This window comes from Sphaerodactylus townsendi, linkage group LG01 (assembly GCF_021028975.2).
Source record: "Sphaerodactylus townsendi isolate TG3544 linkage group LG01, MPM_Stown_v2.3, whole genome shotgun sequence".
Lineage (NCBI taxonomy): Eukaryota > Metazoa > Chordata > Lepidosauria > Squamata > Sphaerodactylidae > Sphaerodactylus > Sphaerodactylus townsendi.
In genome coordinates, this window is record NC_059425.1 from 125,837,900 (window position 1) to 125,909,988 (window position 72,089).

The window sequence follows — 72,089 nt, forward strand, 5'->3', positions numbered from 1 at the left end:
ACTTTGATAAATTGTTTTCTTTCTCTTGCCCAGCAGAGGCATTCCCCTCATTGGGTAAAGTGAGCAGTTGCCCAGGGCGCCACCTTGTGGGTGGTGTGTGTGCAAAAACTGCAGGTTCGTTTGTGGGATTTTTTGTATTTTCAGTGTTTTTATGTTTTTGGCCTGCAGAGGGTGCAGTTTTTAGGCTAGCAACACCAACATTTCAGGGCTTCTTCATGAGACTATCCTGATGCTACCACCCAGGTTTGGTAAGGTTTGGTTTGGGGAGTCCAAAGTTATGCACTCCCAAAGGGAGTGCCTGCATCCCCCATTGTTTCCAATGGGAGCTAATAGGAGATTACACATTTGAGAGTCCATAACTTTGGACCCCCTGAACCAAACTTCACCAAACCTGGGTGGTATCATCAGTATGGTCTCATGAAGATACTCTGAAATTTTGGTGCTGCTATATTAATAATTGCACCCCTGACAGCAGGCACCCCCGAAATTTCCCCAGATTTTCCTTTTAAATCCACCCCCTTCTATCCAATGCTTGTTTTCTTTCTTTCTTTTATTCTCTCAATGCCTAATAAAGGTTTTATTGTTATTGTTATTATTGTCATTGTCATCGTCATCATCATCATTATCATTATCATTATATTGTTATTATTATTGTTAAATCCACCCCCTTCGGCATGGATTTAAAGGGAGAATCTGAGGTGACCAGTTTAAACATTGAAAGTGATGCTGTTCCAGGGTGGGGGATAATCCACCCCAAAACAGCATCACTTTCAATGTTGTTTAAACTGGTCACCCCAAATTTTCCCTTTAAGGTGGATTTAAAAGGAGAATCTGGGCTCCCTAGTTTAAACACCATTGAAAACAATGCTGTTTGGGGGTGGATTCCAGCATAAATCCACCTTAAAGGGAGAATCTGGGGTCCCCAGTTTAAACAACATTGAAAGTGATGCTGTTTCCCCCAATTGGGGGGACTGGATACAACACCATAAAATGTTTTCATAGCAGTAATAAAACATTTTGAAAGCATTTTGAAAATGTTTTCAAAAATATTTTCTGCTGTGTGGCATGGCCCATTGCTGTGTTCAGATTTGTGAGTTGGGGAATGTTCATAATATGATGGTGACTTTGAAACAACCTGGTCGAAAAAATCATTGTTTGGTCACAGTGGGAGAGGGTGGCTGCCCATGGGGGGGCATCAAACTCAGGTTTTGCCCAGGGCTCCAGTTTGCCTAGGTACGCCACACCCAGAGTTAAATATCCTGGATGACCACAAAAAGTATCCTGGAGCCATTCTGTTTTGTCTGTGTCCTCCCCCCAAGATCAGTAAAGCAGTTGTAGACTGTGAACAGATGTAAAGCACAGCTACATGTTCCAAGTTGGGGCTTGAAGCCCTTAATAGAAAGGCTAAAATAGCCCCCCTTGACAGATCTTCTTTAGCTTCATTCTATGCTTTAACATAATTATTTTGAAATAACATACAATCCATATTTGTCAACCTAATACCCAGATATTCGGTAAAACCTGTTTTACTCATTAACTCCATTGTAATTATTTATCATTATCATTATCATATTATTTGTTAAAACCTCTTTTTCTGTTTATTAATCTTAAATCTTGCAAATGTACCAAATTCTTTCCATTTCAACATTAAAAATTCAGCTCCTTTTAAAGGATTTTCTAAAATCACCACCAGGAAATGCTCTTAATTTGTAGAACTCTTTCTTAATTTCTATACCCCCAATTGTCTCATCAAGTCTTAGTTTCTATTCAATACTTGAAGAACTAAGATAAACAGAAGAGGAAATAATAGGCAATGTTGTCTTGTTCCATTCTGTATCTCAAATGAGTTCACTAAATCTCCATTAGCAATTATTTGTTCTGATTGTGATGTTTGAATCCATTCACCCACTGTATAATTTTATAATTATTCTCAGAAGAAAATGGCTAAAATATAATCCTGAGTCTCTGTTTCCTTTAACTTACTGGCTTCACCTATCTTCTCAGAGGCTCCCATCACTTGGCTTTTAATGTACAGTGAATGATTTCAATATATCCCAATAACACAGCACTCACTGATTGATAGAGATGGCACAATAATCAGTACCACAGGCATCTATGCAATACCAAGGAACACAGTGAACAAATAAAAAAATAATCATATATAAAAAGCGAGCAAACGTTGCAAATTCTTAGAGGAATGCCAGTGCATGTACAAAAATATGTAACCACATTGCTTGATGAGAAAAAAAAGTTCTTGAATTGTGTTCGAAGGAGTAGTGAATAGCAAAAGCAAATTTCTTTTCAGCTTTGTAGATGAAAATCTATGTAGACTATCATGATAGCTTGCCCAGCTACAATGAAAGGACCCTAATTTACTGTCAGCAGCAATACATTCTTTCATTATTTAGATAAATGCACTTCTGTGCTGTATGTCTAACTCAATAATGTCATGAACCTAAAAAAGATGAAAAACTGGAACCTCTTCAAAACATAAAAGTAATAAGATACAGCAGACACTCAGTTCTTGTGACTGAAAGGCTTTGAGATGACTCCAAGCTGAAATGTGAGCAAATAGGCTGTGCAAAATCTGGGTTAAAAGTCTAAAAATTCATAAACTTGCAAATGAGAATAGCACTGGTATGTGAATTAATAAGGGAAAATGAAAAGCCTATTCTAATTATCACCTTGCTATTTTAATAGTCTCTGGCTGTCTCATTTTAATCACTCCCTACTTTTAAAATCTATCTTTTGATCATCTGAGCAATATTTTTTGCCCTCTCATAACTTTCTCTTTCTCCTTCCTCTGCAGGCATTCTAGCAATCTCACCAACTAATAATGTTTTTTTATTCAGATAATATATATTGTATTTCCCCTCCTCTTTCATCTTTGTGCATGGTTTTTCTGTTGCTTTTGTTCCATCTAACACTTAAGTTCTCTAGCCCAAGGCAAACCTCATAGTCAAAAATGTCACCTCTAATCTGCTTTTATTTTTATCTCTTACTTGCTTAGTCACCTTGTGTTTTTATTACTATTGTTTGTATTTTGTAGTCCTTATATTGACACAGGACAACTGTTTTTGTTGGAGTTGCAGCAACTTCCGCTCTGAGTTTCCAACAAAAAGTGTTTGCAAGACTGTGAAAATAATTAGGCCTAAGCAGAAACAGAGTGCATGGTGTTTCACAAACATTTTCAGCAGTCCTAAATAGGGTTGAGCAATATCGAAAATATTCAGTAAAATTCGGATTCGGGCTTATAAAAGTATCTGTATGCCTGAATAAGCCTGAATACCATATTCGGTATACCCAAATATATTCAGCTATCCGAATTTATTCGGGTCTGTCTGAATGTTTTTGTATTTTTGGTGGTTTTTTGTGTTTTGGCCTGCAGGGGGCACCTGCTAGAGGCACCAAAATTTCAGGGTATCATCTGTGAACTCTACTGATGACACCAACCAAGATTGGTGAAGTTTGGTTCAGGGGGTCCAATGTTATGGATCCCCAAAAGGCATCCCCCATTGTTTCCAATGGGAACTAACAGGAGATGGGGTCTATACCCTGAAAGCTTTGTGTCTCTACCTTGAAAAATGTGCACCCCACAGACACATGATTATTATTGATTATTATTATTATTATTATTATTTGTAGAAAATCCATATGGCAATTAAGAAATGTGAAAAAGAGAATTTATGAATTTCTTCTCCTGAGGAAGACATCCACGAAAACGCTTTTTGAAACGCGTGAGGCGTTTGAGAGAGAGACTTTAAAGGATTTATAAGACTGGAGATATTTATTTTGACATTCTTTGAGCCATTATTTTGGCCTTTTGCATATAATGTCACACTGTTTGAATGAGAGACTCTAGATATTTACAGAGACTGAAGACAATTATCTTGATGAATTTGAATCATGATTGTGGTCTGTTTGTATGTTATACAACACTTTATGAATTATAGTAGTAACTTCAGAGAATTATTGGTTTTGTGTTAATTTAGTTTCCGCCTTAGTGTGTGATGCGAACCTTGGTTTTCACATATCTATACGTTACACACATTTTTGGACTGTTCTTTGTACTCCCCAGAAATTCCCCATTTGCTGCAATGAAGCCACTTCAGAGCATAGAATCTGTCAGGCTCTTCAGCAAATTCTATGGTGGGAAAATCCTTCACTGGTTTGTGTATGAGAGATCAGTTGCCATATAAATAAATATATCATGTAAAGGTATTGCATCTCAGTTGGTATATCCAAATGTAAAGAGAGATGGGCCAGAAGAGATGTGATGCTGGTGCTGGTGAACTGCCTCCATTCCTCCTCCCTAAGAGTTAAAGAGGGCAGAAAAGACAGAGGAAAGACTCACTGTGGTTGGAGTGAGATCTGACTGAGGGCAAGGCAGCTGTGATGTGGGAAGGAGCTTCTAGAAGAATTCATGAACACTGTACCATTTTGTTATTTCCCTCCCCCCACCCCCATTCCCCCACCTACCCCCCGGTCTGTGCTAGCTCTCTGTCTAGGTGACTGATATATATTGATGGAAATGAACTTACTTGGCAAAAGATAATACTCCTGTCCAAATGACAAGCTCTGTACAGAGAAAACAAGGAAATTACAAAACACAATTTCATATCCTGTCTGATGCCAAAATATAAGGACATCACCTACTATGTGACAGTTTGGTTTGGAAACATTTCTGCCACATGCAAAGCATCAAAGATAGTGACGGGGGGGATTGCTCTTCCTGTTTGCTGGTACTTAAAGCCTGTGCATATTCAGAGATGCAAGCTTTTTTTGATGAACCAAGAGCTTCTATGGTGGCCTGCTGCATGTGGCCCTGATTCAGGTGGTCCAGTAATCCAGGGACTACTTGGAGTTTGTGTTGCATATTTTTGTTTTGTTTTTCCTTAAATCATCGCCTCATTTTTGTTTAAAAAAAACATTTTCCCCTGTCTCTTTAAGCTAATTTTAGTCCCCAGTGGAAGAAAGTGGCATATAAATGTTGGCATGAATAAATATGGCAAAGTAGAAAAAGGAATGTGAACCTATCCTACATAAATCAAAGGAGATTAAAATGATACTATTTTTAATCTAGTTTAGCTGTCAGTGAATATTATTGTAAACTGCGTCTCCCTTTCCCAAAATAGAATGTATGCTTGGAGGCCATTTTTTTCTTTCTAAAATAAATTAACTCATTCAGAAATAAACTCATTTCAATCCAACATGCTTTTATTCTGGGATGACCATTATTCCCATGGATGCATCAAAGGTTTTTAATTAGTTGATATGACCTGATTAACTATTTTAATCAGCCAGTGCAGCTTGTGGATTAACAGGCCTGCTGGGATATTTCTCTTCAATAAGAAGAAAAAGAGAAAAGAATCTCAAAACAGGTTACAATTGCCTTCCCTTCCCCCATTGTGAGGCAGGTGGGACTGAGGCCATTTCCGCACGGCCACGGAAACTACTGGGATGACGGCGCTGCGCCGCACCATTGCCCGATCCACTTACCTTCCCTGCGACCGTCCGGCGCATCACCAAGGCCAGGGGAAATGCCCCCCTGCCCCGCGCAACCGCTCCGGAGTCGCAGGGCAGCGGGCCGTGTCCCCAGGCCTCGGCGACGCACTGGAAGGTCGCAGGGAAGGTAAGTTGATTGGGAAAGAGGGTAGGGATGGCGCCTTCCAGCCGCTGCCATTTGCACGGCAGTAGTTGAAAGCCGCTGTTTCCCAAACAGTGGGAAACAGTGGGAAACAGTGGTTTCGAGCCACGGCTGTGAAGCAGCTGTGCCCTCCATGCGAACAGCTCCCTGGGGACGGCGTTTTTGCCATCCCCAGGGCGCTGTATTTGGCCTGTGTGGAAAGGGCCTGAGAGTGCTCTGAAAGAAATGACTAGCCCAATAGGCTTCATGTGAAGGAGGAGATTCACTCCTGATTCTCCAGGTTAGAGTTTGCCATTCTTAAACACTACACCCATCTGACTCCATATTTGCAATTCTCATTAAAGGACACCAAATATATAGCAATTTAGAGGTAGCACAAATAAATGTTTCACTGTTCATTGCACTTATTTAACCATATCGAAAAAAGATTATCAGGGCATTCCTAAACATCCTTCTCTGTCCACTTATGGCAATGGACGTTTCAAAAATTATGTGCCTTCCTATTTTAATTTCTTTATTTCCCTGTGGCAATGGGGGGATAGGATGAGAAACCTACTTTTAAAAGTAACGGTTTGACAGCCCAATCCAAAGTGGGCTGGTGGGCAGGTATAGTGCTGCTCTGGTGCTGTTCTGCCCTTTCCAAAGAACTTCCCCACAGTGTGGGAAGCCCAAAAAGCAAAAAGGGAGGAAAAGCCTTCAAGATTCCCATATAGGGGAAAGAGGAGATTCATCATGGAAAAGGTGGCTGCAATGAGCATTCCCTTCACTTTCTATATTTCTTCAGGCAGGGAATCCACTCACAGACCTGGATTGTCAGATTTTCCCACCTTTTTCTCTTCAGGGACTGAAGTGCCTCTAATAATGATACTGTAAGGTAGAAAGCACTTTCCCTCAGTCCTGTTCACACCCAGAAGGCAGAGGATGCTTGCTGACTGTTAAAAAGGTGAGAAAAAGAAAACAAGAAGAGAAAAAAAGAAGAAATTGAATGAGCACATACATTTCTGCAAATTTAGCAGCTTGACTGTTATTTCTCTTTTGCACAGGCACTCCCCCCACAAAGGCACAATTACTTGAGGTAGATTTAAATAGAAATAGAATAATATATTTATTAAACAGACAGGAGATGATAAAGGAAGAATAACAACTTGGAGATGAATGAGTTAAACTAGGCAGGATAAATATATATTCACAAGACTATTCACACATATAGATTTTGGTTTCTTCAGCATAGTCCATAAGATTACTTAGTTCAGTTTTGCTTATATGTTAGTTTCATAGATGGTTCACAGTTTGTACAGTTCCTTTGCTTAGATGTTCCAGCTTATGGCTATTCACATGCAAGGTCCTAACACTGGCTTGGTAATTTTTCACTATACCCTCACACAACCCTCACATTTAGGTAAGACCCTCAAAAACAAAACAAAAACTCTCTACTGAGATAAATTTAAAGCAGATCCCTATACCCCAGACTCACTGGTACACTAGAACTCTCCTATGTTCAGAAGCAGTTCTTATCTTGGTTTATAGGGCCTTCAACTTGGCTCTCCAATAAACCTAGCCCCACAAGCATATGGTGTCTGTGTATGACTGTTTTCTCACAGCACTCAGGTTGATAACCAGTAGAATCAGTGATTTTCTTTGGCTGATCTACTTCCCTCAGAGCTTAGTTTATCACACAGTTAAGGCAGACAGCAGTTATCATCAGCAATGTTTCAGACCAAAAGCTTCACAGAATCTACTGATAAGAAGTTTAACCTCCTCCCTCTCTGTATCATGCAGTTACTTGCCCGATCAGAGTGCAGGAGGCCAAAGCCAATCAGGTGGCTGTCCTGTTCCTAGTCCTTTCTGCAGTTATTAGTGCCATTGAATTCTTCCTTTTTTAAATAAATAAAGAATATTCTTTATTCCTTTGGGTGCGAAGCATTTGATTCAGAACTACAGCCCTCACACTATTTAGTCCCTAGTGAGCACTCAAAGCACTGTGCTGGCAAGCACCCAAGGTTTGGCTGAGGTGGTAGAGGTGCTGTCTTTTATTAAAAACAGGGCTCCTTGGTCCACCATAGGTCAGTCTGGCAACATATCTAAGCATAGAACACAGTACATTTTTCTAAGTAGATATGTTAAAGGAAATTACCATTGGGCCTTGTCAGTCTTATTGTTCCTATTGTTTAAAAACAGCAACTGGACTCCATGACACATCTTAAAGAGCAGGCAATGCAGAGTTGTGCCACTGATCTTACAACACTTAGTGCCAAGGAAACAATGCTTGCATATGGTAGGTAGCAGGGAATGATATCTGTAAAAACTAACTATGGTTTGCTACATTTGGTAGACTACAAGGCATGGAGGACTTGTTTGCGAGGCAAGAGGCATTCGTAGCTGCCTTGCCTCATATAGTGGCTGCTGTCTTCGTGGGTAAGGGCATTGGCAGCCTAATAACATCTTTCGAGAAATAAGCTGCAACCGAATAACCGGGGGCAGCCATTGCTGCCGGGGTGAGCCAAGGAGCAAGAATAAGTTGCAAGCATGGCTTGGCGGCATGCTGCAGAAGCGGGGTGCATTGATTGGCTCCCAGCCGGTAAAGGCGGGAGGAGCCAAGGGTATATAAGAACGCCTCACCCAGATCTTGCCCTTCCCGGCGGCGAGACTCAGAAAGGCGTGGTGTGCAAGATCTGAGTCGGTATGTAAGGCCTGGAAGGCGAGCCTGGTTCTGCGGCCATTCTCCCCTCTTTGGCTTAGTCTACTCCTTACCTCTCCTCAGCTTCTCCTTCTTAGTCTGACTTCACCTGTGCTTACTTTCTCTTCGTTCTTTTCCTCCCCTTCACTTCTCCTTCATTTTCTCCCTTGGCCGCCGGCTGGGTCTCAGCTTCGCTCCCATGGGTCCAAAGCGGGCGAAGGGCAAGGAGCCCTCCCAGGAGGTCCCACCTTCAGGCAGGGCCCAGGCACTCTTTAACAGGGTGCGTGCCCAAATGGGGCCCGGGGCAGTGGGGGAAAGCCCCGTGGACGGGCGGATCGGCGCGGCCGCGCGGGCGGCAGCCGCGGCGGCTTTGGGCCTATCCACCACAGGCAGGGGCAGGTTGGCGGGCTTGGCGGTGCAGCCTCCTTCATCTGCCGAAGCGATTACCGGGGCACACCAGGGCCCTGGCATGGCTTCCGCCTCCTCCGTGCCTACAGGCGGCACAACTCCCGATCCCGCCCTGGTCCGGAATTTAGCAGACACGCTGCTTCACCTCTCCCAAGCCCTCGAGGGACCGTCTGGGATTCCTGGGACCCCCGGCGGATCGGGGGACCCGGAGCCGTCCGCGCCGGCAGCCGCTGGCGCGGTGGGAGCGGGCCCGGCGGGCGGGCCGGCAGAAGAACTCCAGCTGTCTCCTCCTGTGAGTACATCCACATCGGTGGATGCGTCCGTGGGCCCCTCCGAGCGGGAGGGCCGGAGGAAGAAGCAGTCGTCGTGACACTCCCGGTCCTCCAGGCGGTTGCCCAGCTCCTCCTCATCGGGTGAGTCAACCTTGGATGACAAAATGCAGGCTAGCGGGGAGTTTTGGTTTCAGGGGGAGAAGGTGCCCGCTCTCCCTCCTTGGCTAGCTGCGTAAGCGCTTCTTGAAGCGAGGGGTTGGAGAAACCCATCTGCGGGCGCAAAGAGCTCCCCGACGACAGCGGGAACCCTCCCGGGTCCCACCTCCCCCGGAAGCTCCGGGAGCGGGCTCTCGATGGGTATTACGTGGATATATTCAGATGCCTGCGGCGGGAGGGGGAGCAGGGCTTGTCTGGGGGCAAGGCCGATAAGAAAAGGAAGGATCCCGCCGACCTGCTGGAGCCGGTGCGGATTTTCAACAACTGGTTGCAGGGCTTTACCGAATACTTGGCCCTGATAAGCGGCTGCCACTACCCCCTGCGTGCCTGGCACCTGCTGACGGCCCATATAGGCGCACATGCTACGGGCCGGTCCTTAGGTCGGCGAACCAGCGGCCATAGCCTACTTAATGGCTGAGGCTATCACGCCAAGAACAGCTGTCCACGGGAGCCGCTTCGCTGGGACCTCATCCCATGACCAAACATGGATTGGTGCGTGGTTCAGCCTGCCATGAAAGGGAGCAACAGAGCCCCGGCCACCCGTGACACAGGCCCCTAGAGGCTACTCTGGGGCGGGGGGGGTGGCGTAAAGGGACTTGCTGGGATTACAACAGAGGCGCTTGCCAGCGTCCTAAAAAATGCAAGTATGATCATGTTTGCTCCAACTGTTCCTGGAAAACCACAGCAGGGTGGGCTGCACAAAGCCAGTCGTGCCGTCCCTTCTAGGCTGTTACCCCTGGCCGGGCCCGCCTCCCTCAAGGACGCCCGGGCCGGACCAGGGCGGCGCTGCCACCTCCCAGAAGCACTGAAACTCCAGCCTCGCTGCAGACCTTGGCCCCCACACCCATCCGGCTGGGGGTGCTGTTAGATTGGCTGCAGCATTACCCTGACAAAAGTGCAGCATGCCTTTTGGGAGATGGCTTCACAGCGGGGTTCAGAATCCCTTACCAGGGGTGCAGGAAAGCCAACCAGGCGACCAACCTAAAATCGGTCCTGGATCGCCCCGACATGGCGGCAGACAAGCTGCATAAGGAAGTAAGGGATTGCCGGTCCCTACAGCCAGCCTCTGCTACCCAACCTCAGGGTCTCCTCCATAGGCGTGGTGCCCAAGAAGGCCCACAAGGGGAGCTCTTCTGCACCTGATACTACAACACCTCTCTCCCATCCCCGGGGCAACTCAGTGAAGCGATCCACATAGACCCCGAGGTACATGCACGCACAGTCGCGGTATGCCACTCCTAGGCGAGGCCATCAGCCTTTATCAGGCAAGCTGGCCCGGGGGCACTGCTGGCAAAATGCTGACATCCAGTCTGCCTTTTTGGCTCCTGCCCATTTATCCCCTCGATTTCGAGCTTCTGGGCATCCCACTTTCAATAGCGGCGGACTGGAAGTACGTGGACAAGGCAATGCCCATAGGGAATGCCTCTATAGCTTGTGCCGCCAGACCGAGGAGCCTTCCAGTACCTTTCTCTCGAATGGGCCTTCAGGCAGAGGGTGCCCTCCGGGTTAGTGATTCAGCACTCACTTTCGGGACGTATTTCTTGTTCATCGGCAGGCAGGGCACCCGGGAGTGCCAAGGTCGCACTGGGGGGCCTTCCGGAAATGCTGGCAGCCGAGATTAGGGGTCCCCCTGGCTCTCTAACAAGGCCATGGAGGGCCCTCCTGCCCCTGCCCTCAGCTGCTTGGGTATTCCAGCTGGACCCTGCGGTCCAAGAGGCACGTCCTCACTCCCCTAGAGAGCCAAGCTGATTGCTCTGGCCAGCTCTAATCCAGTCCATCTTCCCCCTGCAAAAAAATGCAGGGAATTAGCCCCATGGTCCAGTCCTTACTGGAGTCATCTCAATTTTGCCTGCAGGGTGGTGGCACCAGGCAGGGCATTCTGCTTCCCGGTTGGCGAGGTGCTTTGTCCGGCTACAGGTCCCCCCGACCATCACGTTAGGGTTACAAAGGGACTCAAAGAGGACCTCAAGGTTTGGCAATCCTTTCTCCAGGGCTTTAATGGCATTTCCTTGTGGCAGACGTCTCTTGAACCTGGCCTGGAACTACAGGTGCATTCTGATGCATCTGGGGCCTTTGGTTTCGGTGTTTACTTCCAGGGTCACTGGGCACAGGGCCTCTGGCCCGCATCCTAGCACGCGCTGGGAATCACCAGGGACCTCACCTTTCTTGAACTGTTTCCCATCCTGGTGGCGGTGCACATCTGGCACGACTGTTGGCATAATAAGAGGGTGCTTCTTCTGGATGCGACAACCAGGCTGTTGTCTTACAGCGCGAGGTGAACAGGCAATCCAGCAAATCTGCCACGGGTTATCGCGGGCTGGTCTTGCGCCGATCTTGTTCTTACCTGCTTGAAATACCATAACATTTCCTTTGAAAGCTGCTTTCGTTCCAGGTTTGCAGAATGAGATCGCTGACGGCTTTCAACTCTGCGCCAGCAGGTGGATCGCTTCAGGCGCCTGGCCCCCAGGGCAAGAGCTGTTCCCGGCGACAGTGCCCGGGCGTCCCTGTGGAACCTTGTGCAGGCGTGAACCGTCATCACAGGTGTTTTGAGACTTCGTTGGCTGTACTGTGGGCCACGTGTAGGCAGTACGACAGAGCCGTGTGCGACTTCCAGAGCTACGCCGTGACGACAGGGTGTTCGGTTCGCAGTGGGGTGGACACGGGCCTCCTACTCGAGTACTTAGTCCACCTCCATGGGCGGGGAATGCATCCACGATCCATGGGGGTGCAGCTGGCTGGGATTGCATTTTACTGCAGGATCTCCGGTTTCCCGGATGTAACAAAAGCATTTGTAGTCCGCCGGCTGGTGGCTGGCTGGCGGCGTGCAGGCCCCAGCCACGGGGATCTAAGGCGCCCCATCACCAGGGAGGTGCTCCGGGCCGTCACGGGGGAGTTGCGGCAGGTGTGCGCCTCACGCTACGAGCGCCTGCTCTTTGCAGCTGCTTTCCACCTGGCGCATCACGGGGCTTTCAGGCCGGGGGAGCTGGTGGCCCCCACCAGGGACCGGCTTCCAGGCACAGTGCTGCAGCGGCAGCATCTGGTCTCTGTCCGGAGACATGGTCTATGCTTCTGGACTTGCTCATTCCAAAACCTGACCAGGAGGGCCACGGATGCCTGGAGTCCCGCGATGCCGGTCTTGCCGGGTGATGTGATCTCGCCCCCTTGCGCTCTCTAACCACACCTGGCTCCGCCCACGAGGCCACGGCAAGGCGGGATGCTCCTGGTGCCACGCAGGGATGGGTCCCCCCCTCACCAGGTTCCAGATGCTGGTGGTGCTGAGAGCCTGCCTGGCTCCAGAGCTGGGTTGCCAGCAGCTGAATTCGGTCTGCACTCCTTCAGGATAGGGGGCCACCACAACTTCGCGGCACAGGAGGACGCAGGGCCCACGATGAAATCCGCACCTTGGGCAGGTGCAGGTGGCGCTCAGACGCATTCGGGCCTAACATCCGCCCCACTTATCCTGTTGTTGAAATTTTCTTCCTGACAGTGCCTCCAAGGACCTTGCATGAACTGTTTTTCCGACAGATGTAGGGTCGTGGGGCACAGCATCATCGATCAAGCCGGGGACTAAGCCTGCTCATCCTGGACATTGGGGCGGCATCTTGGACTCGCGGCTCCACGTGAGAATCACCTGGTTGGGGCAAGAGGCACATGTTATGGAGACCCCGAGCTTGAATGCAAGCTGATCGAATACATCTTCCAATTGGCCACACCGGACATTCTAGTCGTCCACCTGGGGGAGGAGGACCTCCCTGCCAGGTCGGGCCTCGAACTGAGATGGGCGGTGGCCACCATGCTAAGGAGCTTAGCAAAGCACCGGCCGGGCATGACTTTAGTGTGGTCCGATCTCCTCCAACGGGCGCACTGGAAGGGTGCGATGGACCCCGCGGCTGTGGACAGGGCCCGCCGGAAGGTCAACAAGGCGGCCGCCAAAGTGGTGCTCTCCCTTGGGGGGGGCGGTGGTGGACCATGTGGAGATCTTGCAGGACATTAAAGAACTCTTCCAGCCAGATGGTGTCCACCTGTCCCGGTGGGGCCTGGACCTTTGGCTGCAATCGGTGCACTACACCCTCCTCCGATTGGTGAGGACCGGACAGGCTCAGGCTTGAGAAGCTTGGGCGGGGAGCTGCAGAGGGGCAGCTCGTGGCAGGTTTGCAACGGGAGTTGCACATCTGGGGAGAAAACGAGGCTTCCGGCAGGTTCTCCCAGGCTTGTGCCCTGTGGAAGGGCTGGGGGTGGGGCGGGTAGGCTGGCAGGCCAGCAGGCCGGGCCGCTGCCCGACACCCCAGAAGGAGGTGCGGGGTTGGGCTCGGGCCGATGAAGTGGCCGCTGAGGCTTAGCCGGATTGGCTTCGACACGCAACAAGCAAGCAAGGAGGGAAGGAGGCGGGCCGATGGGCGGCCATGGGCGGCTTAGCCGGTGCCCGTCCTCCTCAGCAAAGGCGAGGAAGAGGTGGAAGCCGGAGTGATATCTCTGGGGCTTCCCTTCCCGGCATTTCCCAATGGAGATTGGGATGTTGATGTGCGACCCGTTTGCCGCCCAGCTTCATTTGTATATAGTTGAAGTTTTGATTATGTTATTGATTATTATATATTAATAAACTGGGCTGCGGCCCATTCCTTTTCCAGCCTGTTGTTGTTGTGTCTTTATTTGAGCGAAGAAGGGTCTCACCATCTGCAGCAACAGACTTCTGTCACATCTGCTATGGCCTCAAAAAAAAGGTTCCTACTTTGAATCTCTGCCTGTTTTCTATGGTTAGCTCAGCCTGATACCCTCTCTAGCTGACTTTCAATGTTTTCCAAGACAATCTGCAAAATCCTTACATTTCCCTTGATACATTTACTTTTCCATCTAACAATGGGGCAATATTATTCGCAGAAAAACATTAGAGAATATTTCTTACTTGCTTTAAAATATTGTATCCATGTAAAACTGGGAAGATGGTATAAAGCACAAATCCTCTTTATTTTTTGCAAGAAATGTAATAGCCTATTACATGAGATTTATGAAATTATAATCACTCAAAAGAAACTGTTCATCATGATACATTGATGCTTTTATTGCTGCTGAATAAAGACAAATGTTTTAATGCCAATGAAATAATCCATCTATAATTCATTCTTGCACCAGATATCTGCGAGTTTTGTCACTGGTCTTATTCAAGCATGGAGATAATTAAAGATGGGCCAAATTGTTCAAAAATCATTTGAATGCAGATTAACAAGGGTGACACTGACTAGTTTTTGAGCCTTTATATTTTTAATGTGACACATTAGGATGTGACACTTCAATGCATTTTTTTCCTTTTTTTGTTTTGGTTCTTCTTGGATTGGATGATAACAGTTATTTGGAAAGAGGGCAGAGTGACCGGATGCTTTTTGAAAAGGATCTTGAAGCCAGCACGCTTCTTCCTTCTGGACTCCTTGGCAAGTTGAAGGAAAGTGGGAGAAAACTACACATAGCAACCTCTTCATGGGTTATGCTTAACCTTTTTCAAGGAAGAGCTTGTAATGAAGCCTCCAGTGCTTAATTCTAAAATGTTGCCTTCTTCCCATGTTGGATTAAACAATACCACAATCTTTTTCATTTCATATTTATCTTGTACAGTTCATATATTCACATATATTATTTCATTACTATTTATAACTATTTTGTTGGGAACACCAGCATGATTCCATAATGCTATGAAGGTGGGCTTGGCTAAAGCAGGGAGAATAGCAGTTTATCTAAGGCAGGGGTTGGGAACCTGCGGCTCGTGAGCCGCATGCGGCTCTTCCGCCGCTGTTCTGTGGCTCCATGAGCGGAGCCACCAGCCCCATCTTCGCCTGCCCTGCAGGCAGCAGGGCGGGCGCATCCCTCGCCCGCAGCCGGCCAGGCCGCGCCACGGGATTTGCCTCCTGCCCGCCCCGCTGCTTGTGGGGCGGGCGCTCTCCCGGCGGCTGGCCAGGCTGAGCCGCTGGACCCATCTTCGCCCACCCTGCAGGAAGCAGGGCAGGCACATCTCTCGCCCGTGGCCGGCCAGGCCGTGCCACGGGATTTGCCTCCTGCCCTCCCACTGACGACCAGATGACGGCCGAACCCATCTTCGCCCGCCCTACAGGAAGCAGGGCGGGCGCATCTCTCGCCTGCGGCCGGCCAGGCCGTGCCGTGGGCTTTACCTCCTGCCTGCCCCGCTGGTTGCGGGGTGGGCGCTCTCCCGGCGGCCGGCAAGGCTGAGCCGCTGGGCCCATCTTCGCCCGCCCTGCAGGAAGCAGGGTGGGCGCATCTCTTGCCCGCGGCCGGCCAGGCCGTGCCGTGGGCTTTACCTCCTGCCCGCCCCGCTGGTTGCAGGGCAGGCGCTCTCCCGGCGGCCGGCAAGGCTGAGCCACCGGGCCCATCTTCGCCCGCCCTGCAGGAAGCAGGGCGGGCGCATCTCTTGCCCGCGGCCGGCCAGGCCGTGCCGTGGGCTTTACCTCCTGCCCGCCCCGCTGGTTGTGGGGCGGGCACTCTCCCGGCGGCCGGCAAGGCCGAGCCGCAGGGCCCATCTTTGCCCGCCCTGCAGGCAGCAGGGCGGGCACATCTCTCGCCCGCGGCCGGCCAGGCCGCGCCGCGGGCTTTACCTCCCGCCGACTTTGCTGGTTGCGGGGCCGCCGGCCCCATCCTCACCTGCCCTGCAGGCGCGGGGGGGAGAAGGTGAGTGGGCGGGGGGGAGGGCGAGCGAGCGAGCAAGTCGGCGGGGGAGTGGACGGGGAGCGAGCGAGTGGGTGGGGGGGTGAGGGGCGGGTGAGCCAAATGGCTCTTTGAGGGGAAAAGGTTCCCGACCCCTGATCTAAGGTAATCTGAGGAGGTTATGACTGAAGAGTGATTCTCATGCTCTTTGCTCAGTTTTACTATAGAACCATCTGTGCCCTAAAAGACTGCTTCTTAATGTTACATCTGAGGAAACAAAACTTTGGTAGCAATGTGAAAGAATTTGTCACATTTGCTGATTAATTTTGAACTGTGTAATTCTAGTAGGTTGCTATAAACTGAAGGATAAAGTTTTGGATGCTGAACATGTTAAATTTACAGATGAACTTCAGTAGGAAAAAAAATAAGACATCGGTTCCAATATCTGTTTTTCAAGTTTTGGGAATTTAAGTAGCTTTCTCTTTTCTTCGCCTCCTAACCTGCAACCATGCTAGCTGATGATCATTCTTTTGTAGATGATTCAGAATGGATGACCAACATTTAGTCTATGATTGAACATTAGGAAATAGATTAAAAGCTCCAGACTACACTCTGTTGTTTGGACATGTTGCAGCCAGCAGCGGGTTTTCCACTTTCTAAATAATTTACTATTTTCAAACTTTGCTACCTAGGTTTTATCTGAATCTTACACTGCAATTTTCTGGTGAGCATTTGACAATGAAAAATTTGGGCTTTTCTATTCTGGTACAATTTTTTGAACAATCAGTGGGTATGCATTTTTTAAAGCTTTTTAACTTTTATTCCTGCATGTTTAACCTCTGCACCTATTGGTTTGCTATTCTGAGGTCTCAGAATGTTTGGTCAATATTCAGCCAGTGATTCTAAACTGGGGAGTAGATAACAGCTCTGTTACTTTCAAAAGACTGGAAAAAAACTAAGCTTAAAGAAAAAATATTTTGCGGTTATTTTTTATTTTATTATTGTTTTTAAAAAGGAATAAATAATTTATTATGTTACAGGTGCTGTTATTTACACATCAAGAAATCTTACAAGCAATTGGATAATTGCCAAAAAATGAAATTCAGAGGTGTAAAACAATTCATAAAAAATAAGCATAATACTGTTATTTAACATTTGATGGAGCAACTAAGGAAGAGCAGAAGCAAGATTCCTAACATATTTTACATTTTTAAGTTGTTGTTTTTAATGAGAAATTAATGCATATGGACTGACCATGAACCTTGGTTTAAAGAACTATTCTATGGGGTTTACTCCCAGAAGAATAATTTTAGGACTGCACTCTATGTGTATTAAAATTCAAAAAATTGAATGGAAGAGTGATCCTGACAGTACAGCTGCTGTAAGTCATGGAGAGTAGCACATTTCTCAAAATGTCTCCCTCCTTCCTTTTAACAAGGTATGTTTTTATAACTGGAGAAGGGAACTACATACACATAGCAGCTGTGACAAAGCAGCATTAATTGTGCACAGGGATTATCATTTTCCAACAATGGAAGCAGCAGAGAGGAGTTGCAGTGGAGGAGTGGACAGAAAGTGCTAGGCTTCCGAGAGGTGAGACTTGCTGAGAGGTAGGGCTTGCTATTAGCTCCGTTGCTCTGTCTCTGGAAGCAGTGGAGAAGATTAGCAGTGGAAAAGAGGAGTGGAACAGAAAGTGCTAGGTGAGCTCTGGTTTGTCCTAATGTTAACAGCTTTTGCAAACTGAGGGTTGTGGTTTCCTTGACTGAGTTAATCCATCTCAAGTTGCTTCCCCTTTTCCTGCTGCTGTCAACTTTTCCTACCATGAATGTTAGTTTGCAGGATATGTTAATAAGGTGCATGGGGGTTGAAATTGTATTGAAATATATCCAATATTCTCCTTCCTGTCAAGCCTAAGCTACATTACATTTTAAATCAGTTTTAATATATATACATATTGCAGTTTTCAGTAGGTGGGTGAAATTTGGATACAGAACCAGCACTTAAGAACAGGTTGCAAAATGGTTGGGGAGGCAGAAGAAAAATATATTGGGAGAGAGGGATTTTGAGCTTGCCATTTTATTTATTCATTTAATGCATGCATATCTGCCTTTCTTCCCAGTGGGGACTCAAGGTGGCTTACATCATTATCCGCACTTCCAGGTGAGGCTGAAAGTGTGTGACTGGCCCAAGGTTTTGAGCAAGCTTCCATGTCACATGTGGGGATTCAAACCTCAGTCTCCCAGATGCTAGTTCAACCTCTCTTAATAATTACATCTGGCTTTACTGACTGTTTTGTTTTAGTTGGGAACATTTTAATTACTATTGGAAGTCAAGAGGAAAGGTGGGATAGTAATGTTTTAATCAATAAATAGAGAGAAAAAGGAGGCCTTTACACCTTTTTTTAGCCTTCATAGGTGAGGTGCATACTATCTCTGTAGGATGAGTCAAAAACTTGCAAGAAAGCACCTAGTTTATTTTGGATGGGGAAAAGTGTTTTCTGGGATGGGGTAGAGGAAGCAAGCATCCTTGTTCTAATATGACTTATTTGGAAAGAAGGGACTGGTCCTTATGATCCATATTTGATGTGTTGTGTCTGAATGGATCACTGCATATACAACTCTCACACTATTTTGAGCATCATGCTTTTTGGGGGGGGGGTGAGGGTCACAGACTACATTGCTTTAGAGTGTCAGCAGGAAGATGACTTGATTTTTTTTAAAGTTATTTGTTTTTTAAAAATTGCAAATAAAAAGTTAGCACGTCAGAACAAGGTTCTAGCCCAACTGACTTGATGGGATAAGAACATAAGAACAAGCCAGCTGGATCAGACCAAAGTCCATCTAGTCCAGCTCTCTGCTACTCGCAGTGGCCCACCAGGTGCCTTTGGGAGCTCACATGTAGGATGTGAAAGCAATGGCCTTCTGCGGCTGTTGCTCCCGATCACCTGATCTGTTAAGGCATTTGCAATCTCAGATCAAGGAGGATCAAGATTGGTAGCCATAAATCGACTTCTCCTCCATATTGCTTGCTTTCTACATGGGGGGAGGTGTTATTATTATAGGATGTAACTTGAAGGATGTATATAATGTATAATATATGGGGGCACCATTTTGTACTTTTGCCCCATCTCAAAAAAATGTAGAGATTTGAACGTTTATGAACGATGGGGAGAAACGTAATGGTGTGTGACTGGATTGAGAGACTTTTTTCCTGCACAATGTGATTTTGCACACCTCTTTCTATGTTCTTATTAACTGTCATCTCAATAAGCATCTCAATAAGCATTAACCTAATTCACAAGTCACACTTGCGATGTTGGGGAAATATGGTTGCTTTTGAAAATCTAGCCATGTTTGACATGTGCTACTCATCTCATGTCTATTTTAGTTATAGTTGTAAGGCAAATTCTTAGAAAACGAGCAGATCTATGTATTATGGTGCTCTGTGGAACAGAGTGACTGGTTGTCTGATGTTACCAATCCCTTTTTACAAAAGGCAGGATACGAAGGTAACCTAACTGTCCAAGATAATTATTTCACAATTTTTTAAATATTTATGTCTTTTGAAAACCTGATCATCTCTGTAAATAAATTCTTTCCATGTTTTGATGGTTAAATTATTCCACAATTAACTATTTAGCTGATTTTAGCAAAACATTATTTGAGAATCTGGAAAAAAGTCAGTATGGTACTGAAATGTAATATGAGCAAAAACAATTATATTTCTTCAGTTTTTGAAATCCTGTTTCAAGCCTGTTATTTGCCAGTTGTCCAGAGTAAAGCTATTGAAACAAGATCAACAGAATGACAATATAATGAATGCATGCTTCGACTAAAATATTATAAGAGGTTTCTACAGTGATAAAATCGAGGAATAGAAATTTCTGCACACTTAGGAGTTACAATAATATGAGTGGGATTTTGATGGTTTTTATTCTGCAAGTCAGAATATTTGTGCTCCTCATTAGCATTGCATTCTTTACCTCATCATCAAAAGCAAGAAAGAAGGTAAATGAGGATATCTCTGGAAGTTTTAAAATTAATTTTCAAGAAAGCGACATGCTTATCATCTTTAAGAAGGCATTTTTCATTACAAGCACTGATAGAGATAGCTCTAACTATGCTGTGAGAATCCACAATCAATAAACTAGAAATAGAATAGTACTATCTGGCAAACCATTCTTAGAAGCCTCGCATTTTATCCTTAAATGAAATGTTAAATACAAATGCGCATTCTGAAATAATCTCAGTTGTTGCTTGGTCCATTCGATCACCAGCAATCTATGCTCCATACTCACTGTGTCTTATAGCAGTTTTGGTGATTTTTCTTCTTTTCCATAAGATCCCCCCTCCCCCTTGGCTTCTCAAGTTCCCTGCAAGAGCATTATAAAAAGTCTTACAAGATAAACTCATACTAATGCAGTGCTCATTTTCAGTAGGTTTGCTGAGTTAAAAGGTATAACTTCTCATCTTTTTCTACAAATTTTGCCATTATACTACAGGTTGTGTTCTTGACTACTAGAGTGGGTCTCGTGACTTTCCAGAATCCATCTACATACCTGGCTTCCCCAAGTATAAGATTAATGGAGCAGTTGCTCCAGCTGTTGGAAGTATTTTCCTTAGCTGCTGCAACTAATGATATGACAAATCTTGAAAATAACATGTTCAAAAATCAAGATTGCCCTGCTCACAATGTTTGTTCTATCTCAAGTTGAGCATCCCATATGTTGGCACTGCTGATTTGTGTCTGCTTAAAATTAGCAGTATTTTAAGTGTAATTGATTCTGAGAACTTTGTGTCATTCTTTATGACATAGGCAGCTCCTTGGCAGCCACCCTGCTGAACTTGATGGGAACTGAGAATTATCAGTCTTTGGCTGAAAAATTGAAATTCCCATCAACTCAGGCCTGACCATGTTTTCATCAAGTTCCAGGTTTATGATTCCCTAATTATATATGCTTAAGCATATGAGCTGGAAGAAGATAGCAAGCAAGTATGAGTGCATCACATGCTCCACCTTTTCACCTACACTACTGATGTCCTAGCACTGCATGTTGCCTGCTGCCCACAATCACTGCATCAGCAAACAACTCACAGATGGGGGACAAAGTCTCAACACAAAGCTGGAGACCTCCCTCCATATCTGGCTGCCTTCTTCAATCTGGTGGAGCAATGGTAAAATATGGGGAAGTGCTATTATGGCAACACCACAATGTCATTTTCATTGTGCAACTAGAAGCGGTGTCATACATTGCTTGGATGTTCTAGCAGTTCTAGAGCTTCTGACCAATGTGTGACACCACTTCTGTTTACATGAGCAGAAATATCATAGAGGTACACAATGGCACTACCTTCAGTTTCTCCTGCTGCTTCACCTTACTCTAAAAGGTCTAAGCTAGGACCCTTGGCTAACAATTCTACCCACAGGTGACCGAGGTGCATGATAAATAAAACTTTGTGCATTCCAAAATGGATGGGGAGATGGGGAAAAGCGTTATTAAGAAGTTTCAAGTATAAGCTGGCATTAGTACTTTCCAATACCTTGAAGAAATTTAATACAATTAAGTTAGTATTGTGTTCTTCAGTGGGACAGATGCACATCTAGGATAGTGGTTTCCTATCTCCCTGGCCTGTTTCCTGGGTGTGTGGATAGGGCCCAAACTTAACTTTGCCTCAGAGACTGAAAATGCCATCAAGTGTCACCGTCCTTAGTAAAATAGTTTTTACTGAGTGTACACTGACTTGTCCTCCTTTTTTAAAAAAGAAAAGAAAGAATAATTTTGGCCCACAGTGGGTAACAGTAATGCTCACTCAGCATAAAATTCTATTATTAATAGTATCATAATCCACAACAAGATTACATTATCTGTTCTAAACATAATTGTCATTTCATTTATTTATTTAGTCCACATGCTGACACCTATGCATTTTTCACATTTGAAAGACTTTAATTTGTCAAACATTTCTCTACACCAAGTCATTAAATTATTAACTTGACCCAGGCAATTACTTCAGTAACTAATATTGAAACAGATCAGAAGGAGACAAACAGTCCAGCTTAACTGAAATGCAGTTTATGGAGAACAGTTCTGTAGACTGTCTTGTAAAATAAAAGTTTGAGTTAAATTTTGACCCTTCATAGATTAGACCAAAAACCTGAGTATTTTCAACCCCTTTTTGAATGAGAGCATCAACTATAAACACACACACATACACCATAATTCTCTCCTCCATCTAGAAGATACATTACAAGCACTAGAAGACACATTGGAAGTTGTTCAGATTGAGGGGGAAAGGATGAATTTTCTCCATTTTGTTGCCCCATACTAAGCAAATTTAACTAGTGAACTCTCACAGTCCTCCATACTACTTTCACTGCTGCAATGCGGATGATAGTAGTGTGACAAAATATATTCTTTGTTCCTCTCACATGTACTTTCCATAAGGGAACATTGTACAAAGCTTTGACACATTTCTGAGTTCCAACAGTTGATGTGACAGTTTGTCAACCATTAATTCTTCCTGCCTCTGCCATATGTAATTCATGGTCAACTATGCATTTTTCCCCATGAATTTCAGGTGAAATTCATGACCAAATGTTTCTGTGCCTTATTCTAATTTACTTGGTTGCACAGTACAGCTGTGCTGCTCATGAAAAAGTCTGTTGGTGTCTTATAAGGTGCCATTATGAGCTTAAAAAGGTAAAGCACACTAACACAAGTTTTCATGAAGATTAATTTAGCTATGATGAAAACACCTCTTCTTGCTGACATTTTTGGGTGGAGGCATTCCTTGCAAGAATGTTCTCATACCTTGCTCTTACTTTCAGTCAAGTTCATTTGCTGCTAATGACATTGTCCTTTAATCTCCTCTACTTTGGCCACTTTGCTTTATAACATAACATATACTGTTGATGCCTGACTGAGTAGGATCACAAACATGTTATTAAGGATGCTAAAAATTTGCAAAAAAATAATAATCTGAAAACAGATTTTTTTTCATTTGCCTAGTCAAAAACAACAACAGAATTCTCTCAATCTCCAGTGAAGACATGCTTTTTCCAGGGTCATGGCCAGGTCACTAAAATGGTTTACATTATGAGTGCAAATTATTCACAGGTCACCTCACCTTTACACCAGTGCAACAAACATTCATTATTTAAATGACCTACAATTTATGTGTTGCTCTTGTATCTCCACACTAGATGACATTCATCATGTTAAATGCTTACTACTACAAATTCCGTGAAAAAAACAGGCATATGAATTGTTCCACAGCTAGACAGTTCACTTGCATTTGCCATTTAGAAACATTTAGTCAGGAAGCTATGAACCACAGGGAGACACCTCACATCTGTTAAGTCACTCACTATGAAATGTTAGTGTTTTGTGTACTCAAAGGATGTGGCAAACAGCAGGCAAGAAGGCAGCAATAGACAGGTGGAAAAGCAGTATGAAAATGCACATGTAATTGACCTTTTTTGTATAATTCCATGATCACAGGTGAACAATTTTATGGTGCTAGAAAAGGTTAGAGTGTAACTTGTTATGAATGAACCCATTTCCCTCTCTCCTTTTCGCACATGAGAAGTTTACCCATTGAGGAAGCAGCAACAAATGCTGCATCTCCTTCACACTGGGTTGCTTTTATTTTCTTCCCAGGATGCATGTGTAGCTATGGAGATTTCTAGAGGATCTCTGTGGCCATACAGTACTCAGAAAAGAAAAGAATAAAAGAAAAAAAGTATCTTCCCCACTCCCACTTGGGACTTTTGAATGGTGGATATCAAGAGATTCCCCCCCTCCACCCCACAACTGAGAGTGTCTCCCCCCCGCAACTGAGAATCTCCCACTGTCTGAACAGCAGCTGCAATTTGAGTGGACTCAATTGAGAATCCACTCAAATGGTAAATGGAAGAGGGGGAATTGGATGCTTCCTGCCGCTGTAGTTCAAATAAGCAAGGAGAAGTGTATAAAATGTGGGATTTTGCAAAAAAAAAAAAGATTGCTGGTTTAGTGATTTTTGTAAAACCCACGTTGAAATATTAACAATAACAACACTTCCCAAGCATCTAGTTGCTGACCAGTGGTTAGATCCATTCCCTAGGCTGTGTCATTGCTTCCTTAGCCAGCTTTACAATATACAGGTTGTGGCCAATTTCTTTCCATGAAAAGGCTTATCTTGTGTCTCATTGTAGCCCTCACCCTTTTTCTTTGCTCCTTGGGCTGCAACAAACTCCGTCATGAATAAGGTTGTGCTTGGGCACAAAATGCTCTTCATATTTTCTCAGATTAGGTCAAAGCTATTCCTATCTCCTTCTGCTGCAAAGACAAAGGAAAATCGGCTCTGCTTGAGAGTCCATAGCATAAATTAAGGAGCATACCTGTATCTCTCCTTCTTCCTCATGCAATTTATTGTCAGTTCTGTAACTGGAAAAGTGTTGTTTCCAGGCAGACCATCCAGCAGACTTATTGAAGTCAAAGGTGGTGAAAATCATGCCATTTTCTGCTGCTTCAGTTCCCTTCTCCCTCTCTCAAACCTCAAAGGAAAAACTGCAGACCTTTGAAAACAGGTCTGGAAATGCTAGGAAGTTCAAATTTCTGACACCATGTTTAGTTGGATGCAGGACAACTGTAGTGGATTCAAACAGGTTTATTGAAGTTAACAATTTAGTTACTGGTTGAGCTAGCAGAAGCTCTATGTCTAGACTTCTCTAGGGCTCATTCCGCACATGCAGAATAATGCACTTTCAAACTGCTTTCAGTGCTCTTTGAAGCTGTGCAGAATAGCAAAATCCACTTGCAAACAGTTGTGAAAGTGGTTTGAAAATGCATTATTTTGCATGTGTGGAAGGGCCTAGGTCTCAGTCCTAACTGCTTTTCCTGGGTCTCTTAACTTCATCCATCAACTTAGAATTCTTAAAGGCATATTGTAACAGTACTCACTCACTGAGGGAAGGCAGACCCCCAAAAGGGTTGCTGAGGGTGGTTATTTGGATAGCTGTTTGTTGGCCCGTGACTCACGCACACACAGGCCTTTTAAACAGAAATGCTGTCAGGGGACACTAAGATATAAATATGCTGCCACCAGAAACTGAACTAAAATAACTGGAACTTAAAGAGAGGGTTTTGAAAGCTTAAACACAAAACTGGATTTTGTTTAACAAATTTCCCTTCTCTGGTTGTTGTTTAAGAGAGGCATGTATGCTTTACATTAGGCAGGAACTTCTTAGATGTTATAAAAATACAAGCAGTTTCAGTAAAATGGCTTTTCAGTTTAGACTTTATCGTTAAACACACATAGGTGAAGGCTTTCACTGGCGGATTCAACAGGTTGTGGTGGGTATTCCGGGCTATTTGGCTGTGGTCTGATGGATCTTGTTCCTAACATTTCACCTGTATTTGTGGCTGGCATCTTCAGAGGTGTATCACAGAGGAAAGTCTGTTACACATTGTGTCTAGTGAGAAGGGGAAAGTTTAGTGGGGTATATTGTCCATGCCCCAGGGTGGGGAACCAATCAGTAAGTGTTTGGGTGGAACTTGCTATGCAAAAGTGTGGTTGAGTGCATTGGGCTGCCATTAGTCATCAGTAACTTGATGGCCATGCTAATTATCACAATTATATGCCACACACACACCTTTTCAAGGTAAGAGATGAATTGTCTGCCTCTGTGTAGCAACCTTAGACTTCTTTGGTGGTCTCTCATCTAAGTACTAACCAGGGCCATCTCTGTTCAGCTTCTATAATCTGTTGAGAACGGGCTAACCTGGGCCATCCAGGTCAGTGCATATATACTATATTAACTTATAATATGTATAGTACTACCTATCTTGGAAACGAACTGCATTTTAAGTAGGTAACAAAATAAGTAGGTAACAAAATTAAGTAATTTAAATTTAAAAACCCATAAAATAAAAAAAAGATAACAAAATGGCACTTAAAAAAGGCTCTCCCTCAAGTCCTGGCCAACTATAATACAGTTAAGTAACACCTGAACCATAATAATAATAATATAGCAAAGAAAGAGTCTGCCTCATTGTATCTAAGATACTCTTCTAGAAGCTTGGGTGACCATCAAAAAAGCCTATGATGGAGCAGCAGCAAAACCAGCTTTCATGGGAGTCACAGAAAGCAACAAACTTTGTTGTATAGGTGGCGAGTTTTGATGGGGAGAAAAAAATGCATCCACAATTCAGAATAAAAGCAGCCGCTACTGCAAACAATGTTGCTGAATATGATTAACGGTGGTACACACACACACACACACACACACACACACACACACACACACACACACACACACACACACACACACACACACACACACACACACACACACACTTACTTACTTTAAGAGTTGGTTCCCTTCCCATTATAGAAATTAACACTGGTGAATTTTAGGTACACCTCCTATATTGATATGCTCCTTTAGAAAATTGTTCATAGGTCAACTGTAATACTCAAAACTGCATATTGTCTCACCTGCAAAACTGAGGTTTGAAATATGAGATCAATCACTTTTTCTGACTCTATGGCTGAAATTCATAACCGACTTCCTCTGAAGCCATCCCATACGTTTTCATAGAACAGTTCTGAAGCAAATGGATTGTGAATTGTAGCCTGTAAGCCTCTTGAAACCCATGTAATCATTAAATAAAACTAAAGTCTAAGGTCCTAAATTTTAATGCATAGACTGATTTGCTCTTGGGTTTTTATCACTTACAACATTAAGAAGTGAAAGGAAATTTATCCTGAAGGACAAAGCATGTGCCTTTTAATGAAGTGTTGTCTTGGGACAAAAAGAAATCTATAAACAGATGGATTGGTTCACTGTGCTCTAAATCTAAAAGGCACTCAGCTGCATGATACGGCTTATTCTACATACCTATATTTTGTGAAGGTCACAGGTGAAGATCTTCTAGACTGTCAGATTATGTATATCTGCAGAATTTCTAAAATAATATCTCACAAATATTCTATTATCATGTTGTTTATAGAACATTGCTATTAATTAAGATATACTTACAACATGTGAATGGTGCGCAAGGAAAAGGCATCCAGGCACGATGTAGAACATTTTAAAAAGGCTTACAATGTAGTAGAATACAGTTATTACTACAATTTGCAGAAAACGCAGTTTAAAACAAATGTGGATGCTCTCACTCAAAGGGAAAAAAACTTTTGCAAAGTTTAGAAAGAGTCGAAAACCAGAAAAAATTCTTATAATGCTAATACCAAATTATGCAGGATGAAATAGGATATAACTTACATAAGTTGTTGTAAGGAGGATATTTTTATATTCCTAATAGTTTTCATTTCATCTTGTTAAATTGGGTTGTCTTCCAGTGTACCTTACCTTATGTCTTACATTTTCTCAGTCCACTTTATGCATAATAAAAGCGTACCATATATACTCATGTATAAGCCGACTTTTTCAGCACATTTTTATGCTGAAAAAGCCCCCCTCGGCTTATACTCGGGTCTTACGCTCAAGTAGATACGGTATTTATATACAACTGTATGTGCCCTAGTCTGTGCTGATAACCTCACACCAGCTATAGCTGAAGCTCTGTTTGTGTAACCCAGGGTCCATTAGGGGGAGTTAAAGAACTCAGATTTTCCATATAAGGAAGAAAAGGCTCCATTTCCTCAGAATTATTAAGAGGCCTGTAGCATGACTGTATTTGCTGGACTGGACTGTATTTGCATATTTCAGGTACGAGAATGTTTGTATTCATTGTTGAGAAGGGGATATTGTGTTTATATTGATTGACTATTAGTTTGTATTTTGGTTTCCTGTTATAAAATGTTATAATGGGTGCTATATAACTATTAATTTCCTCAGAATTGTTAAGAGGCCTGTAACTGGAGCCAGTCAACTTCACAGAGTTCAGTTGTTATGAATTGTATTTGCATAGCTCAGGGCTACCCTTGAAGGCTTGACAATAAGGAGAGAGGGCTCAGCAAAGAACAGCAAAGCTGCAAGTCCATCAACAGTGCCACAGGACACAGCTAGAGAGAACTGTAAAGGACTGAGACTCTGCTAGTCTGTTTTGCATAGCAGGCCAGAACTATTATATGTTGATTATTGTTTCTGTATTGGTTTGCCATATTTCATTGTTATACTGCACACTATTGTTTATGAAACAGAAAACAGATTTAAAGTTTCTTTTGTTGTAAGTCTGGTGAATGTTAAGGGTCACAAGGTGGGATCACACTGTCAAAGACTTGAACTCCTTTTCCATTTTTGATAATATCCCACTTAAAATCTAAGTTGGGTTACATTTGGGCATACAGATGATGAAGAGGAATCCAGTTTTGAAGGATTTTAACTCTTGTTAAATCAGCTTGGTTGCTGATTGAGCTAAGATTTTTGTACTTTTAAAGTTATTGTTGATACCATATTGTTTTTTGTTGACCCTCTTTTCCACTTACAGAGCTAGTTTACTGTTTTTCTTTGAAATAAATATTCAAAAACATTTTACCTACTGATGCCTCAATTAATGTAATTTTATTGCTATCTATTTTTATTTTTGAAATTTACCAGTAGCTTCTGCATTTCAAACTTCCTAGGCTTATACTTGAGTCAATAAGTTTTCCCAGTTTTTTGTGGTAAAATTAGGTGCCTTGGCTTATATTCGGGTCAGCTTATACTCAAGTATATATGGTGCTTTACAATAACCTATTCCCATCTCTTACATGCCACAGCAATCTTTTCCATAGTGCTTACTGTTCTAGAAAAAGTTCCATCAATGATTGTTTGCTAGGAAAAACTATTAGGAACAATAGGAGTGACTATACATTAAATAAAAATGAGTTGGAGAAATCTGTCTCAGGATAATATTAACTGCTATCATTAAGATTCGAACACTTCAGTTCCTAATTATTTTTTCCCCTTTGAGATATACCATTGAAGGTAATTAAGTTTTTCCTAGGTTTGCAAACTTTGGGGATCTCTACTAAATGGAAAAAAGAAGATAGAGTTCACATTGCAGATAGATTTTTTTAATGTCAGTACATCACAACTAGCATGAACATATAGGTCAGAACTTTTCATTTGAACTTAATTACTTTGGGAGGATTTGTAAAACTAAAATACGTCAACTTATTTTTTTAATCCTTTCAAATTTTCTGTCTCACTCACTTTGTAAATGAATACCAATTGTAAGCATAATCTCTGTAAAATGTATTATTCTGTGTAAACAGGATGTTATTAAAATATCTCACCTTAGATTGTTAAACAATGATGACATTTAGCAGGTTTGATGACTATGCAAATAATCTTCTTTACAAAATCATCTGAGGTACATGAAATACCAAGGTGAAAGATGATAACTATGATATTAAGTAGTCCCATCAGGTGCAATATTCTTCCTACATATTTTAAAAGTTAGCAAGGCTCTAATATTTCCATCCATATTCAAGTATGTTATGAATACCTTACTTTTGAGCATGGCACGGGAACCACTTATGTACTTGCTTTGGCAATTTATACTTGCTCTCTTATGCATTGTGAAAGCCAGTATTATGAATACATGAAGTTGTCTTGCATGATATCAAGCAATTGGTCTAAGGATCACACTACTGTCACTTTCTCTGGCAAGGTCATTGTCATTAGAGGCATATTTTCAGTTTGGACCAAAACTAAACTAGATGGCAGCAAAAACAGTGCCCATAACCACCATCCCTCTCTCTCCTTCTCTCTCGGTAATGCTTCATAATACAAAACAAATGAATTGAGCTCAACAGAAAGAGAGTGTCCCTGACCACTCTTGTTTCACTGGTAGCTGTTTATGGGAACACTGAAAATCTTAGTGTGTTGAAATAGTATCAATGTGATTTAACATGTTAAATTTGAAATACCAGCTGCAGGTGGGAGAAAGAGGTGGCATTTGCACAACAGAAATATAATGTCCTGCAGATGGTTTTTAAAGATGCATTTTGGTGTTTCTCCAAACAGCACAGGAGAAATCAAATGTTGCCAGCCAACACACAACTTTTCCCCTCCCTGCTACACGGAGCACTTGTCAGTTTCACAGTTGCATCTGCCATTTTGTGTGTCACCATAAAGATTCTCCATGCTTCTGCCATTTGGTGAAGTTTTTCCATGGAGGTTCATTCTGATTGTGCATGATTTCACTGTAAAAAGTAGATGAATAATGTTTGTTTTGCGTAGCGATCCTGCGCAAGTATCATTTTTCCTTTTTTGTTTTGTTTTATGGGAGATGTCTGTGATGCTACAGCAACACAAAAATGCACATAGGTTGATTCCCCACTTGCGGAATTGTCCTAGGATAGACCTAGGTATGACCTAGGAACTCCCCATATCCGCTGAGTTCAACTCGGATCCTTTCCAGCTCTGCCCCTTCTTACCATTAAATTTCTGCCCCTTCTTACCATTAAATTTCTGACACCACCAGGGAGGTACAGTTTTTTCTGCCAACCTAGGTCGAACTCAGGCCAAAGCTGGTAAAGTGGGGAATCTTCTTCGCTGTGATTCTCCTGTTCAGCCAATCAAAGGTAAGTGTTTGGGGCATGCGAAGTATGGGTGACTCACGGCGGGAAAAAGTACACCTAAAAAAAATCCTTCTTGTATACAAAGCAACGGCCATACATATAAATGGTGCACATTTACACACTACTGATAGCAATGAAGTTGCAACATTTTTCATGCCTAGACATATAACGGCCAATCAATTACACTCCCTCTCTCCTTTCTGGTGGTATGTTAAGAGCATTTGTCATTCTGAGGGATAGATGCCATTTTGATCTGATAGCTGAGTAGAGCAGACAGCAGCCAATCAGGAACGAAGAGGAGAAGAGGCGCTGAGGCGATCCCACCCTCTAAGAACTGCTCCAGCAAGACAAGCTTGGTTGCTGAGGGGAGTGACTATGGAATCAGCCTAGGTCAGTACTTTCATGGACCAGGTTGAACCTAGGTCGATTCCGCAAGTGGGGAATCAACCATATTGCAGCTTCTCTAATCATGTCACTGTAACTTTGTGGACATCACCCTCAAAACAACAAAAAAAGAAAAATGGTAAGTGTAATTAGGATGTTCAGACCATATTCTATCATTCTCTACCAGCATGGCCAATTGGCCATGCTGACAGAGGCTGATGGGAATTGTAGTTCCTGAACATCTGGAGAGCCGCAGGTTCCCTACCCCTGGTGTAAATGATTGCTAGGCAAAACAAATTTTATCTACTTTTTACAGATAAAGCTATGAGCTGCAAGCAGATAAAGTATGAGCTGCAAGCAGTGGAAACCTACATGCAGAATCTTCATGGAGAATCTGCTGCACCACACAAAATGGTTGCTGTGAACAGCAAAAATGAAAGTTAAAAAGTTTGGCTAGGAGAAATTAAGTATTTCCTTTCTCCTTGTGTTTATTCAGCAAGCAGGACACATCTTCAGTTTAGGTTGAGGGGAAAAGGTTGCTAGTTGAAAGAAATAAAACGGGCTGAAGTCATTTGGAGGGAGAGAGTTGTGCAAAGTTCTTCCCCCAAACACTTTTTCTAATGTCCTCAGGACATTATATTTATGCTGTGTGGAATCTACTAGAGAGAGACATATTTACACTCTTTTTTTCCCTTCCTTCCTGCTACTTGCAGTTATGGTTGCAAATCTCCAGTTAACTCCTGGAAATCTCCCAGTATTGCAGCTGATCTTCAGACCTCAGATATCACATCCCCTGGAGAAAATGAATGTTTTGGATTGTTTGGGTGGATTGTTATGACATATCCTGCTGAGGCCCATCCCCAGGCTCCACCTCCAAATCTCCAGAAATTTCCCAGCCTGAAACTGGCAGTACTACTTTCTGTGGGGCACCTACTTCTAACCTTAGTTCTGCTCATTCATATAGAAGAATGTATCACATAGTCTTCAAAATCAGTATGATAGTAAGGAAATCTCCCTCTCTAATGCATGCTTCTTAGGGGTCTGAAATGTACTGAAATCAAAAGATTCAACTCTTAGTAGAACATATTTCTTCATACATATCAGAATATTTGAAAAAGTAGATTTCTAGCTGTAATCACAATACAACAATTCTGAATATTTGAATTTCAGTGACATTCCTTGCCATTAATGTATGCATGTTTGTGGATGAAGAAGTATGTTTGTTTTACCACACTGTTCAGTACAATCTGTCACCAGTTCGGAGATTACAGAAATTGCTAGGGTTAGTTATGGATCACCAGAGAAATTTAAAAAAATTGAATCCATCTCCTTGATGTAAATTCGACATGTATTAAATGGGCACACATGGACAACTACTTCCATTTTCCATGGTTTGATAAAATTTGATATGCTGACATAGAGATTCCCTTCCTTTAATCCTTTAACCATTTCAGTGGAAGGAGTAGCGCTTCCTTGCTAAAGGAATATACACACACAGCACTTTTTCCTTCCTTTTAAATGAATGGAAAATGTGAAAGGCCTTCAAGAGCTCACTAATACATAGAGTGAATTTCTGAAGAAGAACATATGGTAAGTTCATAACTCATAGATTTGTACTATAAATGAGTGCTCCTTCTTTTCTGGAAAGAGACATTTTACTTCCTTTTTAAAGATGTACTAGGAGAGGTAATCATTTAGCATTACACAGACGTATCAGTGTTCTACGCCTGTATCTATAATGAAATATTATGATAAAATGAATCATTCTTGTAAACTGAATGAAGGGGAAGGGGGATGATGGGAGAGAACCAGATATGAAATACCAAGAGTATTTATGATTTTTTTTTGTATTTTTCTCCTTTTCTAAGGTAGCAAGTGATCATAAGAAATGACCTTGTTGTAAAATATACATTGTATATGTGTGCATGTCTAAAAGATGCTGGTTTGCTAAAAATCTGCATATATTCCATTTCAGTAAAACGATCAGTGGCCTTCAAGCAAACAAATCTTCCTTTACATGGTAACTGTGCAGTAAACTGCACAGCTGCAGTAAACCGCAGGAATGCAATAGAGAAGAATGATCCTTTTTTCCAGTGCAATTGTATTTTCCATGATATACAATAGCTTTTTTGCCAACCTATGGCTCTCAGTAATTCAAAGAAGATTAATTACAGATTCCCTTGTTGCCAAATTGGTATAGCCTGCCCTACAGCTTGGGAAATTTATTCTTTTCAGAGAAAAAGCTGTTCAACTTTATGGAGTTTTTATAGAGTTTTTCTCTAGAGCATATTTTCTCATTTTGATGCTGTGTGTAAAAAACAGCAAATAACTTTCACTGTTTTCAAAGCACTGAGCCTGTCATCATCAACTGGATCTGTTCTTTGGGAGATTTTACTAAATTTTCTTTCTGGTCAGTCCTAATCAATAATAATCAAGTGTGTCCACTCTCAGTGGACAAGACATTTATAGTCAGACTTAATGTAAGTGTTTGTGTGAGGGAGAGAATCTGTCTGAGAGAGATCTGTAATCTAAATTATTTTCTAAGATTATGAATTTATACTTGCTGATAGTATTCAAAGCCAGTGAAAATATATTGGGTATTGACCTGAAATAACTGCATTGAAAACCTGCTGGGTTTTCCCTGGGGTGTGTGTGTGTGTGTTGCTCTGTAAATCTGTGTGCTGCTGAATCCTGAATATATACAACCTGAATACTTTGAATTCAGATCGGTTCATATTCAAGCATATTGCATTCAGGTCGAATATGGCCTAATAGGCCCAAATAGGCTGCGATTCGGCCATTTTTGGTGATTCGGGATACCCGAATCATCAAGCTTGGTTATGACCTAAGACTGGAATATAGGTGACACAGGATCAAATCCCCACTTTACTGAGGAAACTTGAAAATGACCTTGGGCCACCTCCTGGGAGAATAAAGTGGAGGATGACTAAATGTTGTATGTCACCTTAAATTCCTTAGAAGAATGCAGGATAAAAATGAAATATAACAAAGATTAATAGCAAAGCTATCCCTTTTTTGGGGCGAAGCAAAATTAAAATTGTACTACAAGTGGTTTTGCTTGGTGCAGAAAGAATAGAAAGTGAAAGCAGGATTACAGAAAAATGTCTGCACAAGAAATCTTGCCATGGTGGACATTTGCCTTGTTAGCATGGCCTTCATCCCCTGCCTTATGAAATATTGGATTTTAATGTTATTCCTTACACTGTGTGCTACAAAATGCCAGTTTCCATGTTTGTATGTGTAGGTACCAGAGCGTCCATCTAAAAACAAGCCAAAGGCAAAAGGTCTGTTTGCAAAATTAAATCAATGCATGAGTTACTCCAGGCAATAGAATCTGGAAGCCTCATTGACCATGGGCATATCTTGATTACCACGCCTCGCTAAGCTGTTGTGATACAATGGATCCCAGAGAACTCCCTGGTACTAGACGTTATATCTGATGTGCTTTTGAGAAACCATTTCATTATATCTGATGTGCTTTTGAGAAACAATTGCTTCTTCCATGCATTTCCTTAACCTTTAGATATGATCTCCTTAACAATCGATCCCTTCCTGATTTACTCAAGCCTCAGCCAAATTTGAATACTCTAGGCAGAGACTTTAGGAAGCACTTCTGCATAAACCATTCAAGGTTTCACTGATGTAATCTAGGACCAATTGACCCCATTGTCCTGGGAAGTAGAGACAATAGATAGCGTTGCTAATTAGCTCAACCTCGCAAGTCCAGCAAAGAAACCCTAACCAGTTGCAGAGAAACTTAACCTAAGTTTGAATTTCCCGCATTAGCTGCGCAAAGGGGTATAAAAATACTGGATACCAAAGCCTTAGTGCTCAATACTAGCCTGAACCTCTCTTGGTCACGTTGGTGTGAGACACGATATCGTCCTTCGCATTGGGTTTTTGGGCTGGCATAGAAATCCTTGCCTTCTTCTGGAGTTTCTCTGCAGAATTTAGGTAATGTATTATGTAATAGTTGATAAATATATTAATTTGTTGATGAATTATTCAGATATTTATTTATTTTATCGAATTTATATACCGCCCTCCCCCGAAGGGGGATATTCAGAGATATTCAGAGATATTGTGACTGAATATCTCTGAGTTAGTCTATGCAACTGTAGGGCAGGATGGGCATTTTGTTGCTATATTATCCCCCTGAAATGGATTGGTAGGGAAAATGAAAAGAGGCCAGGTGTAATTTAAGTTATCTGCTACTGACTGATGGGAATAGCTTTAAAAGCTAAAAATATTACTGTACTTCAGGGCACTGTGCATTGGTTCAAACATTAGACAAATTTGGGAACAATTAACTTTTGGAATTTGTAGTAGATAGATATATTAAAATAGGGAAATAGTAATAGAAATAGCAATTGTCTTTTTTATCACCCATCAGATGAAGACACAATATACCATATAAAAACTAATTTATTTAAATGGCTATTCTACATTGTAATTTACTAAGATAGATCAGGGTGGACTACTCAGGCTGCCTTCCAGTGGCTACCATCATTTGGGCAACTTAGCACTGGTCAAACTTGTCCATTGGTTCCACCAGCTTTATTTATCATTACCTGCTACAGAATGTGACAAGAGGTGCCAACCTTGATCTTGTTCCCCTGACAAGCGATTTAAATATTAGCAGCCATAGCATTCACCTTGCACCAAGGGCATTTCCTGCCAGCCTATCTTGCTGAGCAATACGTATATTCCATCTCAAGCCCCTGCCATAGAATGAATGATAGGCTGTTACAAGAACAGCTCTCCATCACATATTAGGCCTCAGTGTGTCTGCTAATTATCTCTACCTTTCCTGAACAGCTTGCCCTATCTTTGACAAACTAGTTATGATTTAATCAGTCAAAGACCGAGCCTAATTAAACAAAATGAAGCAAATGGAAAATATGGTATTCCCATCATGCCAATCATGGAGGAACCCAAGAATTCCTGTTCAGCTCCAAAACAATTGGCTAATCATGTGATATCCCACAGGAAGGTGGACAGGTCAGCAGCATGCAGACAGAACTTGTTTATAAATCGTTCCCATTGCCCAGATATTTACTAATCCTGCCTATCATACTCCATGCCTCATGTGAAAAAAACAGGGACAGGAAAAATGCATTTCTGCAGGATAAATGCTATGGAAAATGTTAATATTGGAGATTTTCTGCTTCCTGAGCTAAAAATCAGATGTATATTGTTATTGATAAGCAACTAGACAAAATGGAAGCTTGTCATGAATTCTTCAACTAGCATGACTGGATTAACTGGATCTGCAAAAATGTCGAAACTGGATGAACAAGATTGTACTGAAAGAAAGTGGCAACTGGATGAACAAGCTGAAGTCCCAAATATAAATAAATATATAACTTAATGTAGCAGCAATTAAATAAGAAAGTGAAACTAACCATTCACATAGCAAATCATGAAAAGATTTGGTGCTTAAACACTTTTTTAAAAATGGAGTCTATATATAACCTAACGAAAGGCAAAAGGTACATAGTACTGAAGGAGGGTGGACAGTGAAACATATCAAATATGCATGTGAATGGCACTGGTACCTATAAGTGCATCACTATATTTCCTCACCAAGTGTGTTGATCTGGCGGTAGCAGTTTTTTACCTGCTAGCTGGCACCCTCTTCTGTCTCCACTAGTGAATGTCAGCCAATTACTGAAAACATGGAAATACCCTGCAGTGCTGCCGGAAGATAGTATTTGGTAGTGCTGTTTGGGCTTTGAGACCTATCCGTTTGATGGCTGGTTATTTTGTCTATGGCATTTAGTTTTAATTGTTATAGAATTGTGTTAATGTTAGGATTAGTGGGGGTTGGCTTGGTTTATAGTATTGGTTTAGGTATAGCTGGGTGTTAGTAGTTTTCTTAGCCTGTTAGTGGGGCTATAGTGAGGTAGTTAGTGAGGCTATAGGGCTTAGGGAGGACGGTTGAGCAATGGGGGCACCTGCTTTGGGGCAGGGGATCCTGGTGTTGATGGGATGGGGTAGATATAGCGGTAGGCGGTGGCCATATGATAGAAGGCGAACGAGATATGGCTATGCCCATTCGCCTTCTGACCTCCGACCTATCCCAGGGTTCAAGGTTACTCTGCTTCGTCTCTGGTGTTGATCAATGCCAGGTCTATTAATAATAAAACCGCTGTACTCCGGGATTATCTCGGAACTCAGCAGATGGACTTGGCTTGTGTCACTGAAACCTGGGTGCGTGAGGGCAAGACAGTCGCCTTGGGCGAGGTTGCACCACCAGGTTTCGAGTGTCTCCACCAGTCACGAACACAGGGCCGGGGGGGCGGTGTGGCGATGTTCATCTGTGATTCCATCCCCTTTAGGGCTGCCCCCGTCCTGGAGATCACCGGCATGGAATGTGTCGGCCTGGAGTGGTTGGCCTCGGAGAGGTTGGTGGTCCTTTTGGTGTACCGGTCGCCTAGCGCACCAGGGGACGGCCTGCTGCGGCTGCTGGAGGTGGTAGTGGACTGGGCATTGCGGTTCCCCAGATGTATTGTTCTGGGTGACTTTAATGTCCATGTTGACGCCGCCTCATGTACCGCGGCTGCAGACCTGGTGTCATCCATGGCGGCACTGGGCCTCTCCTTGGTAAGTTCTGGCCCCACTCATGAGGCCGGTCACACGCTGGATTTGGTCTTTGGGTTAGGGGTTGATATGGCCCTATCCTCTATTGATAGAGTACCATGGTCCGATCATTATGCCCTGAAGGTTCGGATGGACTTGCTGCGCCACCCCCGTCTAGGCGAGGGGCAGATTTATGCCCTCCCGTGGAGACTTATGGATCCACCTGGTTTCCTGAATGCTCTGCGGGACTCTGAACCCACCGGCACACTCAATGAGCAGGTAGAGGACTGGAACTCCCGACTCTCTGATGCCATCGAGATTGTTGCCCCCCGGCGTCCTCTTCGCCCCCGTGTTCGGCAGGCTCCTTGGTATACCGAGGAACTACGCCATATGAAACGGGTGCTTAGACGATTAGAGCGAGTGTGGAGGAAATCTCGTGACGAAGCTGCTTGCCAAGTAACATCTTTAGAGTAGGACGTTTTATGAAAGCTCTACGAGATGGCGACGGGCGATGGCGAAGAGGGCTTCTCTTTCTCCTCCTCTCTTGCATCTGCTAGCTCTCGCCCGGCACAATTGTTTCACATAATTCGGTCTTTGACCTCCTTATCGGAAGGTTCTACAAATCATGTGAGGCATTTATGAGCTTCTTTTCAGATAAAGTCACATTGCTTCGCCAGGATCTTCCTGCCACGTTGTCTACAATTAGTGAACTGTTTGGCCCAGTTCTCCCTGCTCTCCAAAGCTGCTGTAGATACGGCCTTGGCTGCTGTTAGACCTACTACTTGCCCTCTGGATCCGTGCCTCTCCTGGCTTATAAAAACTTGCCGGGCAGAGCTACGACCCCATCTGTTGAATATCATCAATGGCTCCCTTGAGCAAGGAGTCTTTCGGAATGGGTTGAAGGAGGCAGTGGTCCGCCCACTCTTGAAAAGACCATCATTAGATCCGGGAGATCTGGCCAATTACTGCCCCATCTCGAATCTTTTGTTTCTGGGGAAGGTAATTGAGAGAGTGGTGTTGGAGCAGCTTCAGGGTTTCCTGGATGACATATCGCCTTTCGATCCCTTCCAGTCCGGTTTCCGTGCTGGGCATGGGACGGAGATTGTTCTTGTCGCCGTCACAGATACGCTCCGTATGCAGCTTGACTGAGGCGGATCGGCGCTGCTGGTTTGTTAGATCTTACCACAGTGTTTGACATGGTCGACCACAACATTTTCACCCACTGCCTGGCCGCGTCCGGGGTGCGGGGCACTGTCCTTCAGTGGATTGCCTTGTTTCTCCGGGACTGGAGTCAGCAAGTGTGGTGCGGGGATCAAGCCTCCTGGAAGTGCCCGCTTCATTGCGGTGTACCCCAGGGGGCATTATTATCTCCGCTGTTATTTAACATCTATATGTGACCACTTGCTCAGCTGGTACGGAGTTTTGGGCTGATTTGTCATCAATATGCTGATGACACTCAGCTCATTCTGTTGATGGAGGGGGGAGCAGTTACCGCCCCTGCGGCTCTCCAGCATTGTTTGGAGGTGGTAGCTGGTTGGTTACAGCAGAGCAGGTTGAAACTGAATCTATCGAAGATGGAGATCCTGTGGCTAGGCCGTGAGGGAGAGACTGGGGATTTCCAGCCACCAGTGTGGGAGGGGGTCTCATTGGTGCCGACCTCCTCCGTCTGCAGTCTGGGGGTCCACCTGGATTCGTCTCTTTCGATGGAGAACCAGTTGGCCCTTACAACCCAGACTGCATTTTTCCATCTTCGTCAGGCCCGGCGGCTGGCCCCCTTCCTCTCCCAAACAGACCTGGCCACTGTGATTCATGCAACGGTCACCTCCAGGCTAGACTATTGTAACTCGCTCTACGCAGACCTTCCTTTGCACTTGATCCAGAAATTAAAACTGGTCCAACATGCGGCAGCATGCTTGCTCACAGGGGGCGCCTTCTGAGAGCATATTCAACCTGTGTTGCGCCAGCTGCATTGGTTTCCGGTTGAATTCCGAATCATTTTCAAGGTGTGGGTTTTGACCTTTAAGGCGTTACGCGGCCTGGGACCCTCGTACCTTCGGGACCGTATTACCCCATATGTCCCTACTCAGGCCCTGCATTCAGCAGAGGCCAATCTGCTGGTGGTCCCCGGCCCCTCAATGATGCAGCTGGCCTCCACGCGGGCCAGGACCTTTACAGCTCTGGCCCCAGCCTGGTGGAACACACTTCCTCCAGCTGTCCAGGCCCTGTGGGATCTTGGTGAATTCTGCAGGGCCTGTAAGACTGTTGTTCCACCAGGCCTTTGGAGTGTCCAGTCGCTGATGTGGTGTGTCCCCTCTCTGCTCTCTGCTTTTGCGCTATTACACCAGGGTGCCCCTCATATTGAGGGGCCTGCCGTCCCTCCTTCTTGGGGTAGGTTTTAAATGGGGTTTTTTGGACATCTCTTGTTTATTTATCTATTAATTACTAACCACTGTTTTATATGATGTTTTAGGATGTTTTATTGGTTAGTTATTGGATGGAGCCTATGTAATTGTTTATTGTGTTGTACGATTTGCTCCTTGTCCAGTACTGTTTGAATTTTATGTTGTACCCTTCGGGGATCGGGCGGTATAGAAATTTAATAAATAAATAAATAAATAAAAATATATACCAGCTTAGTGAGATGAGAATTAACTCACAGAATATAGATTAGCTTTCCCTGAATGGATAGGAAATTGTTGATAATAATGTTAATATGCCATTGTTTATGCCATTGTAAGCCACCATGAGCCCTTGGGGTTAAGGCAGGGTATAAATATAAAAATAAATAAATAAATAAATATTATATAAGACTTCAGCAATAGAAAATTGTTGATAATAACATAATCATATAATAATAATGTAAATAATCATAAAACATGGCTTTGAATCTGCTTTGCCACATTTCATTTGATGCCAACCTAGGAGAAAATGGAAAAAATCATGGAAAATATAAGGTTGGACTTACATCAAATAAATTAGTGCTACCCCACCCGTACCCCCGATGGGGGCCATGGTGTTAGTGTGGTCATTACTCAATTCAAACATGCTGTAGAGATTCTCAATAGCAAAGGATGATCCAGTTTTGCACCCTTGTTAGCTATGAATTCCATTGTACACCAGTTGCAAATTGCATCCACACACTCTATTCTGCTGTCATATTCTATGACCACTTGCTTTTTTGGTGCATATGTAACATTGCTCAAGAATAATGCAATACACTACTTTAAACAAATCCTGCACATTTGTTTAGCACTGCTCTATGACAACACAATACTTGAATCCTTTGATAATATTAATTATTGGAAGAAATTGGTAATCCAATTGACTTCCAACTGCTTGGGAGAAGGGAAGAGAATATTTCAGGAACTTTTCAAATATTAATCAAGGAAACAGAAGAAAAAACATGCTAACAGATTTGTTGTAATATAGTATTAGCACTAACACATGACGAGGGTGCAGGAGGCGTGCCTATAAAAGGCAGAGCTCAAAGGACCTCTGTCTCCTTCCAAGGCAAGCAGGCAAGCAGAACCCACCCTCCCATTCTGGGATTGGGGCTAGTTGGGGTTTTATCAGTTAATTTTGTTTTTGCACAGCCTTTGTGGGTATGGGCATGGGGCACATCCTTTTCAGGAGGCAGAGCTTGCACGCTGGACCTCCCCTCAGCTGGGGGCCTCAATAAGAGTTCTAGGGATGGGGTGGACTTGGTAACACAAGCCGCAGAGGATCTTCTAGGGAGACCACTACCCCTGGCAGGAAGGGGTGTCATCTAATGGGCCTGCACTCAGGTGGTACTTAGTAACTTGCCGTTCGAATTCCCCAACACTGGGATTAGGGACCGTGCCGGGTTCAGCAGGCTTGCTGCCCAGCACCTAGGATATGCCTCTTATGCTCGCCCAGCTTCCTGCGTTATACTTAATAAACAGAGCTGCGGCCATGTTCATTCCAATGAAACCGAGTTTGGTGTGTTGTTGAATTGAGTAAGCCCTCTGCACATCAACAAACAAACAATGTTATAGTTGCCTTGGAATATCCTCCATTTTATTATTCTGGAACTTGTTTTATTTCATGCTTTATTATTGGTCTATTACTGTAAATAAATAAATCTAAGCAAATCTAATTTAAAGCACACCTTCCATTCAAGGCAACATGGAAAGATTGTCCTAACAATGCCCTACCAGGAAAAATGCTTTTGTTTTTGATTTTTTAAAGAAGACTTTTAGTGGAAATAAGGTGTTCACAACTTGTGCAGGAATGGAGGCTGGAGGCACATGGAAACAAAATAAGAATGTGACTAAAATGGAAAAAATTGAGAAAAGCCTGTGTATGAAAGATCAAATCTACCTGATGCCTCGATGAAATATTCCAGATAGCTATGTTGCACAAATACATATGTGAAAACCAGTTAATTTCTCCCAATCCTTGGGTATATAAATAGAGAACACAGAGCATTCTCCCTTTTCTTTCAAATAAATTACTTGTAAATGTGAGAATAGAGTTTTACAAGGGCATAAAAAGTGGATAAACTCTATGTCCAACATCAAATGCACATGTTGTTTCATGTGAAGTTCTCTGAAATGCTCAAATGTAAACAAAATTTCTATATAAGTGAGATTTTGTAGGCAGCCTCCCAAATTTGGAGGTATAGTGGTATAGGGGGGAAATGATTCTTCCTTTAACATTGCCAATATGCAGATGAAAAAATTCATATAATGGAAAATTAAAAATATCATTTGGTTGCATAATAGCTACATAAATCTGACAAGTATAAAGTGGCTTTCAGATCAAACTTTTATTTTCTCTACTTATGCATAATCAGATTATTAATAGAATATTATATTTTAGGCAACATATGACTCTAGCACATGCTTAACAATTTAGAGCATGCTGAAGTATTCAAAAATAATAACACACTTTCATCTTCAGCTAATTGAATGAAGTAACTGGGCAGTTTTATGTGCCTGCAGCAACGATAAACCAGATGAGAATTCCCTAGTGAGAAATTCAGCTATAAAATAATAGCTAAAATGCTGTTCTTGTCATCTGTTAGTTCACAGGTGAATATACTTTTGATGCAGTGAGAAGACAGTGATAGAATAAAATGTAACAGCCATTAAATAGCTGCTGTTGATTATTGGGGTCAAAAATTCATGAATTAGAGATTACCACTGGTAAATATTGACATGATAGACAGAAGTACAGAAAGAGTAATTATAATCCAGTATAGGTTGCTAATGATTTTCAGAATGAACTACATCCATGGGTTTTACTTCAGGGCAGGTGAATTATTTCTCATAGCTATTTTAATATACTCATAATTCTTTGGGGGGGATTAAACCTCTCAATATATGCTTTCAATAAATGACTAATTTATAAATTTTAAAAAATACAGTGGCCTTAATGACAGATTTCACAACTTATTGAAACTTGGATTATAAACTTAATTAACAAAGTGGGGTAGGAAAGGTAAAAGGCATGAAGTAATCATAATGTTAGGAGGGGGGCATTACTGTTAATTAATATGAAAGGTTTAATCAGTAAACTCCAATACATACTGAAATGCATAACATAAGTGAAAATGGTAAAATATTTTATGCAACATCATACATTCTACTGAGTTCCTAGAAATACTTTGGTGTATTATGACGAAGCATTAAATGCAGTATAACTAAAATTGCTTTAAAATGCTGAGCCTATAGATACTATATGCTGATCCAATACATAGCTATACATAGCTTCAGAGGTGTCCAAAAATGCACTGACATAGCTGCAACTATTATTAATTTATCACAGTCTGGTTTCTGGGCTAATTTTGAAACAAAATGGTGCATAATCTAGATATCAAAGTGATAATTAATGTATTCATTATATGTATATTCCGAATGTCCTTTCAACAGTTTCCCCCCCTGCCCACGACTGCCCTGAGGAAACTTTTCCCTCCAGCCACTGTGCAGCCACCACTGATTTTAATAATGAGGCAGGGTAAATATGTTTTCCCCACTTTTTATCAGTAAACACCCAGAAAAAGGGATAATTTTCTGCTAAGTATGTACAAAAGACTGTAATATGTTTTTTTAAAAAAAATTTTTACAAAATCCTTTCTTTTGTTGACAGAAACATAAATTTAAGTCTTCAGAGACTTGGGTTCTTTTAATTTGTTCATCTTTTAAAGAATTTATAAGAACAATAAGTGTCAAGGTAAAAACATAACAGGAAAATTGAATCAGGAGTTAATACTGGTTAAGTTGGTGCTGTAACTCACAGCTGTATTAGATACAAAATGGTTCATTCACTTGAGTTCAGCCCTCCTTAGTGGATACAATTTCAGACTTCCTTGCATGGATTTTTCTCCTACTTCTGACACCTTTGAAGAAAATAAAAATCCTCTCCTTTTTTTGTAAAAATATCACAACACTCATAAGCACCCTCACTTATTCTCCTGAGTGAGTATATCTCTGAGAGAAAGTTCAGTTATCAACCCCTATGTTAGCTTAGTGTGAGTGTATTGTTTGTACCAGGGACTCTGTACAGATTTTTCTCATCTGTCCATTCCGTCCCTCTCTCAGAGCCTTCTGGCCACTACCAGAGAATGGAGATATTTACACACCCACTCATTCACCTGCTCTGACTCAACAAAAACTCCTTCACTCAGCTCTCTCATCAACTGATTCTCTCCTCAGTTCAAGCCAGCCAGTCATACAGAGTTCTCTATTAACCCCTTGTGCTCTGTACATTCCTTCTGCAGCAGTGCTGTAGTGGTTAAGAGCAGTTCTCTAATCTGAAGGAACAGGGTTTGATTCCCTGCTCCTTGAGCTGTGGAGGCTTATCTGGGGAATTCAGATTAGCCTGTACACTCCAACACATGCCAGCTGGGTGACAAGCCAGCTAGTCACAGTTCTTCTGAGCTCTCTCAGCCCCACCTACCTCACAGGGTGTTTGTTGTGAGGGGGGAAGGGAAAGGCTTTTGTAAGCCCCTTTGAGTCTCCTTGCATGAGAGAAAGGGGAATATAACTCTAACTCTTCTTCATTTTTCTTCTTCTATATGCATCTAAGTGGTAGAATTTGTCACAGTCCTCATTTTACTTGTGCTTGGAATATGGGGGAGGTAGTGGATTCTTTCTTGAAGAGTAGTTAACACTTCTGTAGGTGTGGCCATGCTTTATGAGCTTATTGTGCATGCAGGGCTTATCCCACAGTTCTTTTCTTCGCAGTAGGCTTTTCCTGTGGTTTTCAATACTAACTGGGATTTTCCTGCTGTGAAACTTTCCCAGCTGAGCCAACCACGATTTCCCTTACCCCCTGCTTCTTTTGTTGTCTACCACTTTTTGTTGTTTTTGGGGAAAAAAAGAAAACTCTTTGGATCACTTTGCTTGGTGAGAGTGGGAAGAACCACTGTTGGGTAGGAGAGGGAAGGCAGGAGCCAACCTAAGGAGCTAGCAAAGCCAAGCCAAGCTGAACAAGCAACAAAAATATTTTCTTTCTCAACAAAGAATGGTGTGACTTTGCTGAGGATTATGATGTAAGTCTCTTAAAACTTTGATGTAATTGTAGGTGACAAAATTAGAAATAAATCAAATATAAATAAACAAATCTATGCTAATACAAAGCTGGAAACCTCAGCTTTTGTGGGTAAATAAAATCGTTGATGGATTCATTTCTCCAAGGAATTCTAGTCCCTTTACCTCATGCTTTGTTGATGGTATTGTTAACTTTAGCTGAGATTGCTCATATGTTCATGACTTAACATATGATTTAATGTAAATCTTCCTCAAATCACTTATCATAATTAATAAAGCAAGCAGCATGCAGAAGCAGTATAATTTGCTAATTACAAAATGTTCTCTATAATTAGATTATGTTCACTGATTTTTAATCAGATATATTCGAAGTCTGAAATCAATTTCTCTCCCTTCTCCTTGGGGAATAATATAATCATGGTAAATATGCCTACAGAGTGACCTGTATGGGACAGTATGTCTAATTATTTTCAATAACAAGTGCTCTTCCAAAAAAACAAGAAACATGTAATGATTAAAGTATTGCTTGCCCAGTATGAGGATGGGTATCTGAATGCATAGAAACTACATCCATCATATCACAAAAACAAAATTGAATATGTATGAAGACACCACATGAAAGTAGAGAAGGGGGGAAAAAAGGAAAGGATTAGAGGAATTCCAGGCTGCAGAGGCACATGACCCGTTTGGGAGGTGGCAAGTGGCAGTTGACTACCTCACAGTAACGGTAACAGGATAGTAACAGGAGATAAATAAATCTCTCTACAACTCATCTCTGCTCTTATACTTAAGATGGGACTCTTGTACCAGCCTTAGAGAAAATAGACCGTTATGGTCATGCTAGGGAAGAAAATCTTGTTTATATAAGTTTCTTTCCATTGTGCACAAAAAGCAAAGCTAAAATCCACTGGCATCTACTTGCAAAGAACTTCACCTGAATCCATGGCTGAATTGGTTTTTAAACCCCTGTTCCAAAGGTTTATCAACTCCATCACTCTACAGTTTGTTTTGAGATGGGGAGAACTTCATTGTTCTTCTGAGAAAGTAAATAAGATGTTCTCTATATTTCTCATCAGCAATTTCATTGCTTTTAATTTATAATCTATATGTATTGTTGAAGGCTTTCACAGCAGGATTCAACTGATTGTTGTGGGTTTTCCAGGCTGTGTGACTATGGTCTGGTAGATCTTGTTCCTAATGTTTTGCCTGCAACTGGGGCTGGCATCTTCAGAGGTGTATCACACAAAGACATGTGTTAAACACTTTTCTCTGTGATACACCTCTGAAGATGTCAGCTGCAGATGCAGGTGAAATGTTTGGAACAAGATCTACCAGACCATGGCCACACAGCCCGGAAAAAGCACAACAACCAATCTATTTATAATTTATAAACATGAAAGGCTGCCCTTTGCTAATCCCATAACTTCCTGTTGTTCATAATTAATGATTAGATATGAAGTTTAATTATATTTAAGTTTATTTAAGATATGAAGTTTAATTATATTTTTAACAACTCATTTAAGGGACAAGAGGCATGGCCAACAAAAATTAAACTTCCCACATAGGGCTAAACTATTAGAATATAAACAGTAGTAATAAATAATAATAATATTTCTATGCATTATATTTATAACCTTTGTTTTGAATCAGCATCTGGGCATGCTACGCAGAAACTTTTCCCCCCAGTAGAAATAAAATAGTGTGTCTCCTCCCCCCCACAACTTTTAACATAAAGAAATGTCTTGCTTTAGCATAATGCAGTAGTAATCCCACCCAGCTGCAGAATAGCAACTCTGGGCTTTAATGCACTGTAGAATGAGATTTCTGAGATGGTTTTAGAAGTCTGGTTCCCTCCCTTTAATTTATTAACATTAAATAACTGCCCTAAAATCATCTAGACCAGGGACGTAGGTATAGATTTTTTATGGGGGGTTCGGGGGTGGGGCCACACCCCCACCTGCCCCTAGGGCATGGCCATGCCTCCCCAAGCCCCACCCCTCACCTAGCGCTTATAAAAGCAGCTCTCCGAGGTCGGGGATAGCAGACTCCCCTGCCCTGCCCTGCCCTGCCCTGCCCTGCCCCTCCCCTCTGGGCAGAGGCATAGAGGGAAAATGGAGCCTCGTGCAAAATCTGAGTTTTGCCCCCTCCCCGGGGAGCTGTGGAGGCTTATCTGGGGAATTCAGATTAGCCTGTGCACTCCCACACAGGCCAGCTGGGTGTCCTTGGGCTAGTCACAGCTTTTCAGAGCTCTCTCAGCCCCACCCACCTCACAGGGTGTTTGTTGGGAGGGAGCAAGGGCAAGGAGATTGTAAGCCCCTTTGAGTCTCCTACAGGAGAGAAAGGGGGGATATAAATCCAAACTCTGCTTCTTCTTCTTCTAAACTGAGAACCTCAGATTCTCCCTTTAAATCCATGCGGAAGGGGGTGGATTTAAAAGGAGAATCTGGGGAAATTTGGTGGGGGGTGCCTGCTGTCAGGGGTGCAGTTGTTAAGCTAGAAGCACCAAACTTTCAGGAGTATCTTTTTAGGAGACTCTCCTAATGATACCAGACAGGTTTGGTGAGGTTTGGTTCAGGGGGTCCAAAGTTATGGACCCTCAAAGGTGTAGTCCCCACCTCCTATTAGCTCCCATTGGAAACAATGGGGGATGGGGGCACCCCCTTTGGGAGTCCATAGCTTTGGACTCCCTGGACCAAACTTCACAAAACCTGGGTGGTATCAATAAGAGACTCTCCTTATAGTACATCCCAGGCTTGGTGAAGTTTGGTTCAGGATGTCCAAAGTTATGGACCCTCAAAGATGTAGCCTTCATCTTCTATTAGCTCCTATTGAAAACAATGGAGGATGGGGCACTCCTTTTGGGAGTCCATAACTTTGGACCCCCTGGACCAAACTTCACAAAACCTGGGTGGTGTCAATAAGAGACTCATCTGATAATACATCCCAGGTTTGGTGAAGTTTGGTTCAAGGGGTCCAAAGTTATGGACCCTCAAAGGTGTAGCCCCCATCTTCTATTAGCTCCCATTGGAAACAATGGAGGATGGGGCACCCCCTTTGGGAGTCCATAACTTTGGACCCCCTGAATCAAACCTCACCAAACCCAGGTAGTATCATCAGGAGAGTCCCCCAAACATTCCCTGAACGTTTGGTGCTGCTAGCCCAAACAATGCGCCCCCTGCAGGCCAAAAACCGAAAAACACTAAAGATGTTTTAAAAACCCACAAACGGAGGGGCAAAGCTTTGGAAATGAATGGGGGGGGGTTTCAAACCTGAGAACCCCCCCCCTTACCTACATGCATGATCTAGACCATAATTGCAACAGGGGGCAGGGCACATGGTGATCTCCGTTGGGTAAGCATGTGTGCCCTGGGCCAGCTGGGTGGCTGAGCCACACACAGCCCTGATCGTGTGATACGCATGAGCTGGAAGAGTGGAGCACACCCCCTATATATTAGACAGCACGCTGTTGCTCTGGCCTCTTCAAAGCCTGGAGCAAAATTGATAGTGTGCTCTTTGCTAAATGGAGCTAGGCTAGGATTGCTTTACTGGAGTGTCGGGATATGCGTTACCCCCCCCCCCCTTGTTTTACTTAATTCGCTATTACGGTTGGGGAGAAAGTCCTAGGTAGCCTCGAGTGTTTTTGCTCAACATGGCGGCGAGGAAGTACAGCAGGGGATGCTCGCTGAACCAGGTTGTAAGCAAGCTAGCCATGATGGGTGTGAGCAGGAGGTTGTCCACACAGCCTGGTGGGATCTCATGGTCCTGGCTTGTGTGGCATTTTTCTGAGCATGGGTCCCAGCTGGCCACAGGTCCCTCATCTGTGGTTTTTGGGACATGGGCCATGGAGGAGGAAGAGGGGGAATCGAAGGAAATGCTCCTTGCTGAGGTTTCCTCTTCCAATCCCCCAGTCCAGGAGTTATTGCCCCCTATTTTTATGGTCCCGCTTTTGGCGGTGACTTGGCTGGAAGGTAGCACACCAGCTGATGCGGTATGGTCCTCAACTAGCTTGGGATCCATTTTCACGGGGCAGCCGGCCGGGTCAAGTGAATTTTTCTGGACTTTCTACAAGGGTCTGGGGCCAGAGCTTGTATGGGGACATTCTCTGAGGGCTCGGTGGCCACTCCAGCTGAATGGACAGATTTATGGAGGAGAAGTCGATTTATGGCTACCAATCTTGATCCTCCTTGATCTGAGATTGCAAATGCCTTAACAGACCAGGTGATCGGGAGCAACAGCCGCAGAAGGCCATTGCATTCACATCCTACATGTGAGCTCCCAAAGGCACCTGGTGGGCCACTGCGAGTAGCAGAGAGCTGGACTAGATGGACTTTGGTCTGATCTAGCAGGCTTGTTCTTATGTTCTTATGTTCTTAATCTCAGCAACGTAGCCAGGGCAGTTCGGTGGAGGACTTGTCCCGCAGATCTGCAGGGGCGTGGTTCGGAGCGGGAACACTGCCTCCCAGGCGGGAGAGCCTGGCAGAGACTTGGGAGGAGGTGTACTCTGGGTTATTTCCTGAGATCATGGAGGCCCCTTTGCCTGAATTCAGGCAATAGGGCCAGGGCAGACCAGTAGAGGCCTTGATCCCCAGCCTCGCAGGGGCGTGGTCCCAAGCAGGAATGCCGGCTCCCGGGTGGAAGAGTTCGGCAGCAACTCCAGCAGAGGGGTAATCTTGTTGGCCAAAAGGGCATGGTTGGGGTGTACGACTCTCACCCAGATAGGTTGCCACTGAGGGATGGTCTCCCAGCCCTTCCCTCCCTGGTAAATTCAGGGAATTTGTTTTGGGGTTTTGGTTACTTGGGTTACTTGGGGATGCCTCCATAGGGCCACATCAGGTTTATGGGGCGGTGGGCTGTTTCCTTTGCCTCTGTGGTCATGGGGATTGCTCCCTGATTGCCAAGCTTTGGGCAGTTCTTTGAGCACCAGCACTGGCCAGTATGTCTTCGGGGCTGATTTTTGTATGGGATTGCTGAGTGGGCACCATGGGTGCATGAGTTTTGGTTCCCCTTCCCTCCCCCCATAAAGAGGAGGTTCCTTAGTGGAAAGCGGAGCCACAGTTTTTCAAGTGGGGGTTATGCAACAGGGATTGTTCAGTGTGTGTTGTTTTAGGGCGTGGGCATCGGGCCACGCCACCTGCCACTGGAATCCGCCAGCTGGCTTGGTTCAGGGGTGCGTTGCATGCTCAGCATTTCGAGCATGGTTTCGGGTAGTTTGCAGCTGGGCCAATGGGTATTCCAGGCAGCCAGTCAGACCAATTGCATGGGTGGAATCCTATCTTTTATATTATTAATTTCAAATTTTCTAAATTTTAATGTGTGGTTCTTTAACTAGTAATATTTATTATAAAATTATATTTTTAAATAAATCTATCTGATGAAGCTTATATAAGTTTGTCAGCTACAGATTGGAAATATTTGGAGATTTTGCAAGTGGAGTCTGAGAAGGTTGGGGTTTGGGGATAGGAGGGACATCAGTGGATTATAATGCTATAGATTCCAACTTCCAAAGTGGCGATTTTCTCTAGGGGCATTCAATCTCTGTCACCTGGAGAACAGTTGCAACCCCAAGAGATTTCAAGCTAGCCAATAGAGATTGGCAACCCTACTCATTTAGCAAAATGCATGCTGGCTTTAAAAAACAATAAAGCTGTTACCTGTTAGCTAGCATCTGTTTTCCTTTTCTATTCCTATGGGATATCCTTCCATTCTTGGAGCTGTAATTAGAGTTTTCTGCTACTCCTAGGTGTTGAAATTTTACTCTAGGGCCTATCATTCAAAGCCCAAAACACTTCTGATATTCTCAGAGTTTGTGATTCTGAGCCCAGAACACTTCAGTGACTCCCTGGGATCATCATTCTATTCCAGGGGTTGTCAATTTAGTACCAGAACATATTTGCTGCTCCAAAGGGCTGTGATTTCACTTTGTGGGGCCATCATTCCTAGAGTTTGTCATTTCACCATGTGGGCCGTGGCAGTGGGGGGTGGCGGAGGCAATCCAATCCCAGATCACTGATTCTATTGATAGAGATTGATATTTCACTCTGAGGGCTGTCATTTCTGCCCAGAATTCTCATGCTATTCCCAGGAGCTGTCATTCCACTGTGTTTACTGTCATTCCAGGCCCAGAACACCTGTACTATTCCTAGGGACTGTCATTCCACTCTGGAACTCTCTTTCTGGACCCAGAAAACTCATACTATTCTCAGGTGCCATCATTACACTAGGACCAATCCTCCTAGATCCAAAATACTTCTGCTATTCTCAAGGGTCATCATATCACTCTGGAGGCTGTAATTTCAGTCCCAAAACAGTCTATTTGGGCTTGGAGACCTTCATTCATTGTGCTGTAATGTATTTAAATAGAGCCTTTTAAAGTCAATTGGCATTTCTGGCTTCCATTATATCTAATAGGTCTTCAAGTCCTTCCCATTGTTCCTAATGGGAAAGCTGTCATTTGTTTCAGTACATCTGAAGCTAAGCAGCAAATACACTTCAGGTTCTTTGTCTCACTGACACAGCGCTTGACTTGAATGAAAATATGATTTTAAAAAGCACAAATAAGGGTTTTTTTGCAAGGGCAGCGGGGGTAGGGTGGCGGCCAGGGTACCCCCAAGCACCTGGTATGCAGGGAAAGAGCCCCATTCACCACCTCACTATGCCCCAGGTTAGTCATGCTATGTGAAAATGCCATTCCTCCCAGCAATATTTACTTTCCCGTCATTCTTTGAAAGAACTTAAATTGGCCTCATCCCATGTTAGTTTTTTTCCTGCCTCCTTCTTTGACATGGTCTGCTCTCCTTTGAATTGAATTTATCTGTATTTATGTTTTTATTGTTCATATACTAAGCACTCTGATGATTGTTTTATTAATCTGTTTTGGAATTTAAGTATTTTATTACATATTTGTGTACTTTAAAAATGTCGTTCACAGAACCATAAGGATGTTCATTTTTGTTCCCCCTGAAAATAATGTGAAGGGCAGCCTCATTAGTTGCTTATACTATTGACTATTACAACATCATTTGTTCTCTTCTTTTAATTGCTACACTAATCTCTTGTGAACCCATTGAGAACAATCCAGCCCAAGTTAAGCATTTATAAGCCCCATTTATTTCAACAGAAGATGGCTAAGCACATGTTTAACTCTCACAGTGAAATCAATAGGGACTTTAAAATGATTCATCAAACTGGATTGTGCCAACTGGTATCATTTTTCTGATTGTATTACAATCTTCCTTTGTACTACGAAGTAAGTTGGTCCATAGGAAGTTGGTCCATTAACTTAGTGAGACTGAATAGCAGCAATGTATTTTTCAGTTACTATAAAATTATTGACTACCAAAACATTGTTACACTGGACTCTGCTATGCAGAATTGGTGCCCAGGTTCTCTTCTGGATTCTAGTGAAATAATTACCAGCAACATACACAACTGCTAAGAATCAATAGAGTGTATTAAACTCAGTAACCCATTCTTCTAATAATAATAAGTAATCAAGGAAAAGTATATAAAACACATTGGGCTAAATCCTGCAATATATTGGCTTGAGGACCACAAGATATTCCTCACCTTCCTCTCCCCCAAAGGCTGGAGAAATTTCTGATTCTAGGGCTGTTTCCACATGGCACATTTATACCGGGTTACAATTGATATCTTATAATCTGTGTCTATTTTATCCCAGTTTCTCCCTTTTCATGGGCGCCCATTTCTGTGAAGGAATCAGGTTAAGACTGGGAGGAAATACTCCATCCTGGTGTGCTGCATTCTGATTGGCTCTTCCCCCCCTTCCCAAAGGCAATACTTCTGATTAATGGATCCACAGCAACTGCAGGAAACCAAGCAAGATACACACACACCTTTTCTCTAGCTTTGGAAAGGAGCCAGTGCAGTGAACAAAATGGCAAGCACATTTTGCTATGCACAGTAAAAACTTTTGACCAATACTGGGCAGAGCACTTAGTCCCATCCACATGTAAAGGTGTGCAGGAAATCACAGCATGAGACACTCACTCCCACCCCCATTTGACTGGTCTTTGGGGCTGTCATGGAATGAGATAATCTTTCCAGGCAGGTGCTTCCCCACCCCTCCACTCCCAGGATTCCTCCCCTCCCAGGATTGGGAATGTGAGCCGGGAGCTGCTGGGTGGCTGCGACTCGGCTAGTGAGCGGTGCTTGGTGAGAGTGAACTGGAACAGAGTGAGCATGATGTCAGGCAGAGAGATCAGGCATTGGGTGGGAAAAAGAAATTGGTTTTGTTCCCATGGCCTTCGCATGGAAGCAATTTAATGGGAAAAGATCAACATTTTAACATTTTTTGAAAAACCTGGGATGAGGGAAATATCGAGGGACAAACCCTCTTTAGGATTGAGAACCATGCGAACTTCTTGGCCAAATTGGGATATTTCTTTTGCTTAACCTGGGATATTTGGACCGTGCAGAAACGGCCTAGGAAAACCTATTCCTAGGACTGAGAAACTCAAGTGTACTAACAGCCATGCAGGCCAAGCAGCCACAGTGGGCAAGGGGAAAGACAGCAAAAGGCTCCTTTCTTTCTCTTCTGGGAGTGGAGCTGTGCTCGTCGAAGAGGTAGAAAGGACAGTCTCATTCCCTCTTCCTTTCCCACTATTCTCTTAAGCAGCACAACAAATCCCTCAGCTCAGAGAAAAACTTTCCATGTATCTGAAATGGTTCCAGGGGAGAGGAAAATGGAAATGATTCTGGATCATCAGATAGTTCACAGGATCTAAGCCATTATATTACTTCACTCACAGTGGTAAAAGAGTGGCTGGGAATCAACATGGCCTCAGGCTGCCCAGAAAGGGCAAGAGGAAACCCCTGGCATCCGCCCTAGTAAGGGTGGATGGGGGGGAGTCTCCCCACCATGCCCTTTAAGGGCAAGCATGTCATCACCTGAGGGAGGCCAGCCAGAGCTTATAAAAAGCTAGGAAGGCCTTTGTGTGAGCCATGCGCTCTGGCCAGCCAGCAACTTGCCCGCCCATCTCTCCCCTTTGTACTTTTGATGATGTGTTAATGCATGCTGCTTTGTCATAGCCATTTGGCAGTTTGGCGCATGGGAATTGATCTGAAAGGCCGAGGGAGGGAATCTAGAGAACTACCCCTTCCCCAGTGTGGTATGGAATGCTAGAGCAAGAGGCCGACTTCCCGGCTGAGCATCACAGCAAAGCTCCAGTAAGAGGTCGACCACCTGCTGGAACTCCACAGCAGCGGCAACGGCATCTGCTCAGCCACCAAGGCGGCAGGAAGAACAGGTTGCCTGGGAGACACCCTTGAGTAGAGGCTGCCCAGTGTTACAAATCAGATCAAAATCCCATGCTGCACCTCACACTTCTTACTGTGCAATAAATGATTGGCTATGGCCAAGTAATTTACCCCAGCCAGTTGTGTAGCATGGTTATTTGGGTCAAAGGGCTCCGGGAAGGGTGGTCCCATTCTCGGGTGGCAACAGCTGCATGCTACATGGTTGCTGGCTACTCAGTTCAGTGGTAGATTCTTTGGTTTTCCCAACTATTTCAAGGAATGACTAGAGACCTTTGGTCATGCCTAGCTTTACTCCTGCCGAATTGGAAAGCACAAAACCAAGCTTTGAATTCCCATTGTGCATTTTAACAGAAAAAAAATGTTTCTAATGGTTTCAATGAACAGCCTTTTCTAGATGTAATTTGATCACACTTGTTCAAGACAACTTTGCTTTCTCATGCACATGTGACTAGAAGACCATTTTTAGCAGTTCCTACACGCTTCTGTTCTACCTTCTTTCCTGTCAAACTTTGCAGGTTGTTTCAAGCAGCAGTTTCTGTTCTGAATTTCACTTGATGTAAACTATTCTTCAGTTTTTAAACATCCATTTAGAGGGGACCCCCCCCCCCATGAACTTCTGAACACTTGCTAGTTTTACCAAAAATTGCTTCATGTATCTCTAGCCTCCAGATACTTATGAGAGGGTCTGTTATTAACTATTTCTTTCTAGTTTAATCACAACTTCTTATATCTTCTTTTAAGCCTGTAGGCCTCTTTTTCAGTTGAAAAGCTGTAACCTCTGAGCTATTAATTCCTTATCCAAGTTTTGACTTGGTTGTAGGGTGGCAAGTATTGGACCATGATATTCTGGGGGTTCCCACATAAGAAAAAAACTGTAGCACCCATTCTAGCTTTTATAAGCTATGATGAAAATGACTTAACTAGTTAAATGCTACAGAGTACCTTAAAGAAAATCAAGGAAGGGGTACTAATGAGATATAATAAACAATTTTAGCACCCTTACTGTATGCATTTATCAGGAAACAATGACAATTAACCCAATTTAAAACAAGTTTCATTTTGTAACTCTCTCCAAACCATTAGTATAACATGTGAGGACAAGATTACAATAACCTCTGAACTCTTTATGCACATCAGAAAGATATTAGCGAGGCCATAGGGATCTCATTCTTGCTGTCATTTAGATCTTTCTTCCAAGACAAGGTATAAATGATTGATATTTGACAGATCATTACAACCTAGGAGTAATGTATGTGAGGTATCTTCCAGTTATTGGCTGTCTACACAGCAGGAAAACTCTTCATCCGCCAGGTGAAAACTATTAGTGGTGCTTAGCAGCATAGAAAGTCATGGTCTCTATCTTGCAATCCACTACACTTGTCACAAATGGTATACGTTAAATGTGTTGAAATTTGTAAATAGTTCCAGGACATTACCCTTTAGGATAATCTTTACATTCAAGTTGCAATGTGTATTAAATGGTTATGTTGGATTAATAGTCTTTGGCTAGACTTCAGGTCATCCAGTTGCAAATTGACAGTAATTCATAGATGGTGTCTTGCTGCCTGTTATTAGTTGAATAGTAACATGTGTTTTGGTCATTTCAGATCCATGGCCTGCATTACTGTTTCATAAATCTTTTTCTCTCTGCAAGTCCATTGATGCTCCAGTTAATGGAGCTATTAATTAACTACACTATGTTAGTGCCAACCTCAAGAAACCAATATATAAAAAATAATTATTACACTGTTTAGTACACAGAAGTTTCCTTTAAAAATGTAGATTGATAGCTCTTTAAAATTTTGTTTTATAATATTAATAAGTTCTAAACTTTATGTCAACCCAGATCAATGATTAATCAATGATTAATCCAGTATTTAAAAAAAATGAAATCCTACTAGTTCAGGAAATTATATTTTTACAGTCAAAGATCCTCAACTCATACAAAGGCTGCTGGTCCTTCCATGGGGAAAATAGAGGCATCTGTCCACCTTCTTCCCTTACAAAGTGAAAAAGAAGGAGGAGGAATTTCCAGTTGCCTTCCCCTCCTCTCTCCACAACAGCACCTTGTGAAGCAGGTAGGGCTGATAGAGTTCTGAGAGAACTTCTAACCACACCAAGAAGCTTCACTGGACAATTTGAATTGGGAAAACGGTTTAACGAGAAAAGGGGAAATTTATTTGTTTGTTTGTTTGTATCCCGGCCTTCCCAAGAAGGGCTCAGGGTGGGCCAAAGTTATGGACCCTCAAAACTGTAGCCCCCAATTTAACATAGATAAAACAGCCAGTAAATTTAACATAGATAAAACAGCCAGTAAATTTAACATAGATAAAACAGCCAGTAAAATAATGGTTAAAAATATTTAAAAACAACCACAGATGGTGAACCCCTAGCACAAGGTCACCCAGCAGGTTTAATGTGGTGGGGAATCAAACCTGATTTTTCAGATTAGAGTTCACCACTTCCAACCCTAACCCATGGCCACACAGCCCGGAAATCCCTCCAGAACCAGTAATATCTGTTTGATTTAACTTGTAAAAGCTAGTTAATATAATAGTCTGTATTAAAAGCCAAAGGAATTTGTTGTGAGCCAGCAGAGGCAGAATTCATAGGTCATGGATACAGAAGAGTTACAGCAAGTGTATGTTCCAAGAGACAAAGATAAATGGGGTACTGTCGCTCTTGGTTTTACAAAGAGTGGAGCAAGCTTGCTAGCCAAAACAGGTTCTGTTGAGTTCTTTGTGTTAAGACAGTCCAATCAAATGTCTACTATTTGCCTAAATTATAAACTGCCAATCAAAATCTACTACTGTTATAATGCAGAAGGAGAGGCAGTATGAGGCATTATAAAGTAACTTTATTTTACTCTGGGGGCACGTCTGTGTGTGTTTTCCCCAAGTTTTATGTTTGCAAATATAAAGTTTGATTTCATTAAACCAGTCATTTGTTTGGAGATTTTGATTTCCAACAAGGGGATCAGGAATTCCACTCTCCTCATGCAGCCATGCTGGCCACATTGCTGCCTGTAAAGCTGGAACTAGCGGGAAGGGGTACCTGCAGGGATCTGGTCACCCAGGCTATTTGGCTGTTTTTTTCTGATTCAGCTTTATTGAATGGCCAGCCCTAGCACAGGACTCTCTTTCACAGGACAACTGTTCACACTTAGAACATACCGCATTATACTTTGGTGGCAGGGAAGCACAGAGATATTTAGCATCAGTGAGGTAGCATTTAGCACTAACACCCAAAGGGGAGAGCAAAGGTACCTCCCCCCACTTCCTCCCAGTGGCCCCTGCTCTATGCTCAGAGTAAGATAAAAACTTGTAGAACCCCTGAATCAACCTAGCCTGGAAGAAAATCCATTCTTGCCCCCAAAATGGCAATTGGCATTACCCAGAATTGGCATTTAAGAAAAGCCCACAAGAGTTAAGCACTGACTCATTCCTTCATGCCCTCCCTTACAGCATCTGCTTAAATTTATAATGAATCATAGACTCAGCATTGTGGTTAGATGGCCATCAAGTCTTTGCTTAAAAACTTCCAGAAGTTTAAGTAGTTACATGAGAAATCAGATGGGTCGCTGGCAACTTCAATATGTAGTACTTGGCAAGAATCAACTTCTGTCGTTACAAATTCAAAGTCAAAGAAACCATTTTCTGCTAATTTTGTGAATTCAGGGACGCATATAAAAAAGAAGTTTTAAATATATTTCCTTATCTTGGAACAACAAATGAGAAGCAAGTGGCATTTAGCCTTTCTTCTGAACAAGCATTTTAGTTCAATTGCCTTGCAATATGTGGAATGGAGGTTTGATTTGTGGGAATAGTATAGCCCTTTATTTCAAGATGGCAATCCTTAAAATGCTCTAAAGCATTATAGATGATACAATATATACCCTGTTGGAGCTTTCAATTCACAGAGGCTAGTCCCTCTGACCAGTAAGTCTTTTATATCTGGCCAAAGACTGGAAAGAAAAAAAAAGTTTCACAATGACCCTATGCTCATTAATCTTGTGCCACCTTCCCAGCAAGAGACTGTGCCCTCCAGACTCTTTATCAGTCATCAGATAAACTCCCCAAAAGATGAGACTGCAAAGTGAGCTATGGGATTTCCCTTTGAATTGACTGCAACAAATTTCGTTGAATCCTTTGGGGTTTTATTTTTTGGTGAGCAAACCCACCTGATTAATAAATTGAAAACTCTTCAGGCTACCTTGGGAAAAAAAATACTTTCCCTAGAGTAGTTGTTAATTCTTTTGAGTTAGCCCAGTGTCCTATTAGTCAGATTAGTAATGCTGGAGGCTCCTAAAAACGCACTGATAAACCAGAGATTTCAAATTCTGCAGAGCTGCCAGGCTACTACATATGTTTTATCTGGCTCTACAGGCACTAGGGCTGATTCCGCATGGGCCAAAAACAGCAGTGTGAAAATGGTGTAAAAGTGTTTAAAACGCTGTAAAAGGGTTTATACTGTTTTCACACTGCTGTTTTTGGCCCATGCGGAATCAGCCTTAGATAGATGTTCAACAGAACCATGTGGTCTTTTTTGGCTCTAAACAGAATCCTTTTATTCTACTTCAGCCTAGGATAATTGTTAAACAACCTACTTTTGCAACAGGAAAAATTAAAATCTTGTAATGACTCCTTCCAACAAACCCATGCCAATCAATGACTGGATAATGTATCAAATGCACCAAAGAACAAGTCTTAGAAAAGGTTTTCCTGGAGTATTGCTGGATAAAATGTTAAAAGCTCCTCCACCGAAATTAAGGAATTGTTGACATAGAATGACTTTGTTTTCCTGCAAGAGACTTGGGCTCTAAAGAAAATCTTGGTTTCTGGATTTCATGATTGTTCACTTATTGCTATTCAATCCAGTGGTGAAGGAAAGTCCTCAGGACATCTCTTAGCTTGATATCATTGTCATTATGTTTTAAAAGCTTTCCACTTCCTAATTTCCCCCCTCAGGCAACTGCAGTCCTTGTTAAGACAGGCTATTTAACACCGATCTTAATAAATGTTTCCACAGCAGAGAAGAAGCCAACGTCTACTCTTTGAAATCAGTGTGACAACTATTTACAATATTTGACTTGTGAACAATGCATGTACTGGGACTGCCTTATAAGGGGTTTTTGTTTGTTTGTTTTCTGTCCCTGTGAATATTAATAGAGGAAACAAGCTATTTTGATCATCCCTGTAGATCACCTAAGGATAATAAGATCAATTTATCTGGCAAACTAGTGGCCATATAAATAGATAGCAGAAAATTTATTATTTTAAATAGCCTTGAGAGAGTAGATAATGGAGACTTTACCTCTTTGAGCAACTTTGGAGCAAGTGTTCTCGTTTTTTTTTTCACTGATCTCATTTATTTGGTAATCATCTTGAAATGGGGGAAACCATTGGGGTAGCCCTTAATTATCTTAATTCAACAGTGAAATATACTTCCTCAGAGTGTGGTAGAGTCTCTTTTTTTGGAGATTTTTAATCAGAGGCTGGATGGCTATCTGTCAGGAATGCTTTTATTGCACATTCCTGCATGGCAGGCAGTTGGACTTTATGGCCCTTGTGGTCTCTTCCAACTCTATAATTCTATGATTCTAATAAGTTTGCCTAATAACATTTGTGCCCAAAATAGTTGTCTGATGTCCATTTATCAAGTTAGATACAAATTGAGATTAGTAAAATAGAGATCTGAAAACTGTTTCTTATATAGAACTCTGATATTCTCAGATAAATGTTGAGATCCTAAAAAATTACTTAAGGATCTTGTGCTGTTGTAAGTTATAGCAAATTTACTTTCACTTTTACTTGCTTACTTATTCTAAACTGATCTATTAAGAGATGTCCTTGACACATACAAAAAACAAATGCTTTAACCTTGAGTGAAAGTGTTTTTAAAAGTTTGCTATCAGACACTTATAAAATGCAGGTGTGCTAGCTCTTCAATCACACTATCAGCTTTCCTTTTTTGGAAAAAAATATAAACAAGCTATATGGAGGAATAAAGAAGAAGCTTGCTTTAATAATTGGCAAAAGCTAATCAGAGCTGTCAGAAATAATAGAAACATGAGTACATTTTTGAAGTTGGTTAGTTCTGTTTTACATTTTAGGAGTCCACTGTCATCCCCTATTTCCTCACATAATTGGGAGGAGCTAGCTCGTGTAGTAACTATGATTATCAGAGTACTTGAAATTCAGCTGAATTACCTGGAGCAAGTGGTGAAATTAGTTTTCTAATCTCTCAAATGAAGAATGGGAAGGCCCCTGGCATACATTTACTTCCTCCAGAACTCTTTAAACCAGTACTTTGTAGTGGAAGGCTACACTGGGGAAAATCTTCAAAGGAGAGCCCATCAACCACCAGAGGAAGCCTGTTTCACTTAGGAAGTTCTTTCTCTCAGGAAGTTCTTCCCAGTGTTTAGCCAAAATCTCTTTTGATTTAATTTCTACCTGTTAATTTTAGTCTGCCTGTCTGGGCAACCAAAAACAACTCTGGATCATCTTCTGCATGGCAGCCTTTCAAATATTTGAAGATGACAATTACATCACCTCCTAATTGTCTCTTTTCTGAGCAAAACATACCCAGTTCCTTCAAACATTCCTTAAACAACTTGGTCTCCAAACCCCTCACTATCTTTGTTGATCTTCTTAACTGGGGTACACAAAACTGAATACAGTATTCCAAGTGAGGTCTACTGAAAGCAGATCAAACTGATACCATCACTTTGCATGATCTGGACACCATATTTTTGTTGATGCAGCCCAAAATTGCACTTGCCTTTTTAGCTACCACATCACACTGCTAACTTATGTTCAATGTATGATCTACTAAGATGCCTAGATCCTTTTTTGCATGTGCTACTAACAAGACTTCACCATCCTATAATTATTAATGCAGAACTCTATATTTAGCTCTGTCATAATTAATTTTGTTCATTTTAGTCCACTTTTCCAGCATGTCAAGATGATCCTGAATCTTAATTCTGTCTTCTACTGTATTTGCTGTCCCTCCCAATTAAATATCATCTACAAATGTAATGAGCATCTCCTGTATTCCTTCATCCAACTCAGGGCCCAAAAGAGATTCCTGAGGCACTCCACTTGTTATGCCTCTCTGAGAAGTTGCAGAAAAAACACTCTTTGGATCTGATCTGTCAACCAGTTACAAATCCATCTAACAGTAGTAGGATCAAACCACATTTTACTAACTTGCCAGCAAGAATATCAAGTAGAACCTGTCAAGAGACATAAACTTTTTATCATCTAGCTTAGGGTGTTTTAAAAAAAGGCTTTGCAGATGTCAGCTCAGCCTCCCACACAGCTGTTACTCTTGAAGCATCATTTCTAAGGATGGTTAGTTAACTTACATGTTTCAGCTGTGAATCTGGGAGGGAAGAAATTGCTCCCTCCCTGGAAGATTTCATCAACACTGCTCCATGATTGGTTAATTTGATCAGGAAGTTGTGGTCAGTTTTTCCTATAAGAACAGTTAGAAAGCATTATCCCTTGCCTTTCATCTCTTCTTCTCACCTCAGGAAGACGCATGCACTGTACTCTGGGAATTCTTAGCTTTAAGAACTATGTGCATGGTACTGAAATGCTAGTAAGCAGGACAGCAAGTGACCTTTGTTATTTGTATTGCATTCTGCTGCCATTGAACTGTATGAATGTTTTAGCATCTTATTAAGTAACTTTAATAAAGCTATTCAAGGAGTTGCTGGTACCTAATCCATGTGAACTCAGTTGTGATACTATTCTAAGACAGGAAATCAAGATAAACTGTGTCCATAGCATTCATCTGATCCAGCAAAGTAGTAACTCTTAAAAAAGGAGATACGGTTGGTGTGATATAACTGGTTCTTGAGGAAACCATTCCAGCTTTTAGTAATCACAACAACCCTTTCTAAAAACTGAAGGACTGCCTGTTTGATTATTTGTTCTAAAAACTTACTAAGTATGGACATCAAACTGACAGGTCAGTAGTTATCTGGATCTTCCTTTCTCCCATTCTTGCAGATGCGAACAATATTTGCTCACTTACAATATTCTGATACGTCATCTGTTTTCCAAGAATTCTAAAAAATAATGGATAGATGTTCTGAAATTACATCAGGTAATAATAGCCTTGGATGACATTCATGTGGTCCTGGGGACCTGTTTATATTTAAATTAGATGTTTCTGTACCATCCCCATGCCTCCTAAGATGTAACTCCCTTTCTTTGTCATATGTTCTGTTTTTGCCAGGTTGCGTAGTACTTGAGGTCAAGAAGACAAGGAGTGAGTGAGGATGGTGGGCAAATTAATAAGACCTAAGACCCCACTAAGTTGTCAAGAAATGGGTACAGCTTTTATTAAGGATAATTGCAGGAGCAATGACATATCATAAGGAAGGAACTGTGATTGAGCAACCTGCATGTTGGCTGATAATACACAGTTTGGGGATTTATTTTATTCTCTTACCTTTCTTGTTCCTGGGATTTGGGTAAGGAAGTGGGGGCTTGTTTTTAAACAGAAAGGGTAAAGGGTGTTAAAACTTGTGCACGCACACATGCACGCACCCCCCCACACACACACACTCACGTGTAGCCCACAGCTTAATCAATTTAAACATTGTTCTTTAGTCTCTGTTTAACTTACACCTCACTATCCATCAAGGATTTGTGAGGCTTGCTTAGAGAAAAACAAAATGCTTTACTCTATATGTGAAAGTTGAACTCATACAGATTGAAGTTGCCAAAGGACTTCATTTAGATGATGAGAGAAATCTGGTCCTTCTTTCATCTCACCAAATATGTGAGCATCCTTTATTTTTATCTTTTAAGGATGGAAGCCCAATAAACTCTGCTTTGCAAAGCAAGAAGTGTGCCTATTACTGGAAGTGCAAGAGAATAAAACAGCAAGAACACCCTCACATTCTTTGGTTAACCCCCAACGTTATAAGCAGCATTCCCTATCTTATGGAGAATATAAATAGTTGGTTTCTTTCCCCCAAGTGCATCAAGTTTCCAAGGACAGGAATTAGGCTTAAGTAATAAACTTCTGCTTGACCACCACCTTGGTCTTTCTTTCCCCATGCTGCTGCCACTGGCCCCAAGCAAGACATTTCTCTCCTACTACCATCATGCAAAGATTGTATATGGTTATACACAGAGGTGGAGCTACCAGGGGGCCGGGGGTGCACGTTGCACCAGGCGCATGCCTGGGGGTGAAAAATCCCCCTCCCCCTCCCCCCCCGCAGAGCCCCCCTGTGGCACCCCCACACCTTTACCTTTGTCAAACAGTGTAGGCTGGAGAAACAGCCTGTTCCCTTCAGGCTGAAAATGGCTTGGTGGGAACTACACTTCCCATGAGACCTTTATGAGCCCCAGAGTCTCATGGGAAGTATAGTTCCCACAAGGTTATTTTCAGCCTGAACAGAACAGGCCGTTCTCCAGTCTGCACTAAGGTAAAGGGTGGGGGGCAGGATGCCACGATGGGGGGCAGAAAACACAGAGTGCGCACTGGATGCACTCTGGCCCAGCTACACCTCTGGTTGTACATTTATACAGAAGAAGAAGAGTCTTCTCAAGCCAATAAGCTAGCAGTGTGATTGGGAAAACAAAGTCAACATAAACACCAAGTAAAGGTGCTGCATGAATAGAACTGAAAATGTTCTGCTTGGACAGTGTATCTGCAGGAGAATGTATGCTGCCCCTTTGTTGCCCTCTGCTATCCTTAGCCACCCCAGGAAACAGAAACATACTTGCAATATGGAGAAATGGAAAATGAACACAGGATGGAGCTGCAGACACTGTAATGGAACTAGGATGAGTGCAAAACAGGGAAATATTGTAACTCTTTTTATCAATAAGATAGATGATAGATTCACTTTAGTAAAGTCCACTGGTATTTTTAAAAGACTATAACTTTGAAAAAATACCATGTAATAAGGACAATATTATCTCAATACATAGTATGATGACATAAATCATGACAACTAAAGCACTGTTATAAGATAGTTTCCAAAAGTTTCAGAGTATAGAGAATATCAATCTAATCCAGCAAAAAATATATATGAAAAAGTCTATTGTTTGCCTTGCATACAGGAACAAATTTAAGCTTACCCTGAAATTTGCTAATGCCAAAGTAATTTGCCTGTAGATAAAAAAAAATAACTATCAAATTTTAGCTGAAAATGGAAAATAAGTAATAATTGTGGGCAGTAATGTCCATTATCATCACATACAGATTTTTCATAGAATATGCCATTTTAAAAAGCAGCACTTAGCTCTCAAAAGTGTAATAGTTGTTTCAGTGACTCCAATTGTATCATGACCACTTTACATCTTTTGAAATAATTTCTTCTTAGAAATATATGTATCCATTATCAGTTCTGTGATAGATAACAGCCATAACATATTACAGATGCATAACTCCTTTCATGTGCTGTCTTTTTTGTTATTTTTAAAAGTGTAAAGACAATTTGCCTTATTAATATATCTAAGGTAAACTATCATTTTCCCATGTCTCCTGATTCTTCCTAGTTTTATTGTTTGTAACTCAGTGTGGACCACACTTGCACAAATAATGCATGAAGCAAGCACACTCCTGAATGGGTATACCAGGTGAGCATCCTAAAATACAGCCCGGAAACCACACAGCTCCCATCCTAAAATTCCCGAACAAAAATATATATCCCCAAATGCCTTTTCAGGTCATTCTGTGTATTTACAGAACAAAAGTATGTATATTTCCAAAATTATGGTAAAAACAAATAATGGTAATAAAGGTGGAATAGAGGATCTTTCCAGGGAAATAGAGTGCTGTTTTTAGAGCAAATGGCACCACCAGATTTGCAGGGAACTACCTCCTATCTCTCGCTCCTTCTCTTAAATATCTCTTTGTCTGAATGGAATTGAGAGAAAAGGGTACAATTTTATGGGCCCCTGCTGTGTTGGATAGGCAAAGGATTTGGCCCTTTGTGTCAGTCACCAGTTCCCTTAGTGTGTGCGGTGTGGGGGGGGAGGGGTGGAGACAAAATACTATAGGGGAGGGATTAAAAAAATCCAAAAGCAAGTACAATGCCAGTAAGAATTTAAAAAGTGCAAGGAGAGGCACCTTTGCTGGGACCAATTCATTTGCAGGTAAAATCAGAAATGATGCAGTCTGGGCACATAAACAACTAATGTCAGCTTCACTCCCAAGAACATTCCAGCCCACCTCCCCTAGGGCAGCCTTGCCATGGCCAGAATTTCTGGGTTTTGTGGCGGCAGAGCTGCAGGACATGTGGCCACCAGTACATCTGCCCCCTCCACTGGGGTAAGAACCCTAAGGATGGCAAACTTGCTGGTGCAAGGCTGTGTTGCGACCTACTGCCCTTTCAGCTCAACCTAGCCAAAAGAGAACATATAAAGGAAACTAGTTTCAGCCTATGATACTTTGCCAGGGAGAATTTTAATGATTCTGGGAGGCAGTGAAAGGGAGCAGAAGGCAGCTGAACAGAGAGCAAAAAGTTTGGGGGGATTAACCTTAAAACCAAATCTTTAACTGTGTGTGTTGGCCTGTGTGCAGACACACTGTAGTCACTCATCACCCCAGCTTATGTGAACAGGGACTGCCTTGGTCTCTTCAGTATTTGTAAAAACTCTCAATTTGCAGTGAAAACATAATATTTTTCAGCAGTGGAACTTATTATTGCTGTACCTGTATTGTACATGTATTGAATGATCTGCAATTATGCCAGATACACTGAATTGGGCTAATATAGAAACATTATTTACATTTTTATAAATGATGTTCATGAAGATCAGCTCTACATAACACTTTTAAAGTGTCACTTTTAAATCTGTTTCGTCCTTTGGCCTGTACATAATCAAGCAGAAAAATATATAGTTGGCTATGGACCACAAATAGATAACAGATGGATCAATTTCTAGAGGTGACATGTATGTAGTATAGACTTGTATTTTTTTTTAAAAAAAAAATAGAGGCTGAAGCTTTCATCCCTAGGTACTGACGAAAACTGGATGCAGTGTGTAATCTGGAATTTATTTATTTTATTTATTTATTGGTTAAACTTATATACCGTCCTCCCCCGGAGGGCTCAGGGTGGTGAACAACAAAACAAAATAGAGCACATAAACCAAAGACTAAAATCTGATAAATATTAATTAAATTGGCTCTATATAAATAAAATAACCCCACCCCATTAAAACGCAGCATACTAAAATCAACATAATAGATGGTGCCTACTAACAATCCCCTAAAAAACCAGAAGGAGGGGGAGCGGCAGGATCCACTGATGTTACAGATGTTACAGAATGTGTGCTATGGAATATATTGTCGAAGGCTTTCACAGCTGGAATCAACAGGTTATTGTGGGTTTTCTGAGCTGCATAGGCATATCTCAGGAAAATGGAGCCCAGGGCAAAATCTGAGTTTTCCACACATACACCCTCAGCTCAATTTCACCTATATTTTGCCCCGGGCTCCATTTTTCCAAGATATGCCTCTACGTTACCTACCTGCTGGCGAGCGTGGGTCCCACAGGGAGCTGGAAGGGGGCTCCAGCTTGGGGGCCCAAGGGCACCTCTGGTGATCGGCTGCTGCCAAGTGAGAGGCCCACAGAAGGCACTGCTGCTGGCCTCAGTGGCTGCAGCAGCGAGTGGAGGGGTGGCGAGGAGGTTGTATCCTGGCTGTAGTAGTAGGCAGTTGCCACAGTGGCCCCTGCCATGAGTGCAGCCAGGCTGCTCTGCCAGCCACAGTACAAGTCCCACAGCCATGAATAAACCCGCCAAGAATACTTCTCCATGCTCAGCGCCTTTGGGTCGGCCGCAGTCGCAGGAGATCTGCCGTACTCCGCCATGGCCTGCTCATTTAGGTACTGGGAGGACTTTTGGTAACAGTCCCCCCACCCCAGGGTTGGCACAATCCAGTGTGGAGGCACATGTACCTGCTCATGGATGGATCCTGGAGGATGGTGCGGAGGGCTCGCAGGGTGGTGGCATGGATGGGCGCTGTGCCTTGTGGGCTGCCAGGGGTGTAGTGCACTGCCTGGAGTGCCTCATGCATGGCTGGCTGGTACAGCAACTGCAGCTGCAGCCGTTCTGCTTCCTGCTCCTCTGACTCTAACGCCAACACAGTGCACCCCATCTGCCTCAGGCAGCAGCATGCTATGCCCACCAGACCGGCTGAGGGGGCCAGCTGCCTGCACGCACTGTGGCAGGTGCAGCCCAGTTTAGTGTGGGGCAATTTTCTGTCCTCCCCATGACCAAATGGTGGCCGCCTGGGGACATATGACCCCATATATCCCAGTGGGCAGTATGCCCCTGCTGAGCTGTGTGTCTGTATAGTTGTTTCTGCTCCTAACATTTCACCTGCATCTGTGGATAGCATCTTCAGACCATGGCCCATAGCAGCCAGTACTATGGAATACTTTATAACATTGTAAAGCATTTTTGCCATCAAGTCACAGCTGACTATGGCAACCCCATAAAGTTTTCAAGGCAAGAACATTCAGAGGTGGTTTGCTGATGCCTGCCTTTGTGTCATGCCTCTGGTATTCTTTAGAGATCTTCCATTCAAATACTTGCTGAGGTCAAGACTGTGGCCATGGCCCTTTTAGAAGGTCTTCTTGGTTTCCAGGGCCCCCTGCTAGACAAGGATACAACATGAACAGATGAGTAGCAAATAATTTATTATAGAACACCAAGAACTTTAACACTTAGACATAGTGAAAAAAAACTTTTAAAAAGAATGTATGAAACTAAAGTTTAAACATCTATCAGGCCTAATGCGATCATTGAGCTTGGTGATTTTCTGTTTCATGATATTAAGCTTCAAATTAAACAATGACAGCTGGAGGTCACCTCTTTTCAGGATATCAATTCTGTTCCTGGATTTTGACACAGCAACTACCCTGCTGAATCTGCACTCAACCAAATGTGTTGAGGGAAAGTCAATTTAAAAAATCTTTGAGCTTTTTCCCCCCAGTGTCAGAAATTTATTTGGCAGATCATTTTTGATCCAAAAATCTTTTTGAAACTGACTGAACTGATGATATGCAATTATATCCCTCTGAAGATTAATCAAGCTCTCTTGAATTTCTGCTACTACTTGGGTGGGTTCTATTATTTAGAATAATGAGGTTTAACCAGTCATTAAATCTTTCTTGCATATCTTTGTGTATCTGCCTGAGATTCTTCACATAAACAGTAAGGTCATCAACTTTCAGTGCCTCTGATTGTTTTCAGGTTTGGAAATGGTAAAATTCCCAATGTTCTCTATTGTGCCAATCAACTTAGGCCCTTTCCGCATGGAGGCGGAAGGGTTTGGGTCGGCGTTACTGACGCCGACCCAACGACACCGGCCAGAAAGAACCGGGAAGACGGCGCCACTGGGCGCCGGCGCACGGTGGACTCACCTGCTCTCCTGCCCTCTGGCGTGAGACAACTGAAAGTGAAACACTGAGATGTCCTGCTGAGTTTCCAACTACTGAGTGCTCCCTGTATAACACAATGAATAGTAAAGACTGGGTAATGAATCTTCTATATTGATCAAACTCAGAAGTGGCACCAAGAATACTGTTCTTACTTAAGGAACCTTTGATGTTTTTCAAAAATAGACAGACCCTTAGTATCCATTTTAATCCATATGGGAAACAACATCTCTTCCATCAGTTCATTGCTTTTCCAGAATTTCACATAAGCCATGAGAAGAGTGTTGTTATTTTATAAAGCAGTTACGACCATTTGTAAAGATAATATTTTGGGTTGGACTGAACTGACCAATCCCTCTTCAGTGTGCCATGTCATTGATTCTTCTGTCAACAGTGGAGTTACTCAAAAGAATTGCCGAATTGATTCTTTGACACTCAAATTCATGACATCAGATATTACTATGACACTGAAATCAGAATATGGGATACACTGATGTTGTGAGCATTTCCAGTTTTAGAAATCAGTTTACTAATTTTGTATGATGCAGCAAGATCCTTTTCTAATTTCTGACCATTTGAGTAAGCATATGTTCAATCTATGATCTTCTCTTGAAATTATCTAGAAGGTTTTTGAAGAAATCTAAGACTTTGTCTTTCTTCCCTGGATGCGAGGTCCCAAATGTTCTTTTCAATTTGCTTGACCTCATGCTTTCATTTGAAAATGTAGTCATGTAATTCAAAGCCTATTTCAGAGGGACTTGGGGACAGCAGCATGATGCTTTTCAGCTATATTTTCTTCTGATGTGAGAGATCGTTAATGTTTTCAGAGCTTTTTGTTAATGTTTTAAGAGCTGAAGGAGAAACAGGTATTCATTTGACAAAACTTTTTTTTAAATTTCAATAATTGTCTACTCTATGATCTGTTGAATCAAAAAGAACACAAAAATCTTGTAACTTGAGCTGTCCCCTGTATCCAGGTCAGGGTTTCACTAGTGATTGGTGCCTCAGCAGATAGGCAAGCTACAACAAATGCCAAATCTTTTCAAATAATGTTGTACCAAAGAACCAAAGAACAAGCTGAAGAACAATTACCCTAAACTTAATCCAGAAACATTGGAGGTGATGCTATTTGACATAAGATGGGTGAGGCTTTCTGAAGCAGACTTGGTAAAGAACTTTGGAGTGTTGCTGGATCCAGTCCACCAGAAAAACGTCATAATGGCCAACAATGCCTTGTTTCAACTTTAATTGGAATGGAGATTATCTTCATTTTTAGAACAGACCAATCTACCCACAGTGATTCTTCCAATGGTTGTCTCAAGGCTATACTGCTGTATCTTGCTCTGTATGAGGCTGCATTTGAAGACAAACTTTTTAAAGCCTGTTTTAAATTGAAATATTTTGTAGAAATTTTTATGTAATGCAGTTTTTTTTGTCGAAAAAGCTTTTTGATCAATCAACTTAAAAGCTTTTCAAGTAACTGAAGGAATCCAGCATCTGGAAGCAACACATCTATCACCTTTGACTCCTTCAAAACTGTTATCCTGCTTCCTGACCTGGCATTGAGGATTTTTTAAAATCAAAAGTGAAAATCAACGGCTAGTGCTAGCGAGGTTGTTAATGTAACCCATAATTCATTTCCTAATGGCATGGGAATAATAATAAGTATTTAGCTGAATATCAACTTCTGTTCAATTTGCAGAAAAAGAAATGGTTCAGTGCTGACCTTGCTAGAATACAAAAATCAATAAATCCAGAGAGGAGGGAAAGGGGCACCCGATCATTAAAGTCCACAGTACAAATGTCTTGTTATTACTGCAGGTATGTAAAATGTATATTGTTGTATTATTCATCAGGAATTTATTTAGTTACCCTGTTTCTGGCCAAATTGCATGCAATACTGGCAAAAGTTCACTCAGAGTTAAAATTATCTTGGGAACAAAACCATCCCCTCACTCTCCAGGCCCAAATAGTGATTAGATTAGGAATTCTGGGACTCTTTTTTTCCCATTTAACAGTAGCAGATGGCTAAGTTCGAGAGATGTTAGAAAGAAAGCACTGAGTGGGTTGAAGAGCTGTTTATCTGGATAGACTGAATACACACATCTACAAATTGGCAGAATGCCTGGCACACACAGTGACCTGTCACAATTTCTGGAGTTTTATACTATTAAATCAACAGTCCTCTACAGGCATAAAACATCTAAAAAATTTTAAGGAAAACTGCAACATTTTCAGAACCAAGTGCATGGTTCTTCATTATGTAATCTATGCTGTATAAAATATTCAGATTTATTTCATTAGCAAACAGCTGCTGTTTAGATGGTATGAGGTTACTGTACATATTCCAGCAGAAGAAGATTAAAATGATGAGTGTTTAATATTGTCCTCAACAAAGTGCTTGAAGGTTGGTTTACCTTTAAGAACATGTTTGTTGCTCCTAAATTCATGTTAAAGATCAAGAGCCATATTTTTTCCTAAAACTGAATGACATGGCAAACAAGATCCACAATAACAGAGCAATTGATCTTTTATTTTGTAAAAAAAAATGAAATGCAGATAGGATGTCCTTTGGTTTGCTCTCAGCAACAATACTAAGAGCTGTATTTTTCATCTGTAGGATTAATAGGAGTTTGAGGTGAAATGATCAAGAAAATAGTGGGTGAGAAAAAAGATTAACACTGTCTCTCCCTATGTGGATCAGCTGGTGCACATGGCCAAAGTACTCAGTTTTGAATATGTCCATGAAGAACAGTGAGCATTGGACCCTGCCTTGGACATTGTTGAGGTGGTAGGCACTTTGCAAGTCAAGTTGTTGTCCTTGAAGGCATCATGAGGATTACAGAGGACATTTGGGAAAAGCTGGTCTCTGGGTCAGCTTCTGCTCACAAAATAGAACATTTGTACAAAATGCCAGTCCCTGATGGTGATTTTTCTACCCCCTCCCATCCCTTCCCTTGAATGCCAACCCTCACTCACTCCCCTCACTCCCCTTCCCTTGCATGACATCCCTCCCTGCCCTCCCTCTCCCTCTACTAGGGTGAATGGGCCATGTCCAAATGCTGGACCCCTCTCCCTCCCTCCCCTCCCTTGCATGCCACCCCTCCCTCCTTGGTAGCTAAAGTAATCCAGGCCAAGTCCAATGCTGGGTCAGTGATGACTCCCTAGACAAGGAGGAGAGGAAATGGGATGGTCTGGGCTGCCACATTTATTGGGGGGGGGGAAGCTATGATAGGGCATCCAGCTACCAGGCCATAATGGGAATAGCAGAACTACCTGTGGCAGCATTTGGAGCTCATAATAAATACTCTCCAGGGAGAGCCGTTGGAGCATGTGCAGAGGGCCTTCAGCTCACTACAACCTAAATTAACAGGGCTAAGCATGTAGTGGACAACTCAGTGAGGTCAGTGGCATCGAGCCTAGTAATGTGCCACCATGCATAGCTGCAATCCTCCTCCATGACACAGGACATTAAATCCCAGGTGGAGAATCTCTCTTTCTTCAAAAAG